Genomic DNA, 72,089 nt, shown 5'->3' with positions numbered 1-72,089 from the left:
AATCAAAGTAGTAACATGTAAAAAGGATCATCCATCATCACCAAAGAGGGTTTATATAAAAGATGAAGACATTTTAAAGAATTATTTTTGTATTTAATTTTGGCTGTGCTGGGTCTTCACTGCTGCATGCAGGCTTTCTCTGGTTGCGGCGAGCAGGGGTCACTCTTCTTGCAGAGCACGGGCTTCTCATTGCAGTGGCTTCTCTTGCTGCAGAGCATGGACTCTAGGACGCATGCGTTTCAGTAGCTGTGGCTCGGGGCTTAGTAGCTGTGGTTCCCGGACTCTCGAGCACAGGCTCAGTAGTTGCAACACATGGGCTTAGTTGCTCTGCAGCATGTGGAATCTTCCCAGACTAGGAATCAAACCCATGCCTTCTGCATTGGCAGATGGATTCTTTCCCACTGAGCCACCAGGGAAGCCCAAAGATGCCGATTAACATTAGAAAAACAATAAATGTAATTAACATATGAAATAAATCCTATAATTACCTCAACAGATCCAGAAAAATGTATTTGATAAAATTCATTTCCACTTATGATTAAAAATTCCCAGAAATTGTGAATAGAAAATAAATTATTTGTAAACAACCCAGAAACCTTCCATAAATTTCAGATATAATGATGAGTCATTGGAAGCTCCCCTTTGAGTTCAAGAAAAGACAAGAATGTTCATTACTACGTTTTCAATTCAGCATTTTAGTAGTGCTCCTAGGCAGAGCAATAAAGCAAGAGGAAGGCACCAAAGTTTGATGATTGGAAAGGAAGAAATAAAACTGGCATAATTCAGGTATGACATAGTTGTGTTTGTAGATGAAACAATGTAATTCACAAATAAAATATTAGAGTCAGTAAGAGAGTTTAGCAAGGTAGCTCCATATAAAATTGGTACACAAATCCAATTTCTGTAAAGCAGCAAATTCTTAAAATTATGATTTACAACAGCATCAAACAAAATCAATTATCTATGAATATGTCAGATATACAAAACTTTTAAAGAAAAAAAAATAGAAAATTTCAGAGACATTCACTGAATTAAATGGGCTTCCTAGGTGGCACAGTGGTAAAGAATCTGCCTGCCAATACAGGACATGCAGGAGACTTGGGTTCAATTCCTGGGTTGGGAAGATCCTCTGGAGGAGGAAATAGCTATCCACTCTAGTATTCTTATCTGGAGAATTCCATGGACAGAGGAACCTGGAGGACTCCAGCCCATGGGGTCGCTTAAGAGCCGGATGTGACTTCGTGAACAACTTCGGGAGGTGGTTTCACACTACATGGTATAAACGTTCAGGATATGCTTACCAGGTATGACACAGAAATTTCACTCCTAGCTATATGCTGATACATACACAAGAAGGTTCACAGCACTGTTTTTGATAAAATTACCCCAAACTGTAAACATTTCAAACTGTCATCACTGGCAGACAGGATAAAGATATTGTGGGATTTTTTATAAAGTACAATTTTTATAGCAATAAAATTGGATAAATTACAGCCACACACAAAATAGCTACATCTTATTTAAAAAATTAAGAGCAAGAGAAAATTTATCATCCCACTTAAGAAATTTGAAAACAAGCAAAACTAAACACATTATCTATGGATACATGCATGTATGAAGATAATATAATGTAAAGCAGGAAATGATTAGCATAAAAGTCTGGATAAGTGGTATCCTCTCATGGATGGGAGGGGAGTTGGGAGTAGGAAAGACAGCACAGATGAGTCACTTTTGTGTTAGATAATTATTTTTTGACCTGGGTGGTGATTGTACTGACACATGGTTTTAAACTATTTGTTAAACTATGCTGCTACTGCTGCTAAGTCACGTCAGCCATGTCCGATTATGTGCTACCCCATAGACGGAAGCCCACCAGATTCCCCCGTCCCTGAGATTCTCCAGGCAAGAACACTGGAGTGTGTTGCCATTTCCTTCTCCAATGCATGAAAGTGAAAAGTGAAAGGGTAGTTGCTCAGTCATGTCCGACTCTTCGCGACCCCATGGACTGTAGCCTGCCAGGCTCCTCCGTCCATGGAATTTTCCAGGAAAGAGTACGAGTGGGGTGCCATTGCCTCATGTACATTTTAGACATAGGTAATATTTCACAATAAAAATATGTGTATGTGTGTGTGAGCGAGAGAGAGATTGATTGATTCTTGGTTTGGTTTATGTGGCCCCAAGAAACTTACTGTTCACTGAAGCAGGCATTTTCCAGCAATAATAAAAATTTTTGCTGTCTTAGAAAATGGATTAAAGATGAAAAAAGAAACATTCAGCCTTCCCAGATAGCACAGTGGTAAAGAATCCACCTTCCAAGCAGGAGATATGGGTTTGACTCCTGTATCAGGAAGGAAATGAAGAAAATGGCAACGCACTCCAGTATACTTGCCTGAAAAATCCCATGTACAGAGGAGCCTGGCGGACTACAGACCTTGGGGTTGCAAAGAGTCAGACATAACTTAGAGACTACACAACAACAAAGAAACATTGAGTTATAAGAAAAGCAGTGTGTAGTTCAAACATAGACAAGGGTTAAAATGCTAAAGAGCCTATGAACTTCAGCAAATCAGTTTCATTGTGATATTCTTGCCCCCATGTTTAATCTGTGCTGAATTTTTCTAAGTTCATAGTGGCTTCTCAAATATCTGCTTCCCTGTTTTCTCTTAGAAGTTGTTGACTGGGAAAGAAAAAAAAAGCACAACCTAAAAATTGAGAGTTATGTTTTATTCAGCAGATACTCTGAGGACTTAAGCCTGGGAGACAGGACTCTCAGATCACTCAGTGAACACTCTGAGGAGGTGAGGAGACAACCCCCGTTTAGATAGCAGTTTTTGCAACAAAGACCAGGTAGTTGAAACTTCAAGAGATTACTGGTAACTAAAGAAAAACAGACATCTCAAGGTAAATAATTTAGGTTTTTTTTTTTTTTTTGTATGGGAAGATGCAAGAGTTTGGGCTCACTGAAATCATTGCTTTGATCTGCACCTTAGGTAATGGGGTCAATATCCTATGCTTTCTCATCCTGAGTCTCCTTGGGATACATTGTTGAGGTGGGGGACAGAGGGTGGCTGCAGCAGTTGACCACTAGTTGGCAGCCATCCTTTTTCCAACTGAGTTCCCTCAGGGTTCATTGTCATTGTCTGTATTATGATGACTTGATGGCTTCAATATCCTTTGTTCACTGATATGGCAGGTGACATTTTTTCCATGGACAAAGTAGATGAAATCAGAACAAAATAGTTTTATTTTTTCCCCAGCTGAAGCTCTCCTACTACAGGAGGTAGTGAATGAATCCTATGTCTTTGAAGCTGTGAGTTTACAAAGTATGGGAGCAAAAAGGAGTAACAGGATAACTCTTGAGTTGTGTTTCTAGAAGTTGTTGTTGTTTAGTTGCTAAGTCATGTCCAATTCTTTGCCACCCTATGGACTATAGCCACCAGGCTCCTTTTTCCATGGTATTTTCCAGGCAAGAATACTAGAGTGGGTTGCCATTTCCGTGTCCAGGGGCTCTTCCCAACCCAGGGATGGAACCTGTGTCTCTTGTGTCACTTACATTGGCAGGCTGATTCTTTACCACTGAGCCACAAGGGAAGCCCATTTCTAGAAGTTAGACGGTGCATATTTTTATTTCAGTAGCTCTCCACTGCTATGGGAATACTACATTCTTGGTTTTGTTCTTCACAGTTATAAACTATAATTTTGTAACTATATATTAAAAAAAAAAAACTGTAACTTTAAATAGCACCAAGAGTTCACTGTGAAACTTTTAACTCCCAGGAAAACAAACAAAAATAAAACTAAAACTACCTTTGAACACATGAACACAATAAAACCCTCATCAAAATGACTTCCTGTAACTGGAACAAGTATGACTCCACATTCTAAGAAAATAAAAAAGATCTGTATGTCCTGTTAAAAATAATCACACTGAACATTTGAGTAAGAGGAAGTTAAGAGAACTACAAATCCTTTCAGGGGAGAATGAATAGCTAAGAGAGTTAATGAAGGGTAAGTTTATGCATTCAGGCCATGATATTGCTAACTTAGAACAAGCTGTCTTCAAATGTTTAAAATAATTATCCTAGAAAAAATAAATTAAATCACTGTAATATGGTTTAAATTAGAGTAATAGAGTAAAATTAGGCAAAAACAAAATTATATATTATTTTACTTAGAGGCTAATTGAAAAAAATCTTTTCAGGATGATTGATTACAGTATGAAAATGACTTTTTAGGAAACAAATAATTTTCTCAAAGATTTTTATAAGACTTCTCCTTTTTCAGCGTGGTGAACACCAATGAATTAAGGTCTGTTTGTTCTGGTGAAGGATTTTTTCCCCTTTTTTGCTTCCCTACTATGCCAGGCTGGAACCTCCAGTTCTTCGCCACTGAGACAAAGAACTCAAATCAAGAGAACTGGAAGGAAAGGACCATAAGGTAAACTTTACATGCTTGTGTGCAAAACTCCAAGAACTTCGATCTTGATCCTAAGCTCTTAATAGCCACATAATTTAGAACAAGACACTCAAACTTTATAGGTCTGTTGCTTTGATCTGTAAGCTAGGGATAAAATTACTTATCTTGCCTACATCACTGGGTTGTTAAAAGGACCCAATAAATAATGTGCTGTGAAAATACAAACCTAAGGAGAGGATCATTATTACTTCAGGACAACTCCAGACTGCCTGTTCTACCCCACTTTCTCAGCATCCTTTGTCCTGACCCAGCTCTGGTCTTGCTGTTGGAGCTCCAAGCTCTGTCACTTGAGCCAGTCATAGGACAGCAGCAGTAGAAGTCTTGAATCCACACTCCTTGGATGGGATTCAAACCTGCTGCAGCTCAGATGGGACTTGAACTCACAATCCCTGAGCTTAAGAGGGCACTTGAACCAACAGTCTTCTGATTGAAACTGCATACCTGGTCTCAGGACTTACTGAAGCTCAGATTCTTTATGTTTCTACAAAGAAAGAATTCATTCAGAGGCAAAGTGACAGGTAAGAAGTACACTTAACAGTATACCAAAGGAACATTTCATGCAAAGATGGGCTTGATAAAGGACAGAAATGGTATGGACCTAACAGAAGCAGAAGATATTAAGAAGAGGTGGCAAGAATACACGGAAGAACTGTACAAAAAAGATCTTCACGACCCGGATAATCACAATGGTGTGATCACTCATCTAGAGCCAGACATCCTGGAATGTGAAGTCCCAGTGGGCCTTAGAAAGCATCACTACGAACAAAGCTAGTAGAGGTGATGGAATTCCAGTTGAGCTGTTTCAAATCCTGGAAGATGTTGCTGTGAAAGTGCTGCACTCAATATGCCAGCAAACTTGGAAAACTCAGCAGTGGCCACAAGACTCGAAAATGTCAGTTTTCATTCCAATTCCAAAGAAAGGCAATGCCAAAGAATGCTCAAACTACCACACAATTGCACTCATCTCACATGCTAGTAAAGTAATGCTTAAAATTCTCCAAGCCAGACTTCAGCAATACGTGAACTGTGAACTTCCTGATGTTCAAGCTAGTTTTAGAAAAGGCAGAGGAACCAGAGATCAAATTGCCAACATCCGCTGGATCATGGAAAAAGCAAGAGAGTTCCAGAAAAACATCTATTTCTGCTTTATTGACTATGCCAAAGCCTTTGACTGTGTGGATCACAATAAACTGTGGAAAATTCTGAAAGATGGGAATACCAGACCACCTGACCTGCCTCTTGAGAAATCTGTATGCAGGTCAGGAAGCAACAGTTAGAACTGGACATGGAAAAACAGACTGGTTCCAAATAGGAAAAGGAGTACGTCAAGGCTGTATATTGTCACTCTGCTTATTTAACTTCTATGCAGAGTACATCATGAGAAACGCTGGGCTGGAAGAAACACAAGCTGGAATCAAGATTGCTGGGAGAAATATCAATAACCTCAGATATGCAGATGACACCACCCTTATGGCAGAAAGTGAAGAGGAACTAAAAAGCCTGTTGATGAAAGTGAAAGAGGAGAGTGAAAAAGTTGGCTTAAATCTCAACATTCAGAAAATGAAGATCATGGCACCCGGTCCCATCACTTCATGGGAAATAGATGGGGAAACAGTGGAAACAGTGTCAGACTATTTTTTTGGGCTCCAAAATCACTGCAGATGGTGACTGCACCCATGAAATTAAAAGATGCTTACTCCTTGGAAGAAAAGTTATGACCAACCTAGACAGCATATTCAAAAGCAGAGACATTACTTTGCTGACTAATGTCCATCTAGTCAAGGCTATGGTTTTTCCAGTAGTCATGTATGGATGTGAGAGTTGGACTGTGAAGAAGGCTGAGTGCCGAAGAATTGATGCTTTTGAACTGTGGCGTTGGAGAAGACTCTTGAGAGTCCCTTGGACTGCAAGGAGATCCAACCAGTCCATCCTGAAGGAGATCAGCCCTGGGATTTCTTTGGAAGGAATGATGCTAAAGCTGAAACTCCAGTACTTTGGCCACCTCATGCGAAGAGTTGACTCATTGGAAAAGACTCTGATTCTGGGAGGGATTGGGGGCAGGAGGAAAAGAGGACGACCGAGGATGAGATGGCTGGATGGCATCACCAACTCGATGGACCGAGTCTTGAGTGAACTCCGGGAGTTGGTGATGGACAGGGAGGCCTGGCGTGCTGCGATTCATGGGGTTGCAAAGAGTCGGACACAACTGAGCAACTGAACTGAACTGAACTAACAGTATAGGATGCTTGTGAAAGATACAAGAGAGCAGGCAAGAGTGTAATGCACCAAGAGCTGAGTGGACCATAGTTTTATAATCAAGGAAAAGTGGGGAGGGTGAGAGTCTTTCATCATTTTTGGAGTCTTTCATCATTCACTTCTCCTACACATTGGGCAAGGGAGTTTTTGACCCTGTTTGGCCCAACCAGGACTGTTTCAGGGCTCTGGAAATGAGCAGAAGGGTGGTAACATATACTAAAACATGATAAGTTATCTCAGGGTTCAGGTATAATGTCACCTTTGCCCTATGTTCTGCTCTTAATACATGCAAAAGAAGCCTCTTCCCAAGGATCATTAGCGGGCAGACTTCAATGGGCTAGATGTAAGTCTCATTCCATCATTGCTCTATTGTTTGGGGGCATGTCTCCTGCTTCTGCTGCATGATTTTGTTGCTAAGCAAGCCTGCTTTCTTGAGTGATCATTATACAGGTTCTCCCATACTTTTCTCTCTACTTGTGATTTCTTAGTGGGATTAACTATTTAATCACCCTCTTTGTCCATTTAATCTGTCCCTATCAGTCTGGACAATTGGAGATGAAGAAGCTGAACAGAGCAGTCCTAATGGCTTAGTTCCTTGTAGCTCAGACAGTAAAGAATCCGCCTGCAGTGCAGGAGACCCAGGTTTGATCCCTGGGTTGAGAAGATCCTCTGGAGAAGGAAATGGCCCACTCCACTATTCTTGCCTGGAGAATCCCATGGACAAAGGAGCCTGGCAGGCTACAGTCCGTGGGGTCACAAAGAGTCGGACATGACTGAGCAACTAACACGACACTACTGAATGGCTTAGTTACCACCAGTTACCCGCTATACTCTGTTAGATTCACAACCAGAAAGAACATTCCTGACAATTATTCTCTAATAGTAGAAATGTTTTTGAAGATTTTTTTTTTCCTAGCTTGGAGTCCTCTCATTCTGATCTCTAAAACTGAAGACCTGGGATTTTTGTTATCAAGGATGACTCTTCACTCTGGTAGAGAAGCCATCACCTTCTCTACCAGAAATAGCTCCATCCTCATAGTTGAATCATGAAATGAGTAGGGGATGGTGGAATTTGGTCTACTGAGTATTGCTGGAGATAGGCAGCACTGTTCAGGCCTATGAAATGGTGACGTTACAAAATAAAATATATCCTCTAGTGGGTTGTGGAAGAATGTCTAGTGGCAGTGTTTTCTAGACTTTTCTGGGCAGAACACAAGCTTTGTATTGCTATTACAGGTAAAGAATTTATATGCCTAAATATATAATTATAGGGGTCAATATAAAAAGGAATTTTCCCATTCATTATGAGAGTTCACAGGCCTAGGAAGGAATACATTAAGGTATAGGAATGTTAATAGGCACTTGGGCATCAACAAAGTTGAAATCAAGACTAACCAGACTAACTTGCCTTACTGTCAAAACAAGATTTCTCAACAGTGGTGCTGTCCACATTTTGAGCTGAGTAATTCTTTGCTGTAGGTCTGTGTCCCGTGTATTGTAGGATGTTCAGCAGCATCCCTAGCCTCTGCTCACTAGATGCCAAAAGCATCTCCTACTCGTGACAACCAGAAATGCCTCCAGACATTGCAAAGTCCACTGGGAAGCAAAATCAATCCTGGTAGAAAACCACTAGACCATTCATTTCACTTACTGCATAAAAATACTGTTTTTACTTCTGGAAGTTTTCTCTCCTGAAGTAATATACTTTACAAATAATCAGCAAATGTTAGTTCTCACTAGTTTAACCAACAATGTTTATGACTTTCTCTCTCTGTAACTGCTCAATGGTGTCTGACTCTTTGTAACCCCATGGACCGTAGCTCACCAGGCTCCTCTGTCCGTGAAATTCTCCAGGCAAGAATACTGGAATGGGTAGTCATTTCCTCCTTCAGGGGATCTTCCTGACCCAGGGATCAAACCCAGGTCTTTTGCAGGGCAGGCAGATTCTTTACTGTCGGAGCCACCTTTATGACTTTACAAGTTACAAAATACTTGTAAGAAATACTTCTACATACAATATTATGAAGTGAAAGAAGGAAAGGAGGTAATGTTTACTGGGTATTTGCTATGTGCTGTTTGCTACAAATACATCTTGCTACAAATACATGTGCAATTTACCATTGTTTCAAATACATTCTTCTACTTCAGTTCCATCAGTTCAGTCGCTCAGTCGCTCAACCTTGTCTGACTCTTTGCGATCCCATTAATCGCAGCACACCAGGCCTCCCTGTCCATCACCAACTCCCAGAGTTTACCCAAACTCATGTCCATCAAGTCGGTGATGCCCTCCAGCCATCATCAGGGTCTTTTCCAATGAGTCAACTCTTTGCATGAAGTGGCCATAGTATTGGAGTTTCAGCTTCAAAATCAGTTCTTCCAATGAACACCCAGGACTGATCTCCTTTAGGATGGACTGGTTGGATCTCCTTGCAGTCCAAGGGATTCGCAAGAGTCTTCTTCAACACCACAGTTCAAAAGCATCAATTTTTTGGGCTCAGCCTTCTTCACAGTCCAACTCTCACATCCATACATGACCACTGGTAAAACCATACCCTTGAGACGGACCTTTGTTGGCAAAGTAGCATCTCTGCTTTTTAATATGCTATCTAGGTTAGTCATAACTTTTCTTCCAAGGAGTAAGCGTCTTTTAATTTCATGGGTGCAGTCACCATCTGCAGTGATTTTGGAGCCCCTAAAAATAAAGTCTGACACTGTTTCCCCATCTATTTCCCATGAAGTGATGGGACTGGATGCCATGATTCTAGTTTTCTGAATGTTGAGCTTTAAGCCAACTTTTTCACTCTCCTCTTTCACTTTCATCAACAGGCTTTTTAGTTCCTCTTCACTTTCTGCCATAAGGGTGGTGTCATCTGCATATCTGAGGTTATTGATATTTCTCCTGGCAATCTTGATTCCAGCTTGTGCTTCTTCCAGCCCAGTGTTTCTCATGATGTACTCTGCATATAAATTAAATAAGCAGGGTGACAACATACAGCCTTGACGTACTCCTTTTCCTATTTGGAACCAGTCTGTTGTTCCATGTCCAGTTCCAACTGTTGCTTCCTAACCTGCGTATAGATTTCTCAAGAGGCAGGTCAGGTGGTCTGGTATTCCCATCTCTTTCAGAATTTTCCACAGTTTATTGTGATCCACACTGTCAAAGGCTTTGGCATAGACAATAAAGCAGAAACAAATGTTTTTCTGGAATTCTCTTGGTTTTTCGATGATCCATATCATGGATAATTTCTACAGGAGTTATTTCCCTACATTTGTAGATGAGGAAACAAGCTTACAGATGTTAATCTTTCCCCAGAACTCTAACTTAGCATCTTGACTTCATCTTTTACTTATCCCACATAACAGCTGCCAGTGAGACACTGATCTCTTATACTTGAGGGGTGAAAATAGCAATTATAATCCATGTGTTAGAATTAACTGTCACCTTAGGGGCCCACTTCATTTTTTTATGGTGGTGTCACACTTTTACAGCATAAGAGTCTGGCCTCAAATCACCAAGTTGCAGGCATGTAGCATCATTAAAAGAAAATTCAATTCAGCACCCTGCCACAGGCCAATTAACCAAATCATCCCACACTCCCCCTGGATCAGTGAGTTACATTACCCTTCCATCTGGCTGGTTTGTAACACTAGAGGGCAAGTGTAACTAGGGTAGCAAATGTTACAGGGGATTTGCAACAATGGAAGGGGTTTTCATTGCAGCCACATAAACAATTGAGCATTAAATAATAGATGCCTCTTTTCTCAAAATTCCTTTGGCTGCTGCATCTCAGAGTTCATCCCATTCTTCCTGGTCATCCTCTCCCCAGTCTTCAATCTGCCATCGCACAGGTTAATCAGTCCTGTCCCTTGGGTATCCCCTCTTATTCTCCGATTCTCCAGATCCTTTCACCTTTGGCTGTCTCCTAAATTAGATTTCCTTCATTTGCAGAGCAATTAGCTCTCCACTTCCTTCTCAGGTTGGGGTCCACCTTCCTGGTGGCTCAGATGGTAAAGTATCCACCTGCAGTGCAGGATATCCAGGCTCGATCTCTGGGTCGGGAAGATCCCCTGGAGAAGGGAATGGCTACTTACCCCAGTATTATTGCCTGGAGAGTCCCAGGGACAGAGAAGACTGGCAGGCTACAGTCTATAGGGGTCACAAAGATTGAGCGACTAATACTTTCACTTTTTTACTTTTCTGCATATTCAGAGAGGCATCTGTCACTCTGCCAAATGGAAACCCATCTCCTCAGGAGCTCACCCTGTGCAGCTCTGAAGGACTGGCAGTCCTTGCACTGTCCGTGTGTCCTGTGTCCCCAAACCACCCCCCATTTTCCTCCTCCCAAGCTCTGTGAGTAGGAGAGTTCAACACAGACATTTGTTTTCCCATTGATAAGAATTATCTAGCCACCCCCATGCACATAATGAAAGGAAGCAGCGGTTAGTTGGTTTTAATTTTTTTTAATACTTTGTTTTGAAGTATAAAATACAAACTGAAAACAGCGCACACTTACACATATATATCCCAATTAATTTTTATAAGCTGAACAAATTTGTATAATCAACATCTAGAACAAGAAACAGAACATCACAAGCTTTCCAGAACCTCTTTGTTCCCTCTACCAATTTTTCTAAGTGACAGGGTTTGTATATACCAGCACGTGCTTTCTAACCAAGAGCACTGCAGTGAGGAACTTGGGTTTATTGCTGTGTTGCATCTGATCAGAAGTTTACCATATGAAGCAGAAAGGTTCACATTATTTGTACACAAGTTACTGAGCATGTAGTGACTGTGTTAATATTGTGGTTGAGGGGTTCAAGAGGACAGAAAGACCTCCTAGGTCTTCTTCCTGGGGTATCCTAGAGCCTCAGTCTTCCCTTGGTGGGGTTCTCTCCTAGTCACCCAAGAACTCCCCAATGTCTTTGAGTTCTATGAGTGTTATCTCTTCTGATAAGTGATTACAGCTCTTCTAGCAGAGCTCACACTAATTCCATGTGAAACTATTGCTCCCAGAATCACCACCACCACCACTTTACACTGTCTCAATGCCCACGAGACCTTGAACTTGTAGAATTCTCTCCCCCACATGAATCTCATCCCTGGAAGTCTATGAGAATTATCTGAAGAATTACTACCCTCCCCCAGCTTCCTTTGTGGCCCAGCTGGTAAAGAATCCGCTTGCAATGCAGGAGACCTGGGTTCGATCCCTGGGTTGGGAAGATCCCCTGGAGAACGGAAAGGCTACCCATTCCAGTATTCTGGCCTGGAGAATTCCATGGACTGTATAGAGCATGGGGTTGCAAAGAGTCAGACACGACTGAGCGACCATCACTTTTCCCAACCCTCAAAACAAACAAAAATCATGGCCGCCCCGAACCAATGATATCAGCATCTCTTGAGGGATAGGGTCCAGCATCAATAGTTTAAAAGTTCCAGGTTTCTGGAGGGTTGGAAAGCATTGCAGCTTCTCTACTAGAGAAGTTGGGGCTCCCTTCCATTTCAGTTTTAGGCATCTCAGAAACTACACAAATGTTCTGAAGGTGACCAAACACGCAGACTAAACTTGATTTGACAGCCACCTTTCAAACATAGGGTAGGGCATTTTTTTTTTTTTTTTTGAAAGCAAGGGTTTAATACTTAAGTTATCAGAATTTGGCAAAATACCTCCATTATCTCCCAATTTTCTTCCATTGAGCATTGGACGGGAATGGTCAGGCCACCTGGGATCCCCATGATGAAGGTCTACTCAGCAGGATCCACTGCCTGGGGGTGCTCTGTCTTCTGCAGCACCAACATGTGCCTCTGTCTGGTCCATTCAGTTCTAAGGTCTGCCTAAACAGACCCATGTTAACAATATGCTAGTAGTAGTATTTCAGCAAGTTCCATCAGGCAGGACTGCCCCCAATGTTGGTGACTCCCTAGGAGTTTTAGTGTGGAAGGATGAACTTAAAACTGTTTGCCTTGGGCCCAGCTTCAACGCTGGGGCTTAAAGGTAAATTTATCAAGTGGTATACATTTACTTCCAGCAAAAACATCTCTTTGATCATTCTGAGCAGATCACTCAATGTATTCTCCAAGCATTCAACAGAGGAAAATATTAGGTTAAAAGGAACATGAAGAGCAACTGAAATGAGGGGAAAAAGAAAAGCAGCATGTAGAGACGAGGACAGAAAGAAAAGGTGGGATTGCCAATTCCTTTCTTTCAAACTGGTGAAGAAAGATGTAACAGGGGTCAGAGATATTTGGGGCTAAGTTCTTATTTGTATATGAGCCCCAGGCCAAAGTGACAAATACCTGGGAGATGCTTTCCCACCACTGCCCATCCTTCACTTACTGCATCACTCAAGTGGTGGAGGCAGGATACAGTTCCAAGAACAGCTTCTGGACCCAACACGACCTATGGTAGAGAAAGCCTCCAGGGAAAGTAGGCATATGATGACATCAAACGAAACAAGGACTGACTGTTTTCTGTGAATGATGTCCTCCATGACCCTGTCAGTGCTCACACCTCCCTCTGGATGCTCTGAGCTGAACTTCCGGGATGAGCTCTTTCCAGCCAGCCACCTGCAGCAAACCCAGTCTCCTCACTTCACTCTTCCCTTCCCATTACCACTGGCTGCTCACACGCTACCAAAATGAAGCTGGTGAGTGACTGATACTTGTTGACAGTAAAACCGCCTTCAGAAACAAAAGAGAGCCACTTGTTTCCTGAATGGGTCAATTAAGGACTTTCTGGTTGACAAGCAAGGGAAACTCAAACTCACCCTGACTTGAGAAAAAAAAGACACATTAGCAAAATACCAGAAGCACCAGAGCGAGAATGATGACTACAGTATTTGAGGTGAACTACAGCTCATCTCACCACGTAGTTATATCTCCAAAACATAACACTGAACATCAGTTCAGTTCAGTTCAGTCGCTCAGTCGTGTCCGACTCTTTGCGACCCCATGAATCGCAGCACTCCAGGCCTCTCTGTCCATCACCAACTCCCGGAGATCACTCAAACTCATGTCCATAGAGTCGGTGATGCCCTCCAGCCATCTCATCTTCTGTCATCCTCTTCTCATCCTGCCCCCAATCCCTCCCAGCATCAAGGTCATTTCCAATGAGTCAACTCTTCGCATGAGGTGGCCAAAGTACTGGAGGTTCAGCTTCAGCATCAGTCCTTTCAATGAACACCCAGGGCTGATCTCCTTTAGAATGGACTGGTTGGATCTGCCTGCAGTCCAAGGGACTCGCAAGAGTCTTCTCCAACACCACAGTTCAAAAGCATCAATTCTTCAGCACTCAGCTTTCTTCACAGTCCAACTCTCACATCCATACATGACCACAGGAAAACCGTAGCCTTGACTAGATAGACCTTTGTTGGCAAAGTAATGTCTCTGCTTTTGAATATACTATCTAGGTTGTTCATAACTTTTCTTCCAAGGAGGAAGCATCTTTTAATTTCATGGGTGCAATCACCATCTGCAATGATTTTGGAGTCCCAAAAAATAAAGTCTGACACTGTTTCCACTGTTTCCCCATCTATTTCCCATGAAGTGATGGGACTGGATGCCATGATCTTCATTTTCTGAATGTTGAGCTTTAAGCCAACTTTTTCACTCTCCTCTTTCACTTTCATCAACAAGCTTTTTAGTTCCTCTTCACTTTCTGCCATAAGGGTGGTGTCATCTGCATATCTGAGGTTATTGATATTTCTCCCGGCAATCGTGATTCCAGGTTGTGCTTCTTCCAGCCCAGCATTTCTCATGATGTACTCTGCATAGAAGTTAAATTAGCAGGCTGACAGTATACAGCCTTGACGTACTCTTTTTCCTATTTGGAACCAGTCTGTTGTTCCAAGTCCAGTTCTAACTGTTGCTTCTTGACCTGCATATAGGTTTCTCAAGAGGCAGGTCAGGTGGTCTGGTATTCCCATCTCTTTCAGAATTTTCCACAGTTTATTGTGATCCACACAGTCAAAGGCTTTGGCATAGTCAATAAAGCAGAAATAGATGTTTTTCTGGAACTCTCTTGCTTTTTCGATGACCCAGCGGATGTTGGCAATTTGATCTCTGGTTCCTCTGCCTTTTCTAAAACCAGCTTGAACATCTGCTGAACATAAATATAACTTGACAGGGTCAAGATGAAGAACTGTCTATACAATTTGATATAATTATAAAGTTAAAAAATACATTAAAACGAAGAAGCTTAAGGATAGATAAGTAGTAAAAAATATATATATAATGACATGTATGGGCATGATGAAGCCTGAATTTATGACAGAAACTGCCTCTGGGCTGAGAGGTGGGATCAGAGTGTCTCAAATCTGTCTTGAATCCTTTAAGACATCTAAAGTATGGGTGCTTAACAGATTTGATTAAGCTGGCTTTCATCATACAATTCTCTACTCATATCTATATGTTTAAAGTAGTTCAGGATTTTCTTTAAGAGAAACTACTGGCTTACATGGCTTCCCTGACAGCTCAGTTGGTAAAGAATCCACCTGTAATCGACCCTTGGTCAACTCCTGGGTCAGGAAGACCCACTGGAGAAGGGATAGGCTACGCACTCCAGTATCCTTGGGTTTCCCTGGTGGCTCAACTGGTAAAGAGTCCACCTGCAATGCAGGAGACCTGGGTTGGATCCCTGGGTTGGGAAGATGCCCTGGAGAAGGGAAAGGCTACCCACTCTAGTATTCTGACCTGGAGAATGCCACAGAATGTATAGTCCATGGGGTCGCAAAGGGTCGGACATGGACACCACTGAGCGACCTTCACTGGCTTAAGTAACAGAAAGATCTGTGAGTAATTGGCTCAATCAGCTTGATCAGGAGCTTTTTGTTTCCATATCTTGGTTCTGCTTTCTTCTTCTGGGTTCTATTTTTGATTCAAATTCCTTATTCCAGCTCCCAGTAGCTGCATCCCCGTGTCCTAATCTTTCAGCATCTCTTGTAAAATGGATTTCTCTATTCTGGAAATTTCAACAAGAGTCCTAGAATTTCATCCCATTGAATTATGTCTGGCCATGAACTAACTCACTTTGACTAGGAGAGTGAGCTGATTAGCTCAGCTTTGGTTGTGTGCCTTCTCCTAGAACTGGTGATATGGAGATCAGCTTTTCCCAAATGACATTAAGGGAGGCACTTCATTACAATTTGGGCTTCCCTGGTGACTCAGTGGTAAAGAATCCACCTGCCAATGCAGGAGATGCAGGTTCAATCCCTGGATTGTAAAGATCTCCTGGAGAAGGAAATGGAAACCCACTCCAGTATTCTTGGCCTGGGAAATCCTTTGGACAGAGGAACCTGGCAGGTTATAGTCCATGGGCTTGCAAAAGAGTCAGACATGACTTAGCAACTAAACAACAACTTTCTGGAGGAAATTAGGAGAGTGCTAACAAGAAGAAGGGGAAATAGTTTAGGGGTAGTGAGAAATAGCATATGTCTACCATGATAAATCTGCCACAAAGAACTGTCTGTATGTGTGCTATTGATATATCTATGATTATCTTAGGGCAATGTGTTGTGCTCCTTCATCTCTAAGTGAAAGTGACTTACAGGAAAAGATCAATCAGTCTCACTTATTTATATGTGAAAACTCGCAGATGAAGTACCAGAAAATATAACTGAACAGAAATATATAGAGGAATAATTTACCAAAATCAGTCAAGATTTACCATGGCATAGAATAATATAATAAAATCCATTATTACATTGCCTTGATAAGCCATGATGAATAATAAATAGTAGGTAAAACTCTATAGATAGTCCTATTAAAATTGTTGTTTAGTTGCAAAGTCGTGTCCAACTGTTTGTGACCGCATGGACTGTAGGCTGCCACACTCCTCTGTCCATGGGATTTCTCAAGCAAGAATACTGGAGCGCATTGCCAATTCCTTCTTCAGGGGGTCTTTCCGACCCAGGGGTCAAACCTGAGTCTCCTGCATTGGCAGGCGGATTCTTTACCGCTGAGCCACCAGGAAAGACCCCTATCAAAATTAGGAACTAGAAAAATGACCCACATTATTATCATTATTATTTAATTTTTTTCTGAAGTGCTAGTCAGTGCATTAAGCACATATAAAAAGTATCATAGATAGAAGGTGGGAGAATTTTTATAGCAAAAAAAGACCAAAACTAACAAAAGGGAACATATTCAGTCCAGTTTATCAACAAGGAGAACCTGATCTAAAGGACAAGGATACAAGCTTGCTTTGGCCCGAGGACAGGGCGAGTACAGATACAGAGCCAGGTTGTTCTCAGAATTATCTCAGAACTAGAGAGAAAGAACAAGACTCAGTCTCCTGGAAATGGGGCTGGCGGGGATGAAGCAGGAAGCAGGTCCAGCCAACTGGCTAGATAGCCAAAAGACACTAACACCCCAGCATTGACAGTAGTGAAAGCCTGGGCCCTCAGGACCTCCGGGTCAAAGAGAGTCAGGTTAGGGCCTAGTCCTGCCATGTTCTGTGTGTATCAATGACTCTGGTGTACTAGAACTGTAGATACACCTAACATAAGCATGCTCAAGTGACAGCAAAGGGCAAGAGGTTTTGATGTGGTGCTGGGCTGGCAGCCTACTCCTAAATGGATGCTCCTTTGACAATATAACTGGACTGAGTTTTCTTCCCATGAGACAAGTTTGGACAATGTCTTCCATGTGTATCAAAAATGTGAATTACATATTATAAACTCAATCAATATGTTTTGAATAAATTCATGAAAGACATTCTGTTGAAGTTTGAGCTTTTGACAAGGGTGGCCCTCCTCTTACTCAATAGTGCTAGCCCTGTGAATACAATCAGTTCAGTTCAGTTCAGTCGCTCAGTCGTGTCCGACTCTTTGCGACCCCATGAATCGCAGCACGCCAGGCCTCTCTGTCCATCACCAACTCCCGGAGTTCACTCAGACTCACGTCCATCGAGTCGGTGATGCCATCCAGCCATCTCATCCTCGGTCGTCCCCTTCTCATCCTGCCCCCAATCCCTCCCAGAATCAGAGTCTTTTCCAATGAGTCAACTCTTCTCATGAGGTGGCCAAGGTACTGGAGTTTCAGCTTTAGCATCATTCCTTCCAAAGAAATCCCAGGGCTGATCTCCTTCAGAATGGACTGGTTGGATCTCCTTGCAGTCCAAGGGACTCTCAAGAGTCTTCTCCAATACCGCAGTTCAAAAGCATCAATTCTTCGGTGCTCAGCTTTCTTCACAGTCCAACTCTCACATCCATACATGACCACAGGAAAAACCATAGCTTTGACTAGACAGACCTTAGTCGGCAAAGTAATGTCTCTGCTTTTGAATATGCTATCTAGGTTGGTCATAACTTTTCTTCCAAGGAGTAAGTGTCTTAATTTCATGGCTGCAGTCACCATCTGCAGTGATTTTGGAGCCCCAAAAAATAAAGTCTGACACTGTTTCCACTGCTTCCCCATCCATTTCCCATGAAGTGATGGGACCAGATGCCATGATCTTCGTTTTCTGAATGTTGAGCTTTAAGCCAGCTTTTTCACTCTCCTCTTTTACTTTCATCAAGAGGCTTTTTAGTTCCTCAAGAGCCAGAAATTCCAAACTCCAAAGGTCAAGGAATTCAGTGTAAGGTAAGAGGGAATAAGTATATTCCACCATTTCCCTCCCACTGAATGAAGTTATAGAACCTGGAATGTGTATTTGGAGCAGCTATTTGAGGACTCTGAAAAGTAAATAGTTCCCAGGTGGTGCAGTGGTAAAGAATCCACCTGCCGGTGCAGAGATGCAAGAGACCCAGGTTCGATCCCTGGGTTGGGAAGATCCCATGGAGTAGGAAACGGCAACCTGCTCCAGTATTCATGCCTAGAGAATCCCATGGACAGAGGAGAAGCCTGGCGAGCTACAGTTCACAGGGTCAGAGTCGGACACGACTGAACACGTGACACACACGGCATATGGCTTGGAGAAGACCTCAGGCCAAAGAGCTGTGAAGTAAGTATGTCAACTCTGGCACTACTGAGTTAAAGGGAAGTTCCTTCTCTGGACTTCATTTCTTCCCCTTCTCCCTGGATGGGAAGCAACAGCAACACAAATGGATCCAGAATCGGAAACCGTAACTTGAGATTGGTCAATCAACCCTACAGCTTGGGTCTGACTCGCTATCTGGAATACAGCCATCTGCCCCCACCCCTACACCCCTACTACCCAGGTCTCTCTGAACTCTTAAGTAGGAAAGAAATGAACACCTTTCTTATCTGAACTACTGTATTCTGAGGTTTCTTTATTACAGCAGCTTAGCTGTACTCCATACGGGCTTCCCTGATAACTCAGTTCATAAAGAATCCACCTGCAATGCAGGAGACCCTAGTTCAATTCCTGGGTTGGGAAGATCTGCTGGAGAAGGGATAAGCTACCCACTCCAGTATCCTTGAGCTTCCCTTGTGGCTCAGCTGGTAAAGAATCTGCCTGCAATGTAGGAGACCTGGGTTCAATCCCTGGGTTGGGAAGATCCCCTGGAGAAGGGAAAGACTACCCACTCCAGTATTCTGGCCTGGAGAATTCTATGGACTATAAAAGTTGGACACAACTGAGTAACTTTCACTTTCTTTCACTTTAGCCTGTACTCTAGTTTACACATTCCTAACATGATCAATGGATTCTTCAAGGAGTAGGTGCTTGTTATGTTTTGCTCTTCAACTCAGTTACCAAGATTAATAAAATGCTGAGTTGGAAGGGACCTAAGAGAGTTTACTGTAAGCTACTTGTTCTTTTGAGGCTAGGCTTGAGGACTGAAAAGCACAGTCTTGTGGCAGTAAGCCATTTTAAGGCCCTGGAAACAACTGCTTAGTGTTGGTTAAGATTCCTCCTTAACCTGCCCTTTTCTTCACCTATGCCAGCTCTCTGATCTGCTCTGGTTGTCACCATTTCAGTGTCCTCCTCCCTCCCATCCATTCATGTGGCCTCTCGATGCCTTTGTCCTTCACTTTCTCTTTTATTTCTTTGGCTGTGCTGTAACCCTCCTCTTCTAATACAGCGTTTATGTGTACTGTCCTTTTATTAATTAACTTCTGGGCTCGATATTGAGAATCTTTTAATCGGAAACTATAAATACTCTTTCTAGTGACCAGTCCCAACCTGAAGCTATCCAGGAGCCCACAGAGTATTGCCTCATTAGAACAAAAGATGTGCCTATTGCCTAGGAAATCCCATAGGGTTGGGTGACTCTCTGTAAGAGGTTCGTATTGGTCTCACCACTCAGGAAGTTACAAGGGGTTTAAGAGCTCTGTGTCAGGAAATGTGGGTGGAGACCAAGCATGTATTTCTTATTATGTCACCTTCCCAAGTCTTTACTTTTACATGAGGAAACATGTCAGAAAGACTAAGTGACTTGTCAGTAGTTATACAGTCATTATGTAGCAAAGCCAGGACTAGAATTCAAGTATCTTCACAGGACAAGAGTTTGGCCACTCTGTAATTTTGCTTCCAGGTATATCCATACTAGTTTATCTCTGTTTTAGATTCTCATATTACATTGATTAAAAAGTCACAATTAAGTTTACATTAAAAAAACAAACTCACTTCTAATATATTCTCTGTTGAAATACTTTGCTAGCTTATCTTTAGCTGGCTTTTCTTACTCTGAGTTATTAACCATGGGCACCACAGTCATCATCTTATTATTCAGTCTGAATTTTAACTATTCATTTAGTATGACTTCAAGAAAATCTACTGCCTGCTTTGAATCGTGGTCCATCTATTCTGCCCCATGTTCAAATATCAGACATCTCACACAGCATTTTGAACTGAAAATATTATCAACATGAAATATCTAAGAAACTCTAGTCAGTGGTAAAAATGAACATAATGCAAGTATCTGCATAGCCCAGAACTCATATCCATTGAATCAGTATTCTCCAAAGTCAAATTCTCTTCCTTTCTGTCTTGTTGATGGTTAAAAGATGAAACTAGAAAATAACCAGAGGAGTCAGGACTTCCCTTCCCATTACCAGGAATGGGTGAAATAAACTCTTCCAGTTCAGCTAAAGTGTGCACAGTGATGATGCTAACAGGAGTAAACGAGCCTATTAGGACAGCTGCATTCCGTTCTCAGCCCCCAGTCTTCTGACCCAGGGGAAACCACCTCAACCCTGTGAGGCTCTGACTCTTTAATTGTAAAGTGGGATTAATATTAGGTGTTCAGTTCACAGTGAAGATGTAAAGAGACTGGCTGTTATCAGTCAGGGTCCCAGCAAGAAACAATCCAGTTCAGATGTCTCAAGACACTTATCATTAAGAGGGCTATTTACAGCATTGTGGTCAAGGGAGGGCAACCAGCAAAGGATAAACTCAGAAATGAACACAGTAGGAAGTCTTCCCCACTCGAGATCTGAAGGGGAAGAGGCAGGAAATAGTGCGACCAGAGCCCAGAGAGAGCAGGGGCCATGGTGGGAACCACATAGGCAGAACAAGTAACCCAGACCTGGGAAGTCAGATGCTCTCCGTGGACTATGAGTCTGTTAGGAAAGCAGAAGCATCATTGGTAGGCTGCATTCTGTAGGACAGCACCCCAACCTCACCGGATAGCGTCAGGATACAGCGCCTGCTGGCACTACAATGGAGCCTGCATTAGGCCCTCCAGTTTTATCAGCCCAGCTGCTTCTGGGTGATGGGCTATGGTGGCAACATGGGTGAAATCCAAGAGTGCACATGAGCACACCTTTTGTTGAAGAATGAATTCCTGGGTAGGAAGTGATATTGTGTGTGTTGTAACAGATATAGGGTCAAATGAGAATGAGATGGTTAGATAGTATCATCGACTATTCAATGGACATGAGTTTGAGCAAACTCCAGGAGATGATGATGGACAGGGAAGCCTGGCATGTTGCAGTCCACGGGGTTGCAAAGAGTCAGACACGACTGACTGAACAACGGTCAAATGTGGAATTAAAACACAAGACCATCTTCCCAGTCTCAGTTATACTGTCCTGTGGGCCTTGAAACAGCACTGTCTGCATCAAATAACAAAGCCTCATCTGGCTCCTCCAGCTCTTGATCCTGACCTCTCTCGTCCTAAGGGCTGAAATCACACCCAAGGGGCCAAAGGGGCAGGCCAGCTACCCACTCCTCAGACTCTCCCTCTCACGCATCTCTCCCAAGACCCCAGGTGTTAGTTGATTAGTCATGTCCAACTCTTTGTGACTCCATGCACTGAAGGGCACCAGGATCCTCTGTCCATGGAATTCTCCAGGCCAGAATACTGGAGTGGGTTGCTGTTTCCTTCTCCAGGGGTTCTTTCCAACTCAGGGATCTCAAACTCAAGTCTTCTGCACTGCAGGCAGATTCTTTCACAACTGAGCCACCAAGGAAGCCCCCAAGTCCCCAGGACCTTATCAACACAACTAACAAAGGAACAATCTCCTCACTCACTGCAAACCAAAGTTCCTGTGCACAACAATGGAGGTAGGAAGATACCCGGAAGGTAGGGTGTTGTTCTGGAACCTCTGCTTAGCCAGGGGCCAATGGAGTTTATGGGGAGGGGAGGAATGCTGTAGGACTCTTTCTCACCAGCACCTGAATTGTAGCCACAAAGGCCTCTCATATTTGGGTAGGAGCACTCCTGGACAAGCTGTGACTCACAGAGCTCATGTTGCCACCTGTTCAGAGCATGTGAATTCTGTAAGCAGCATTTCTAAGTCTTCTCTTCCCTGATGCTGAGAGGAAAAGAAAAAGAAGAAGAGGCAATGGTCCAAATTTGATAATTTTTTTCCCCTTGCTGACCTGGCCCCTTCTGAACCTGCTGCTGCTGTGGGAACGTTTGCAGACAGCACAGATTTAGGGCGCCCTCCCGTCACACTTCTAAGTCGTTTCATAATTACAATCCCCTCCTCCAAACTAGGCTTGCTCATAGGTCACCCCAAACTTCAAGTCTTAAAAATGTTCCCTATGACTATGAGCTTCCTTGGTAGTTCAGGCAGTGAAGACTCCACCTGCAATACAGGAGACCGGTTAGATTCTTGGGTGGGAAGAATCCTCTGGAAAAGGGACAGGCTACCCACTCCAGTATTCTTGGGCTTCCCTGATGTTTTCAGTTCAGTCGCTCAGTCGTGTCCGACTCTTTGAGACCCTGATGTTTAGACGGTGTTAAAAAAAAAAAAAAAAAAAAATCCGCCTGCAATGTGGGATACCTGGGTTCGATCCCCGGGTGAGGAAGATCCGCCGGAGGGAGGAGGGCATGACAACCCACTGTAGTATTCTTGCCTGGAGAATCTCCACGGTCAGAGGAGCCTGGGGGGCTACAGTCCATGGGGTCGCAAAGAGTCGGACACGACTGAGCGACTAAGCACACAGCATACACGGTGGTTGGAACTAAAATTAAGATAATCATGCCTTCACGCACAAGACTTCCCACTGCAGTGCAGCTGTTCTGAGCAGCTACTGAAATAAAGGAGCACTATACGCCCCTAACTCACACCTCGTCCAAACACCAGGAAAGGACGGTTACGTTAACTTGAGGCAGGAGAAATACTCGAGAAGTGCGTGAAACCGAATTCGTGCTCTCTTCCTCTGCGCTTGCGCGAGGGAAGACGGCCCCTCCCCGGAAGGAAGCCCGGACCTCCGGGTTTTACGCAGACGCAGAGCTCTACCTCCAGGCGGAACTGGGGCGTCCCGGGCCCCTGCGAAATCTAAACACCCGGTGTGAAAGGAAGGTGGCCCCGGGCGGGGCGGGGCGCATGCGCGGCAGCTCGCCCCGGTGGGGGGGAAGGGCTGAGGAGCGGAAGGGGCGGCCAGCTGCTCGCGGTGCGGAGCAGGGTCAGGATGGATGAGGACGTGCTGACCACCCTGAAGATCCTCATCATCGGCGAGAGCGGCGTGGGCAAGTCCAGGTGAGAGGGGTCTGCGGGCCGTGACGACAGTGGCGGGGTCTTTCCTCCTCGGTGGCGGCTTGTTTCCTGGGGCCGCGGCGGGAACGGTAAACGGCGGCGGGCCGGGCCTGGACGGGGCGAACTCGGCTCGCGGCCCCGCGGCCTCGGCCCGGCCTGGTTCCCTGGATCGCGTCCCTTCCTGTCGCACCGGGAGAAGAGCGATTCCGAGGGCGCCGCTGGGCCGGCCGGGTCGCCGCCGCAGAGGCGCCTAGGGCGTGGCGGGCGGGTCGCGGCCCGAGTCCAGCTGAGGGAAGAGGCCTCCCGGCCCCGGGGATCGAGCTGCCTGTCACCCCGCGAGCGGAGAGCTTGTGACTTGACCATCGTGGGGTTTCTGTCGGGCTTTCTCTAAATAACTGAAGTTCTGCACAGCAAGTTTCGTGACGCCATAGGTCACATTCCTGGCCTATTTGGGTGCACCCCGTAGCCAATTATTCTTTTTTTTTTTTTTTAATGAGTCAGCTGTGAAAGAACTCATCAGTCTTCTGACTGCTTAAATAATTCACTTTGGTCTAAGATGCAGGAGCTTAAGCTGTGGACCACTTTTGAGAATCCAGTGTAATTGTTTCTTGCTCTGCCACGTCATATAGAGGTAACGAAACACGTTAGTATGTGTCTTTTATTTCTTGACGGTTTTTGCGGGAGAGGGGGGGAATGATGTTGACAGTAGTTAAGGTTGAGTATTAGGGAAGACGTGGAGCCTGCTGGGTGTTGGGAGAGAGCTGTGATTTTATCCAGGTCTTAGAGCAAAGTTCTCCAGGTGAAGTTATCTTTGTCATCCGATTATGAGTAGGGTGTGTCCAGGCTGCCTTGATCTTTAAATAAGATTCAAATTCCAGACGCTGTAAACAATTGCATATTTTAGCTATGCCTCCTTGTAAGCTTATCTTTCAGATTACTTCATGAGATCTTTTTTTTTTTAAGATATTTAAGCATTTGAAATCTGTCATGTGTTCTGCAGCTTTATGTACTTTTAAAGCATGATAGTACATTTTCATAGTTTCCCTCTTTTGATGTACTTTTTGTATTGGAATGAGAAATTTGTATGTAACAAGGAATAAAGAAATGAAACACTGCGGACTAAAAAAAAAATAGTATGATTGTGTGTGTGTATGTGTTATTTAAAGGGCTAATATCATTTTCATCATCACTGTCTAGTATATGTGAGAGTTAAAAAGTTAAGTAATATGTGAACATTGTCTTAGGAATTCCTTGGCCACGTGACCCTTTTTTCTTCTTGAGATGTGACCCTGTTTAGGTTAAGGCATATGAAATTGCTGAATTTGAAATCAAGACTGGTTGGATGTTGTTTTGTGTGGTTCAGCCCAAGACATGGTTGGTTGGTGCCTATTCTAAATGTATTGGATGGATGATTGAGTGAAGCTCGCTTTGTCATGCTCCACTCTTGCAGCCCCATGGACTATACAGTCCAATGGAATTCTCCAGGCCAGAAGACTGGAGTGGGTAGCTGTTCACTTCTCCAGGTGATCTTCCCAACCCAGGGACTGAACCCATGTCTCCTGCATTGCAGGTGGATTCTTTACCATCTGAGCCACCAGGGAAGCCCCAAGTAAACACTCCTGTTGTTGTTATTGTTTTGTAGTTGCTAAACAGTGAAAGTTGATATTCTTTCTCTGGAGTAAAATCTGTTAAGTGGATTTATTGGTTTCCTTGGTTCCTTCCTGGCAAACAAATTTATTTGGAGCTTATCTGCTCCAAGCTTTTTCTCACCTCAAAAGCTCACTGCAAAATTTTAACACCCTTACCTCTTTGAAGAAGGGATTGCATTTAGGGAAAAAGCTACCTTATCTTTCCAGCTGGTTACACATTACTGGTGGACATATGCTCTGGAAAAAAACTTGGAACGCTTATCTTCCTAGATAAAATGACTCTTCAGAAGCCTGGGCTTCCCTCATAGATCAGTCAGTAAAAAAATCTGCATGCAACGCAGGAGGCCTGGGTTCGATTCCTGGGTTGGGAAGATCCCCTCGAGAAGGAAATGGCATCCCACTCCAGTATTCTTGCCTGGAGAATCCCATGGACAGAGGAGGCTGGCAGGCTACAGTCCATGGAGTCGCCAAGAGTTGGACATGACTGAAGCGATTTAGTGTTGCATGCTTTTTAAGGTGAGTTAGTACAAAAACATTTGACATCGATATAATCCTACAGGATTGTTCTAACCAATAGTTTCTATTTCTCTGTAAATCTAGAGTTAATGAAAGTGAGGTATCACGTGTGTTGTTGAGAAATCATTGCACAACAAAGGAGATCTTAACACATTCAAACTAGTGGGTGATTTTTCCAGTTTATTTTATACTTAGAGTTAATAAACGTGTGAGAGCAGCCAGGAGATCAGAATGATGAAACTGGTGCTGCCATTTGTGTGACCTTGTATGTGACACTCAGACACTCTAGGCCTTCATCTCTTTGTTTCAAAGTGAGGTTGGAGTAGAAATCTCTCAAACCTATCTAGTGTTAAATGTGTAATATTCTTGGATTCCGTGGCGAGCGCATGGTGAAGTAAAGAAGTAGCAAGGTGTTTCAGAACTGGAAGGGATTATAGAGACCTGTTGTTATTTACTTTGCTGTCCCTTCTGTGTCTCTTACATCCCTGTCCTTTTTGACCAGTTTCATTTGTAAACTGAGAAATGCACGTTAGTTATAATTGCACTGATTAATTATACATTTGGTCTCTTCCAAGTGGAAGAGCAGGAGTTACTCCTTCTATCTACATCTCTGTATTTGGCTCCTTAACCGTTGAAAATGAAGGCTTGACCATACATGCTTTAGAACAGTGTTGCTTAATCATTTTCGGGTTGTGGATTCCTTTCAAAATCTAGTAGAGAAATAGACTCCCTACCTAGAAAATCCACATGTAGAATTTAGGATACATTTTCATCTGACAGTGTAGCCATAGCTAAAATCTGCTGCCTTATCCTCAGTGCCTGTATTAAAATTTGTTGTTTTACATTCTTGCCTTTCCTGACGAAATACCGTTAATGACAAGTGATGTTTTAAGGATTAGTAATTATATAAGAAAACCCCCAGGCTCAGTATCTGGCTCGTTGTCCAAGTTCAATGAATAATAGCCCATACTGTTGCTATCATTTATGTTATTGTTATGGTATCATTACTACTGCTCAGTAAGGGTCAGCATTTTTGTAATATTGTCTTTGGTGACTTGAGTATAAATATACAACTTTTCTGTTCTTAAATTAAGAGTAATTGAAATTTTGGGGCTTCCCTAATTTGAAGCTTATGTTGGGGAAAGAAGAAAATTTTTATGAGTAGTTTTTTAAGATTCTTATTAGTGCTGTCACCTAATTCATGTTGGAATTAAATAAAATTAGTTACAGTTCAATGTTAAGTAGAAAAAGCCCCAATTTGATGGTTTTGTCTTACTTTGCTTTTGTCGTGCTGGTTTTGTGATCACCAGAAAGCAAAACTGGGAAAGGGAGAGTTAGTTCTTCAAACTGAATTAATGACACTGGGTTTGGAAAGTGCCAAGAGGCCATTATGTTTTGCAGTATACCCTGTGGACCAAAAACAACAAAATCTTTAGCAGCAGTAATTACAGTCTATAGAAATAGTCATACATTTTTTTGTCCCCTGCAATGTAGACATAAGATAGTTATTGTCTTGATCTTATTAATGCAATTAAGTTAATAGAATGGTCTCATCCTACTTAGGGATAATGTGAGAGGAGATTTATTACATAAATCTAAAAGCAAGGAGATCCAACCAGTCCATCCTAAAGGAGATCAGTCCTGGGTGTTCTTTGGAAGGACTGATGCTAAAGCTGAAACTCCAATACTTTGGCCACCTCATGCAGAGAGTTGGCTCATTGGAAAAGACTCTGATGCTGGGAGGGATTGGGGGCAGGAAGAGAAGGGGACGACAGAGGATGAGATGGCTGGATGGCATCACCAACTCGATGGACATGAGTTTATGTGAACTCCGGGAGTTGGTGATGGACAGGGAGGCCTGGCATGCTGCGGTTGATGTGGTTGCAAAAAGTTGGACACAACTGAGTGACTGAAATGAACTGAAAGGGCTTTAACAAAAACTTCGGTTTTATTTTTGAAGAACTTCTAATAATTGATATTTCAGCCTTATATTAAGTGAAACAATTCTGGAAGATAAAATCTCAGAGTACTTTTGTGATTACCTTTCCTTTCACTTCATGCCTGCCTTCCTCCCTTTACCATTTCCCAGGCGTAGTCCTTCATTATCTCTTACTGTAATCATGGCAGTTGTCTTCTGTTGATTTTCTTAGTTTTTTTTTTTTTTCTTTTTTTGCTGGCATTAACTTTTCAAAATATAGATCAGCTCCTGCCATTCCTTTCGTTGGCAGCCTTTGGTAGCTGAATATTGCTACCAGATTTCATGCACCTTACCCAGTATTGCCAGAGGAAACCTACTCTGGCCAGCATGTGACCTTCAGCCCTTACTTTTATTGTATCTCTTCTTCCCACTTCAGTGAAAGTCAGACTACTTGTTTCAAATTGCTCGACTTCACACCTTTCCAGTTTTACCTGAGTGGATGACACATTAGATTTCTTAAAAATTTAATTTGTTGCATTCCAAGAGACTTCCTCTTCCTCTTTTGTCCATGTCAGTTAAAGCGTTACATGTTTGCTAATACCATTTTCTCAGAAGGGCATACCAGTACAGTTATATAAAACAAAAACAAAAACCTCTTTTCACACTTAGGAAATGGAGCATGGGAAATAAGTTTTCTAGTAAACTACTTTGCTTTGGGGATTCTTTAATTGCCTTTCCAATAATTTAATTCCTCTGAATGTACCTGCAATGAGGCCATGTTTCTGGAAACTGACTACATTAGCTCTTTGAAATTGTGTCTAACTTGTGACAAAATACAGCAATCAGGAAGATTTATCAAGTGTTCAGAAAGAAAAGTTGAATTACTAATCTGTCTTTTTGACATCTCTTTTAGCCTGCTCTTGAGGTTCACAGATGATACTTTTGATCCAGAACTTGCAGCAACAATAGGTAAGCCCATGTTTAAAAATTTAATAGAAATGCCAAATACTTTCTTGCCTTCAGGATGTTTTATCTAACTCCCCCTACCTATCCTCTCACTACCCCACTGCTTCCATGTCTGTCAAAATCTTAACTTGTCTTTCAATGTTACCTTTGGTAGTCATTCAGTTTCCAAAATCTTTGTAGATCTAATCAAGCAAAAATATAACTTCCTTTGCTGTTGTCTTATGGTTCTTTGTTAACACTGAGGATGTTATGATTATCTTTATACACATTCTTATGCTGTGGGATGTCTTTTATTTAGCAGCATGCAGTCATTTGAATGTTTATTGTATGCCAGGCACTCTCCTAAGAGGTGGGTTATGGTGATCAATGATACAAACGTGGTCTCTGTCATAATGGACCTCGCTGTGTCACTCACAGTAGAGTGTGTTAGTTTTGTATTTTTAGCATTTCATGTAGTATCCAACATGTTTCTGGCAACATATTTGTTGATATTAGTTATTGAAGACTGTGCACATAAGTGCCTTTTAAAAACTGAAGTTTAGATTGCCTGAAAGTGGTTTGCCACAGCAGCTTATTAGAGTATATGAGAAGGTAGAGCTAGATGATTTGGTATCACATGTTTAGGGAGTAGATGACAATGTAAAGGTACAAGAGACAACTAGCAGTAGTAGGAAGAGCTGAGTCAGAGTAGTATGAGCGTCTCAGCTCTGCCTTGAACGTTGTCACCTTGAGCAAGTCATTAACTTCCTTGTCCTCATCTGTAAGTTGGGAGTAATTTGGGTGAGAATGTATTTTTCTTCCAGCTCTAAAATTTCATGATCTGATGAGGAGAGTGTAGTAAAAATCTGATCTTGTATTACAGTTAGGGAAAGTGTCTTAATCAGATTCCCAAAATGTTCACATTTATCACATATGCTTTAGCATTCTCTCCACATACACATACACAATATTCTTGCTTTTTTCGAATTGTTTGAGAGAAAATTGCATTCAGTATCTTCAGTGTCTTTAAGTACTTCAGTGTATGTTTCCTTGATGAGCATGGATACAGTTCTCCTGTATACAGATAGATTTTTATCAGTTGCCCCGCTAATATCGTATATACCAAAGGAAAGAATTGTTTCTGGTCCAGAGTCCAGTCCAGGATCCTACATTGAATTTTGCTGTCATTTTTCCTTAGTCTCTTTTAATCTGAACAGTTCTTCATTCTTTCTCTGTCTCTTTGTGGCCTTGGCATTTTTGAAGGGCCTGTGCAGGCCAGTCGTCCTGTAGAATATGCTTCCACTGCAGTTGTCCACGTGTCCTCATGGTTAGACTCAGGTTGTGCACTTTGGGCAGGAATTCCTCAGCAGTGCTTCTCAGAGCGTGGTGTGTGTTGGTGCCGTTAGTGGTGATTGGACTCGGTTACTTAGATGGAGGGCACCGTGTCTCCTCCTGTCCACTGTCATTCCAACTCCGGTGGTGGTTGAACCGTGGTTTTTCAAATTCTATCATTCCATTTACATTTCTTAGAATTCTGCAAGGAAGAGCTTTGGATGTGAGTCTAAGCAAACTCCGAGAGATGGTAGAGGACAGAGAAGCCTGACGGGCTACAGTCCTTGAGGTCACAGAGTCGGACAGGACTTAGTGACTAAACAACAACAGAGGAAAGGCTCTTCTTCGTTTCTGCCAATATGATCTCATGGTGCCTCTAAATTTAATACATTATAACAGGCATTACTTCCCTTTTGTATGACATGTTAGCATTGACAGATTTACTGTTATGTATGCAAATGGAATCATTTAAAACACTACTAGTTCAAAATCTGTTTAATTTGGTTTTGGTATATTATTTGCTTCTTTAAAAAATGAGCTATTAGTAAAACTTGATTTTACTCAGAACATACCTGGTATTGGATAAGCAGAGAGTAGAAGAATAGTAACTGGCAGGAAAAAAAATGTGCCTAGAGTTAAATACTAAGGGAATGATCCTATATATAATATAAACTTGTTATTTAAGCTCTAAGTCATGTCTGACTCTGAGACCCCATGGACCCCATAGCCTGTCCTCTGCTTGGGATTTCCCAGGCAAGAATACTGGAGTGGGTTGCCATTCTTTCTCCAGAGATTCTTCCTATTCCAGGGATCAAATCCTCATTTCCTGCATTGGCAGGCAGATTTTTTATCACTGCCCAGGGAGCCCATAGTATAAATTGTCTTTCTTTCAAACCCAAATGTCATTGGTGTCTTATAGATTGACAGATGATTTGTTGTCTTTATTACTAAAAAGGTTCTGCTTTAAAAACAAATACTAAGATTGTAGCATACTGAGAGAACATTCATAATTTGTTCCCCCAGTCAACCCTGGGTCTTGAAAAGAATCTTTTACATTTTGGCATCAGATAATTTTCTGCCCTACGTTGTAACCAATATACACATGAGGTTTTGAAATAAAAATAATTATCTCAGTTGTTAATGGCCATGTGAAAAATAGTATTTTGTGGAAAGTCAGTATTTCACCTCACAATGTAATAGTAAGTAAAGCACACCTTTATCTTTCAGTAATGTAGTGAGACATTCAAGTTTCTATCATGTATGAAATACTAAGGTTAATTGTTGGATTTTGGGTTTGAAGATGGTACTGTTAAGTTGGCATTTTCTTCTGCTTTCTGGGAATTGGCTATTAACAACAAAGAGGGAAAAACTAAAATACAGACCCCATGGTCTACTTAAGCCACAAAACAGGGGAATGGCTGCCTGAAGCAGCGGAGACGAGGCAGGCCGCCTGTGGGAGAAAGTGGCCGGTGCCGTGGCTGCAGAGCTTGGGGCCAGCAGGAGATGCTTCATGAGTTTGAGAGGCCCACCTTGAGGTGCAAAACCTGTTAGCCTTTGTAAAAGCAGGATCGCTTCTCAAGCCAATTGCAGGGGTTTCCCTGCCGCTGGTTTGATTTTGAGAAGTTGGGAAATGAAACCAAACAAGGAGTCAGGCAGACAAGGGGAGGTGATGCCTTTGACTAATGTTAAGGCCTTCTGTCTCCTCTGGATGCTGAGAAGTAAATAGCTAACTGATTCTCATGTAGAACCCTGAATCAAAACAGAATTTTGCTCGTGCAGAACTCATCCCACTATGGCCTTCTGCAGTTAGCTTCCTGTAGACAGCTCGTCCAGGAAAACATCATCACTTTCAGTGATGACTTGGCAGAAAGAATCCAGCTCAAGGCCGCTACTGCCATTAAAGGAATGAAAAAACAAAGGACAGGTGAAGAATATTCATCAGAGAAAAATATTGCTGTAAAGAAGATGAAAATAATGACCCAACATCTTGCCATGAATTTAAGACCCTTAATGAGAATATTTATCAGTGAGAGCACAAAACAGTGGTATGAGGTCAGGGAAGAGACAGTGTGACTACATGAGAAAGTGCAGTGTAAGCTGGCTGAGTGGAAAGAAAAATAAGAAAATAAAACTATGGCTGAAGTGAAGATGAAATTGGAGGGCTCACAAGGGACAGTAGAGACTGTGGAAAACACAGTAAAGAACGATAAGCTAGAAATGGATGAGTGGGTAGAATTTACCCAAATGAATAAGAATGTTAAAACAAATTCGAGTGAGAAAATATGGAAATCACAAAAGAAGATTGTTACATAGTCTGTTTTCATCTTAAAGAAGAAACATAATGAAACAGCGAATATTTAATAATATAATCCAATGTAACATTTCTAACAAAAAATAAACACACACAGACAAAACTGTAAGAATATTTTGACCAGGCTTTTGTTACATGGGAATGTTTTGTGGCGGGGGGACGGGGGGGACATTAGATTTAATTTAGAACTGGTTCTCTACTTAAGACAGGTTCACAATCTACTTCTTAATTTGTAAGACTTAAAATTGTTCAAATGCTAAATTATTTTGTGAGGGTTGATGCATTTCAGCTAAAGTTAGACGAATTCTGGTTGTTGTTGGTTGACTTAGGTCAGTGATTCTTATTACCTCCTTAGTATGTTTTTAAAGATACCCATTTTGGCTTCCCAGTAAAGCATCTGCCTACAATGCTGGAGACCCAAGTTCAATCCCTAGGTCGGGAAGATCCCCTGGAGAAGCAAATGGCAACCCATTCCAGTATTCTTGCCTGGAAAATCCCTTGGATGAAGGAGCTTGGTAGGCTACAGTCCACAGGGTCGCAAAGAGTCCAACACGACAGAGTGACTTCCCTTTCACATTTTGGCTTCTAAGGGCAGATATAAGATCTCCATCCACATGTTACTTTATTGTTTGAGCTTACATAACAGAAAGATGACTTAATGAAAATAGAAAGCAGCTAATACATCTTGTTTAATGCTATTACATAAACTTGTCGAAATACTTGGAAATGTGATATAACCTAAAGAAAAAAAGAACTATTCTATTTCATATAATTTCATTTAGGTAAACATTTTAAATGGAGTAAAGCAGTAAATATGGCTCTGACATCTCGTTATTTCGAATAATGTCAAATGGTCTTCATCATATATAAATTGTTTCTTTTTTTCCAGTCTACTTAGAGGCTTTATTAGGAAAGGTTGTGATTCTTTTTCCCCCCATGTGCTTTTCAGCTCTGACTTACGGTTGACCGACCTTTTTATACTGAAATGTCCTTGCTTTCCTAGTTAAGTCTTTACTTACTTTGTTTGATATATTTCTGGATTTGGTATATTGCAACATTGATTCTTCCAGTCCATGAACATGGTAGGTATGTCTACACTTGCGTCACCTTTGATTTCTTTCATCTAGTTTCTTACATTTTTCTGTGTGCAGCTCTTTTGCCTCCTTGGAGAGGTTTCAGTTCAGTTCAGTCGCTCAGTCGTGTCCAACTCTTTGCGACCCCATGAACTGCAGCACACCAGGCCTCCCTGTCCATCACCAACTCCTGGAGTTTACCCAAACTCATGTCCATTGAGTCGGTGATGCCATCTAACCATCTCATCCTCTGTCGTCCCCTTCTCCTGCCCTCAATCTTTCCTAGCATCAGGGTCTTCTCAAATGAGTCAACTCTTTGCATGAAGCGGCCAAAGTATTGGAGTTTCAGCTTCAACATCAGTCCTTCCAAAGAACACCCAGGACTGATCTCCTTTCAGATGAACTAGTTGGATCTCCTTGCAGTCCAAGGGACTCTCAAGAGTCTTCTCCAACACCACAGTTCAAAAGCATCCATTCTTCCACACTCAACTCTCTTTATAGTCCAACAACTCTCACATCTGTACATGACCACTGGAAAAACCATAGCCTTGACTACACGGACCTTTGTTGGGGAGGTGTATTCCTAGGTTATTTTCTTTTTGTTTTGATGATAAATGGGATTGTTTCTTCAATCTGTCCTTCTTATCTTTCATTGTTAGTATATAGGAATGCTAGCAATTTTTGTGTATGTATCCTGCAACTTTACTAAATTCACTGATGATCTCTAGTAGTTTTCTGATAGCATCTTTATAAGGTTGAGGAAATGTCCTTCTATTTCTAGTTTGCTGAGAGGTTTCATTAGGAACGGGCTTCTCTGGTGGCTTAGACAGTAAAGAATCCACCTGCAATGCAGGAAACCTAGGTTTGATCCCTGGGTCAGGAAGATCCCATGGAGAAGGCAGTGGTTACCCATTCCAGTATTCTTGGCCTGGAGAATTCCATGGACAGAGGAGCCTGGCAGCCTCAGTCCATGGGGTTGCTAAGAGTCGGACACAACTGAATGACTAACACTTTTACTTTTCATTAGGAATGGTGTTGCATTTTGTTAAATATATTTTCCACATTTCTTGAGATGATCATATGAAGTTTCTCTTTTAGTTCAGTATAGTAAAGTCCACATTGATTTTTTTTTTTCATTTTTTCAGTGTTGAATGAACCTTTTATTTCTGAGGTAACATCTCTTTGTTGTGGTGTATTGTTCTTTTACACATGTTTGGATTACTTACGAAATTTTGTTTAGGGCTTTATATTCATGAGGGATATTAATCTTTAGTTTCCGTTAATTGTAGTGTCTTTGTCTGGTTTTGGTATTAGGTATTTAGAATTCATAGATTAAGGAAATACTCATTCCTCTTCAGTTTTCTGGAAGAGTTTGTTTATACTGGATTATTATTTAAATGTTTGTGAAATTCATTTGGGGCTTGAAGTTTTCTCATGGAAAGGTTTTATCCACAGATTCAGTATCTTCATAGTTTAGGCTTCTCTAGTTAATCTATTTTTTATTGTGGTAAAATTATGCATAACATTTCAATTTACTTTTTTACCCATTTTTAAGTGTATAGTTCAGTGGCAGTGAGTATGTTCATGTTGTTTTGCAGCCATCAGTACTATCTACTTCTAGAACTTTTTCCTCACCTCAAGTGGAAGCTCCACCAGTTAAGCAGTAACTCCCACTTGACGTTTCCCCTCAGTCCCTGGTAACCTTTTCTACCTTCTGTCTCTGTGAACTTGCCTAGTCTATAGAAACCTTGTATTAGACTCATAATATTTGTAGACTCATACAGTATTTGTCCTTTTGTAATTGGCTTATTTCACTTAGCATAATATGTTTAAGGTTCATTTGTGTTGTAGCATATATCAGAATTTCATTCCATTTTATGACTAATAATATTACATTGCATGTACATACCACATTTTGTTTATCCTTTCATCTCTCCGTGGACACTTGAATTGCTTCCACTTTTTGCCTTTTGTGAATAACAGCTGCTGTGAACATTGTACAAGTATCTGTTTGAGTTCCTGTTGTCAGTTCTTTGGGTCTGTACCTAAGAGTAGAACTGCTGTGTTATATGGTAATTCTATTTTTAGCTTTCTGCGGACCCACCAGGCTATTTTTTACAGGGCTGAACCATTTTACATTCCTACCAGCAATGCACAAGCATTCTAATTATGTCCTTGTCAATGCTTGTTATTTTTTGTTTTTTCGTTAATAATACTTTTTAATCCATTATGATAGTGTCTCAGTGTGGTTTTAATTTGCATTTCCTTAATGGATAATGATGTTAAGCATCTTTTAATGTGCTTGTTGGCCATTTGTGTTTATTATTTGAAGGACTGTCTGTTCAGATCCTTTGCCCGTTTTTGAATCAGGTTTTCTGTTGTTGAGTTATATAGTCATTCTTCATATTAGAATACTAATCCCTTATCAGACAGTTCAGTTCAGTCGCTCAGTTGTATCTGACTCTTTGCGACCCCATGAATCGCAGCACGCCAGGTCTCCCTGTCCATCACCAACTCCTGGAGTTCACCCAAACTCATGTCCATCGAGTCAGTGATGCCATCCAGCCATCTCACTCTGTCGTCCCCTTCTCCTGCCCCCAATCCCTCCCAGCATCAGAGTCTTCACCAATGAGTCAACTCTTTGGCTTTCAAATATTTTTTCTCTCTCTTTTTTTAGAATTTTGGGCTGCACTGGGTCATTTCTGCACTGCGTGGGCCTCTCTCGTGGGGCACGGGCTCTGGAGGAAGCGGGCTCGGTGTCGCGGTGCACTGGCTTCTCTAGTTGCAGCACAGGCTCTCCAGTTGGGGCCGCTCCCATTTTGTGAGATTTTTTTTTTCATACCCCCTTGATGTTGTCCTTTGATGCACATAAGTTTTTTATTTTGATGAAATCCAGATTATCTACTTTTCTTTTGTTGCCTGTCTTCCTGGTGTGATAGCCAAAAAAATCATCACCAAATCCCATGTCGTGAAAATATTTTTCCTATGTTTTCTAAGCGTTTTTAAGATCTAGGTTTTACATTTAGGTCTTTGATACATTTTGTGCTAATTGTATATGGTGTAAGGTAAGGGTCCAACTTCATTCTTCTGTTTGTGAACATCTAATTTTCTGAGCACCATTTATAGAAAAAACTGTGCTTTCCCTACTGAATGTTCTTGGGTTCCTTGTTTACAGTCAATTGGCTGTATATGTGATGGTTTATTTCTGGCCTCTCTATTCCATTGGTTTAAATGTCCTTTATGCTGGCACTGTTTGTTTTAGTTATTGTAGTTTTGAGTCAGTTTTGAAGTTGTAAAGTTCGAGTCCTCAATTTTTTTCAGTGCTGTTTTGTTATTTAATGCCTCTTGTAATTCTGTATGAATTTGAATGTCAGCTTTTCCATTCTGCAAAAATGCTGTTAGAATTTTTATTGGATTGCATTGGATCTGTAGATTACTTTGGGTAATATTGTTATCTTAACAATACTAGGCCTTCCAACTCATGAACGCAACATGTCTTTCACTTACTTGTGTCTTCTTTAATTTCTTTCATCAGTGTTTTGAAGTTTTCAGTGTATAAAAATTTAAGCTCGGTTAGGTTTATTCCTGAATAGTAGTATCGTTGTCATCTATTTTAAAAATATTTTATTTTTTGATGCTATTGTAAATGAAATGATTTTTTAATTTTTATTTTTGGATTGTTTATTACTAGGATATGGAAATGCAGTGGATTTTTGCATGTTGGTGTTATATCCTGTAACTTTGCTGAATTCACTTAATAGCTGTAACAGTATTTTTGTATGTGTGTGGAATAGAGTCATTAGAATTTTCTACATATAAGAAATGTTGTCTACATGTGGTCTGTGAACAGAGATAATTTTACTTCTTCGTTCCCAATTTGGATACCTTTTATTTCGTTTTCTTGCCTAATTGCTCTGGCTAGGACTTCCAATACTCTGAGAATAGAAGTGGTAAGAGTAGACATTCTTAATCTTGTTCTGTCTGAGAGGGAAAGCTTTCAGTTCTTTATCAATGAGTATGATGTTAGCTATGGGGTTTTCTTATGTATTCAATTGTGTTTTCTTCTGCATTGTCTTAATCTGCTGTTAATCTCATCCTGTGTATTCTTTTTTTAACCTCAGATGTTGTCGTTTTCATCTCTGGATGTTTGTTTTGGATTTTTTAAATCTAGCTCATATCTGCTTAACTTTCTAAACATGTGATATATGGTTATAATTGTTTTTAATATTCTTTGCTAGTTTTCACATCTTTGCTAGTCCTGAGTCAGCTTCTCTTGATTGCTTTTTCATCTTTGGTAAGGCAGATGATTCCATTGTTGTGTTTTGGTTTCCCATTCATTGGTATTTCTTTGTGGTGCAGTTAATGTGCCTTTGGTAAATTTTCATGTCTCACTTATTGCTTATTTCAAAGGCTTTGTTGATTATATTACCTAATTTTAGCCAATTTAACCTTTATAAAATAGGCCTGTGCCTAAGGAAAGATTCCTGCAAAGGAACAGAATTGAATATTGTATTAAAAATGCAAGCCCAAATGAACAATTAGAGAAAAGCTGAAGCAACAGTTCTGTGATTTTATAGTTTATGTTAAGAAATATATGTTTGATTCTTGCCACAGAACTCCTAAACTACTGGATTTCCTTTTTTATTATCATTTTTTACAATTTAAATCTATTTTTAATTGCAGAATAATTACTTCACAATGTTGTGTTGCTTTCTGCTATACCCTTGGATTTTCTTAAGTGATAAGAATCATTAAAGATGTCTTTTGTTTATCTATTCTTTCTTTCCTTTTTTTTCTTTTTTTGGCTGCGCCACACAGCTTATAGGATCTTAGTTCCCCAACCAGGAAGTGAACCCAGGCCCCAGTAGTGAAAGCACCAAATCCTAATCTCTGCACTGCTAGGGAATTCCCAGGATGTTTTTTGTATTTTCATAACAGGCCTTTTTCAACTACACCTGAGTTTATATTACTGATGTGACTTCTAGAAAGCCTCTAAGCCTAGAGGAAAACCAACCATGTGATTAAAGGGTTGGAACTTTAGCTCTAGTTTACCTTCCTTACTCCCAGGGTGGGGCAAGGAGCTGGAGATTTTGTTTGTTTAATCATCAAAGGCAAAAGATTTAACCAGCCAAGCCTCCATAAGAAAGCCCATGGATTCAGAGAGTGCTGTGTTGGAGAACACATGGAGATACTGGGAGGATGACATGCGTGGAGAGGGCGTGAGAGCTCTGCCAGTTCCCCACACTGTGCCCTGTGCATCTCTGCCATCTGGCTGTTCCTGGGTCGTGTCCTTTTCTAATAGAATGATAATCTAGTAAATCAGTAGACTGTGTTCTACGTTCTTTGAGCCACTATCTCAAATTAATCTAACTACTATCTAAATTAATCTAAGTGGAAACCTCTAGTTTATAGCCAGTTGGTCAGAAGCACAGGTAATAACCTGGACGTGAGACTGGCCTCTGATGTGGGGTGTGGCAGTCTTGTGGGACTGCACTTTTATCCTGTGGGATCTGCCTTTTAACGTCAGGAAGATGATGTCAGAACTGAATTGAATTGTGGGACACACATCTGGTGTCCCTGGAAAGTCAAAGAATTGGCTATTGTTGGGGGAACCCTGCATATTGGCTCACAGAAGTGCTCAGTGCTGTAGAGGAGGAGAGACAGGAAGAAGTCTTTTTCCTAAATAGTCTGCTTCTTTTATGACCTCCTTGTTTGTCATCCACATGCGGTTGAAAAGATAGTTTAATCAAATACAGTGAGAAGTTGGCAAAATCAAATTTATCAGAAAGATTCCCACTGCTGCCACCAATAAAGGCAAATTAATAGCCACTTGCAAAATACAAGATCCAGACATGGTGAAAAAGCAGATTGAGCATGTAAGAGCTAAAGGGGTCAATGTCTGCACACGAGATTCAGCAGAGAAACCAAGGGAAGATAAATGGAAACTGAAGGTCTTGGGTGTAGATGAAGTACCCTTTCAGGCTGCTTGTCTCTTAACTTGGATGGTGGGACTCCAGGGGGAGTGTTTCCTGAGGGTGTTATCTGTAGGTTTCAAATCTGTCAGAAGAGTAATTTAGAGACAGTTATTCAGAGACAGTCATTAGACTGCCAAGAAATGTATGCAAGAAAGTATAAAAGAGAAAGAGGAAGGGGGAAGGGAGGAGAGCACAAGCACACTGGAACATGCAGTTTCTTTTCCTGGTGGAAGACATAGCTGGAGGCTAGCAGGAAGGCCAGTCTGCCCTTGGGCATGTTGTCTTAGGTGTTTAAGGGAAAATAAGTTCTTTGTATTTTTTTTGAAGAACCTTGAGAATTTAACTATAGAGTATATATGACAGGCTGTCTCTATGAAATGTCTACCAATTGCCTTCATTTAGTACCTTGACCAAGTCAAACCATTTTCCTCGTCTGCATTTTCTCAAGTTTTTTTTTTAAGCAAATATAAGTAGAATGTAAAAATTCCATATTTTTAATATAGATGGTGCGGCATATTTCTTTTTATAGCCCTGGTGGACACAAGATTTTTTAACATATAAATTTTTTTTTGTTCGGCTACAAAGAAACTACATTTAGGCTACATCCTTGGACTTTTGCAGTCAGCACTGTCCTTTAACTCATGGTCACCTGACATTTTAAACATGTCTTTATCAACTTCCTTGTCACCTTAGCCCAAAACACCACAAACTGTTGTTTTAAAATCCTTGGCAAACAGAAGGACCTGGTGTAATGCATGTTTTGAAATGCATTTTATTACCTCATTTGTGTATATAATGGATTACCAGAAGTCATCCAAGAATTACTAATATAATTCCATATTGATGATGGATGTTCTAGGAAGCATTTAGTATATGAGCATGTATTTATATCATGTTAGTTGTGGCTGTCCTGAATTAATTGTGACAAGCTAAAATCTTTTGAAAGTTTCTTTCCAAGTGTCTGGAGTTAATGTTTTCTCTGGCCAGTGGGAGAGACTTCTCATTATTTCTGATACTGTTAAGACACTGGGCAGTCACTGCTCGTTTAAGCCAGATGGCATGTGTCAAGTCCTTTTTCTAGAAAGGAAGAGGTTTTGCAGGGCTGCTGTAGTAAACCCTTATGACGTCTTATGGAATTCATCTTCTGTTTACATAAATCAGTGCTTATAGATTCTCATTGCTCCTTGAGCACTCCTCTTCACTTATGAATATTCTTAAAGGATTGGGCATAAATGTTTTTGTATGTAAATTCTCTTTTTGCAGTCATACGGTAGCAAGTGATTATTGATAAAGTTACATAAAGCGAATACTTTTCTTTAGGACAAAAAGAAAGACAAAGAATTCATAAGGCAAGGAGAGAGTGGCTCTTTTATAATTTTACCAATCTTCCAGGTTGCCCACAGTCAGAATCTGATTTAGGGTGTTGGCCAGCTATGGACAACACTCTTTAATGATAGCTTAGAGCGCCTCTGGTAAAGTACCCTCATCCACCCCTCAGCCAGAGATCTCTGCATTAGCACTGTGAATTCTAGCTCTTGACTTTCAATACACAGTCAGTCACCACCTTACACTGAATTTCTTTTTTCCTTAAAGTGTTTTTCGAGAAGTACTGGTAGATGAATGAATTCTACAAGCATTTGGTTTTCATTTCCCTGATTAAATCCTAAGCTGCTAAACTTTAGTGACACTTTTCCTTTCATTTTCACATCCATAACTAAGAATTTGGATGTGAATTTGGGCATTTAATAAAGTGGCTTTTTTCTTTCTTGGTTTTCTTGATAATTGATTTTTAAAGTTTATTGGAATTCTTATAAAATTTTTCGTTTTTTCAAGGTGTTGATTTTAAGGTGAAAACAATTTCAGTGGACGGAAATAAGGCAAAACTTGCAATATGGGTAAGAATTTTTTAAATGTATTTTGTATAAATATTAAACTTGTACTTTTTGAAGATGCAAAGATTGATGTATATAGTGTTCTACAGGAGAATGAGCAATTTGTATTAAATAACTTGGGAGATTTGATGCTGATTACTGGATAGACAATAAGTAGTTATGTTTTATAATTCTGTAATTAGGCAGAGACCTGTTTCATCTGCTCAGATTTTTAAAATATGTAGCCTCTTCAGAATATTTGAAAGCAGTATTGTTTTAAAAAGTCATTTGCCGCAGAGAATCATTTTTATTGAATGTGTTTCTTTGAAGCTTTAAAAAAGACAAGTCACACTGAAGTAGTGCTGCAGGCAGCTGTTGCAGAGAAGGGAATGAAGTAATACTTAGAAAACATGATTTTTCATGTTTGTTAGTGTAAATATCTATAGCACTTGAATTTGCCAACTTTGGATTTTTTGAATACTGATGCCCAGTGTTTACTTACTGGCTTCTTTTCATTTGCCTGTGAACCCAGCTGTTCTGGTCCACATTCTCTGCTAAGTCGACCTCTCCCTGGCAGTGCTGAGTATGGCTGCACTCGCTGTCAGAACCACCAGGACGCCCAGTCTGTATCTGTCTGCTCCTTCCTCTCTCCGCCTTCCTGTCTCTCAATCTAAATGTGATTGCTTATCTAGTAAATGTGTTACATATAAAATGTATAAAAATATACTCATCAGATCCCCACATCTGCTATAGTTAAATATCTCAGTATATTTTTATAACATGATAATCACATTAGAACTGGTCTGCAGTCAAGTTGAGTTATACTTCATCATGGTGGTTAAAGAGTAAATGCTGGCTTGGTGTCAGTTACAGATTGAACCAGCAAGTGTTCATGCATTGTATGATGTCATTCATATTAATGACATTCTCTGAATGGCACACTATTTCTAACACGCATTTTATTCCAAATGACTGTGTGTCTTATGGCTTTTTTTTCCCCCCATTAATTTCTTTCTAAGATACAATATTTTACATGATTGTAGCTTGTTTGACCATTCCCCTAAATAAATACTTACTATCAATCAGTACAGTAATGCCTAACAGAAAATAATTTGGAAAATGTTGGACTAGACTACAGTAAAATATATGTTGAAGAATGCTGTCCTGAAGTGGAACCTGATTTTCCATGTTTTTCTTGCTTGATTTATAAACTCTTCTGCCCTTGCTCCTGCTTTGAGAAATAGTTTAGAGTGGGATCTGAGGTTTGATGGTTGCTGTGAGATCTTACTTTCATATAGGAGGTTTTTTGTTTGTTTTTAATTTACTTTCTAGTTCCTGTTCAATAAAAATACTAGCTGGCAAGTATTATTGAAGTGACATCTTTATCATAAGAGTATCCCTATTTTTTAAATAAGAGAGGCTTCTCCTGATTGTGAGGATAATATAGTCTCATTCTATTGATAAAAAAGGATAACCAAAGAAAATTAATAATAGAGAAGAAAGTTCATCTTTAGCCAACATGTGTATTTTAGTGAACATTCTGTAAAATAGGTTAGACGCATGCACATTGTCACACATGTGTTCATAGCAATTTTCCAAAAGAAAGGATTGTATTTTAATCCTTTCACCTGCTTGTCCCTCCCACCCCCCCCACCCCCACCGATGCACACATTGTATTCATTGTTCTGTGTCAGTACAGAAGTCCATCAGTTTAAATGACCATTTGTATCCATCTTATGACTATAATTTAGTCAACCCTCAGTGAAAGATATTTACAGTGTTAATAGTTTTTCACAAAGATCATCAGTGCCTTGGTGAGCCTCCTAATTTTTACATCTTTGTGCACTAGTCCAGTTACTTTACGATGTGTACTCAGAAAGTGAATTATTGGCTGAAAGAATGTGAAGATTTAACATTAAGATTTAGGAAGAAGGTCTTCTGTACTATATATTGTTAATCTTTCTCATTTTTGCCTCTCTGAGTAATAGTTTTTCACTTATATGTGCATTTCTTTTGATTAGTGAGATTTTTTTCTTATATATGATTATATTTTAATGAATTTTCTTTAATATGCTTTGCCTTTTTATATTGTGCTCATTTTCTTCATGATTAAAGTCTATGCAGTCTTACGCCACATTTTTTCCACTCTTGTCATTTGTCTTCAAAATCTTAAGATGAGTGTTTCTTAATGTTCTCGTATGTGTAATACTAACTCTGTTATATGCTGCAGATTTTTTTCCCCTAGTTTGTGATTTACCTTCAAATCTTGTTGAGGATGAGTGTTGGGGGCAAAAGGAGGGTGAGTGTGGTGTTGGGGAGAGATTCTTAGGTCATACCAAGGTTTTAATCTTTCCATGATTGAATCAGTCATTTTATTCTTGCTTCTGGGAGTCCTGTCATATATAGGAGGGCCTCCTCAGTCAGTGTTAGAAATATATGAATCTGTTGTTTCCTCTCATTTTTCTGTGGTTTTATTCATATATAAATAAAATCAATTCCTCTCCCCATTGGATGCACCTCCTGGGATTACTCAAGTAGAATATCTGGGCCTCACCCTGCTCCTCTTCCCCTGATGGTGCGGCATGTTCATCAGGACCTGCGTGGTACACATCTTCTCTGCATCCTCCTGCTCTTCGGCTCCCCAGTTTCTGTTATTTAGCCTTTCCAGCTTTGTCCATTTCCTCTGTCCATTTCTGTCTCTAATATCCCTTCTGTCTTCTCCCATCAGAAAATAAAACCACAGATAATAAACTTTGCTTCTTTTATCTTACAAAGATGTTATTACTCTTACTACAAATTCCTGTTTTGAAGGCAAGCAGTGATCTTCTTCTGACTATTTATTGTATGGTTATCGTAAGTCCTGACCCCGCTGAGCCTATGCTTACCCCATAGCTAAACCCACACTCACAGTCAGAGGACTGGTAGTTGTTGATGTTTGATGTGTCTTTATTTTTCTTCAGGTCGTTTTACATTAGCAGACTGCAGATTTTTTCTTTGAGGGCAAGATAGTAAATGTTTAGTCCAGCCCCAAGATGGACCATACGGCAGTCCATGTGGCAGTACACAAGTGAATGGGCCTGGCCATGTTCCAGTCAGACTTTATTTAATAAAAGCTTACGTAATGAAACAGGTGATGGGCTGAGGCAGCAGTTTGCAGACTGCATATTTGCATAATCTTAGGTAAACTTGAAGCCACAGTCCAAGGATGGTAGAAGGAAGACAGAAGGAACCAGTCCAGAAGAGGCTTGTTATTAGTTTTTTTTTGTTTTTTTTTTGTTTTTTTTCCAACAAAATTTGAGCAACTGTCCTATGGCAAGCATTTCTCAGGCTCTGGGGTTAAACTGGTCATTGAGCAGAAAAATTCTCTTCCATATGAAATTTACATTTCCTAACTAGTATACATCTTATCTTATACCCCAGGTATGAGTCAGAAACATAATAAGGAGTGGTTTGGTTTTCATGCGTTTTTCTGGAAGAAGAGACCTAGAAAATATTTTTAAAAGTATAACCTGAACACTGCTTACGTAAAATAAAACACCCCTGTAATTCTTTAACAGTAGTTCTCAACCTCTGACTATGTTAGAATCACCTTAGAAGCTTATTAAAGCTTCTCTCATGCCCGTATTAAATCAGAATCTTTGTGAGTTGAACCTCAGTGTCTGTATTTTTCATTTCCCAGGAAATTTTATTGTGCCAGATTTGAGAACAATGGCTTTCAGTGAATGGTTTTCATATGTGATAAAAATCTTGAGTCCAAGTGGTAGAAAATCTGAACTTTGTTACATTTTTTCCTAGAGATGAGGCAATACTTGTTAATTTAATTTTTATGTAGCATTTGTCAGTAAAAGAACACATCTTACTTAAATTTTAAGTTTTAAATAAGCTTGATGTTTTAACCATGCTGTTAACTTTCTACTCTTAAATTAATATTTTGAAGATCTGTTCTTTATACAGTGTTTCGTTTAATAATAATTGATTGTCACTTTTAGGATACTGCTGGTCAAGAAAGGTTCAGAACATTAACTCCCAGCTATTATAGAGGTGCACAGGGTGTTATATTAGGTAAGGTTTTACTTTACTGTTTAAAATATATTGTTGTATAACTGGAATTTCTGATTTTCCTGTTTGTGAAGGTCAGTAATTTTTTGCTTTATTTTTCTTTATGGCTGCTTTTATGTGACTTTAATTTATATTAACTTTATGTAATATTAGGAAATATTTAAACTTTAAAAATTTTGTTTCAGCCCTTTGTCTAGCAATTAAAAAATAAAGATCAGAAACATGTAATAAGAAGTGGTTTGGTTTTAATGCATTTTCCCAAAAGAAAATACATAGAAAACATTTTTAAAAGTACAGCCTAAAAATTGCTTACCTATATTAAAACACCTCTATTATTTATTTGGTTTAAAAGCAGGTGTTGATGAGTACATAACTGAGGACCTGTCCTTGTGTCATTGATCTGTCTTAGAGTAGTACCAGAAACTGATCTTCAGTTAGCAGCTTACTGATATTTACTGCTAGATTATAATGGAAGGAGTGTTGGTTGCTTAGTGGAATCCGTTTTATTAGTCTTGAAAAATAGCACAAAGCACTTAATGCTATTGATTTATAATCCCACAGAACTTAAAAACCAAGTGTGGATTTTCAGTATAATTTGTTGAAAAGTGCTTGTTCTTAATATTGCTGGGAAACTGTCTAAAATGAACACTGTTCAACCGTAGGGAGAGACCTCATTTTATATCACAGCTTGTGAGGCTTTGGTTTCATTTCTGTTAATTTGACAAGTGACTCTCGGTTTTGGTTCAGTACCTCCTAAGTTTAGAAAACGCTTTAACAAATTTTCATATAATGCAGAATGATGAACATGTAAACAGAGGAAGACAATCAGGGTCCCACCCACTTTTTTTTTTTTATATTTTGTATTGAGGTATAGTCAGTTAACAGCGATGTGATAGTTTCAGGTGATCAAAAGGCTCGGCCATACATACACATGTACCCATTCTCCCCCATACTTGCCTCCTATCCAAGGCTGCCACGTAACATTGAGCAGAGTTCCCTGTGCTATACAGTAGGTCCTCGTTGCCCACCCTCTAACTTTACATATGTTTTCAAATTTGCAAATTCTGGTCCTTGTGAAAAATAAGTTAACGGGTTCATAGATGCTTAAATTTATGTAAAACTTATTTGTATTTTGCCACAGATTTGGGTCTAAACACCTTTTAGCTTTTAGACAAACCTTTTTTCATATTGGGCTTCCTTTGTGGCTCAGCTGGTAAAGAATCCACCTGCAATGTGGGAGTGCAGACCTCGGTTTGATCCCTGGGTTGGGAAGATCCCCTGGAACAGGGAAAAGCTACCCAGTCCAGTATTCTGGCCTGGAGAATTCCATGGACTATGGGTCTCAGAGTCGGACAGGACTGAGCAACTTTCACTTTCACTTTTTTTATTGTTATGAAGACAGTTATTTCATTTCTCTAACAGCATATATTAATTAAATTGAAGTGTGTATATAAATGCATTTTTTAAAAAATAGACTTGTTTCCTCCATCTGGATCAGTGGACATTGATTTTTAAAGCATTAACAGCTTAAAAAAACAGACTTGCCTTTATAATAATGTCAGTTCCTAGTACATATCAGCAATATAATGTCATTGCTTCTTGCTTTTGATATTTATTTAATAAATGATTCTTTTTATTTCAGTTTATGATGTCACAAGAAGAGACACCTTTGTTAAACTGGATAATTGGTTAAATGAGTTGGAAACATACTGCACGAGAAATGACATAGTGAACATGCTAGTTGGAAATAAAATTGATAAGGTGAGAAGTCAGACACTTGGCAGTTTGGCTATATATTTTGATAGCTTTTCTTAATCTTTGCTTTTATCTTTTAGGAAAATCGTGAAGTTGATAGAAATGAAGGCCTGAAATTTGCACGAAAGCATTCCATGTTATTTATAGGTAGGTGTGTGACTATTTATCTTTTCATTATTAATGGAAGAGTTTTTAAATGGAGTTTCTGTTACATTCTTCTCTTTATGAACCATAAAAAATATGTATTTAGTTCATAGCTGTGCTATAAAACTAGCTAACTGTAGAACTAGGTTCCTTATTTTTCCCTCTGTAAAAAAAGAACAGGATCAATGTGAGGGCGTATGGAACACAGCACATGATTCTCTCCTCCCGTGACCCAGTGCTATAGGCGTGCGTACCTGCTGGGCCATGTCCTGCCAGCACCACCATTGTCAGAAATGCTTCATTTGAGGCCCTAGCCCATAGGTTCTGAATTAGAATCTGCATTCCAACAAGATGGATTTGTATCATGCTAATATTTGAGAAGCACTGAAGAGCAAGGGTTGGCAAGCTATGGCCTGGACCAGCCCTGGCAAGCTACGGCCCCCCACCATTTGTAAGGAAGCACACCGTGCCCGTGCCCCACCATCTGCATTATTGTCTGTGGCTGCCCTTGAGCTTCGTGGCAGAGTTCAGTCATTACATGGAAACAATATGGCATCACCACCCAAAATATTTACTCTCTAGCCACTTACAGAAAAAGTTGATTGACCCCTTGTCCGGCAAAGTGGACTGGCAGTATCACTTGGGGAGCTTTTAAAAATTACAACTCTCTGGGCCTTACTTACGACAGGTCTGAAACAGAGCCTTGAAGGCAGTTTGTAAGAAACACCCTAGCTGGTTGTGATGTGAAGCCAGCTTTAGGAATCACTGTTTTCACTGTTCCCACTATATGAACCTGGTAGGAATTAGGAAATGGAAATGGGAGAACATCATATATGGATAGAAGTGAGGTGGTACAAATGGAAAGTATAGGAAATTTTAGAATGGGCTTGAGTACCACTGCTGCTGCTTACTTGCTAGGTGTCTTCCATTTCCATGTATTAGTTTGTTCAATTAATATTTATTGAACACAGAATAGAACAATGAACAAAATGGTCCAACTCTCTGCCCTTAGGGAGCTTACTTACATTCCATTGTGGGAAGCAGACTCGAATTCATAACTAGTGCTCTGCATGAAATAAAATGTTGTAAGGGGAAAGAGAATGATGAGGGTGTGAGGAAATTAGGAAAAGTTCTTTGAGAGAGCACCATTTGAGCAAGAATTCATCTAGGTAGAGAGCATCTTATTCCTGAGGCAGGAACCAGTGTAATGTGTCCAAGAAACAGAAGAAAGCTTGTGGACTGGAACAGAGTGTGTTTAAGGAAAGGTTGGTGATGATGGAAGTTAGTGTTGGACTTCCTGGGATATGGTAAAGAAATGAATTGTCTTTCAAGTGTGGTAGAAAGCATGGGAGTAGTGCTGTGGTTTGATATTCTTTTAAGATTCATTTGACCATAAGAAGCAGAAACAAAAGGCTAAGTACTTACAGTGACCTCGATGGGCAGTGCTGGGGGCTCTGACTGCAGTGGGCAGTAGTAGTGGTGGGAAGTTGGCAGATCCAGGAGACGCTTTGAGGGTAAAGCTGTCAGGTGGGTAGGTTGGGTGTGCAGGGTAAGGAAAGAGCAATCAAAGATGGGTTCAAGTCTGTGGCCTGAGCAGCTAGGTAAATGGTGGTGCCGTCAGTAAGATGTGGAAGGTTGAGACAAGAGCAGGTTTATGCAGAGGAGCAGGGACCCAAGATTTCTGCTTAGTCATAAGAATGAACTGTCTTTGAGAAAGTGAGTGGACATCGTGGTCATTGGCGTTAAGTGGCATTGACAGTCATGAGATTGGAGCAGTCACTATAAGAAAAGCTGGATAGAAAAGGGCTGAAGATTGAACCCTGGGGTACTCTAACAGTTAGAAGTCAGCAGAAAGAGGAGGTGCCAGGGAGCAAGGTTGTGAACGGTGTGCCAGTGAGAGAGGAGCAGCAGGAGTGTTCAGCTGTCTTGGAAGTCAAGTGGACAAAGTATTTAACGGAGGAAGGTGACCAGCTGTATCAAATGCCACAAGATGTCAGATAAGAAAAGGACATTGGATTTGACAAGCTAGTGGGTGTTGGTCACCTTTAAAAGAACAGTTTCCATGGAATGGTGGAATCAAAGGCTAATTAGATTAGTTTGAAGAAAAATTGGAGATAAAATGGTAACAACTTACATAGATAACTCTTTATCACCGTTTTGTTTCAGAAGAGAGTGGGGAAAGTAGGTGGCTACTAGAGGATAAGTGGGCTGGAGGGCAGGTTGGTTAGTCAGGGGGTGAGTGATTAATAAGATGGACAGTAATTTTGGTGGGCTTTCAAGCTGGTTGGTGTATAATCCAGTAGAGCAGGTACACAGTCCTTCAGTGAATGAGGAGGGTTGGGATCCCGGGAAGTAGACAGAAGGATGGCCCCAGCCGGCAGCCAGGAGGGTTCACCCATCGTAACAGGAGTGAAGGCAAAGCCTAAGGACAATGCGGGTGGGTTGGTCAGTCTATTAGTGGGGTGATCAGTAGTTCTTGTCTGATTGTTTCTGCTTTTCCCAGGGTAGAGCTGGATCATCAGCTGAGGTAGAGGAGCTTTAAGATGAAGACATAAAATAGTCATCAGACTAGGAAAAAGTCAGTGGGAAAACACAAGATGAGCAGTGCTGCGTATCCACATGGGTCTCCTGAGCATAAACTGAAAATGGAACTAGTGTTCACAGTTTGTACACCACTTGTGCAGCCACCTATGGCTGGCTGTTCGTTGCAGGCACAGAACAACCAGGTTTATTGTTTAACTTGGAGCTTAAATTTCCTTATTCTAAAATGAGAATGATATCTGCTTCAGAGGCTAATTTAAGAACTAACCAAAAAATTAAGAACTTGGGCACACTTACGGATATTTGAGTAGAGCGTTAAAATGTACAGTTCTACCACAAAATGTTGAGCTTATATACCACTAGTCTTATGGATAGAATTTAAATAGCTCAACTTTGAGAGTTGCAGGAGATTCACTAATATGAAACCTGAGGGGAGAAATCATATATATATAAATATATTGTCCACTGATATTTCTGCTATAGTAGTTTTCCAGAAGAACATAGAAATATGACTAGAAGAGAATATACTTCTTGACGTTTTTCCTTGAATTTCAGAGGCAAGTGCAAAAACCTGTGATGGTGTACAGTGTGCTTTTGAGGAACTTGTTGAAAAGATCATTCAGACCCCTGGACTGTGGGAGAGTGAGAACCAGAACAAAGGCGTCAAGCTGACACACAGGGAAGAAGGCCAAGGAGGCGGAGCATGTGGTGGCTACTGTTCTGTGTTATAAACTCTGGGAAATGCCATCTCTTGCGTATTTGATCAGATAATGTCATCTTTCTGCATATAAACTCTCTAACTGCTATTTTAGGGACCTTGCAGTTTGCACATATTTGTTTTGTATCATGGCAGTAAATATTTGTGAGAAAGCCCACTCATTGACTTTTCCAGGTAAAACGTAAGCATGCAGTTTGCAATCTGCAGTTTTTTATGTAACATAAAATAGGTGTACCTTTATAAGTACATTTGATTTTATGATTTACATTCATCATGTGATTTTTTTAAAAATCCACCTCTCTAGTATATGTCGATACAAGGTCTAGTTTTGGTCTCCTTTTCGCTTAAATATTTATCAATTACTGAATTAATTGGTATCATAGAACTCCCAGGACCACTGGGAGATACACAGATGTCATCAAACCTGGCAGATTTCCCTTCAGGAATAACAAAGAGCATGATTCCACAGCTTTCCTAGGATGTTCACTGACGGATTCTCTTTAGTACTAAGCAAAATCCTCTCTGCAGGATGTGGTCGAGGCCAGTTTATAATTAAACCCCCATTTGTTCTGACGATACTTCTGAATTAGCATTAATATGTTAAAGAAGTTTGGTCTTCCTTGACTTGAGGAGTAGCTCATTGCTTAGCTGGAGTTTTAATTCTGTGATGTGTACATGGCTTCATGAGCCTCTGTGCAGCATTTTGGGTTGTGTGGTATTTGACAGAATGGCAATAAGATTCCCCCATTTGGGTTCCAGAAGGACGGGAGTAGTACGTTTGTGTAACTCATGTAGCACTTATCACCTTTAAAACCAACACCTTTTCCCATAAATGTTGGTGGTGTTCCGGTACTTCAATTATAGCTTGTGTAATGTTAATGAATATCTGTATCTTATGACTTCCATAAATGACTAGTTGATATTCAAAAACATATTTCCGTGTTTTGAGGGTTGGGGAAAAAAGACTAAACTATAATTTGAAAAAGGCATATTGCTTCCAGATTTCGATATGTATGGAAAAATACTGTTGCAGTGAAAATCTTGGTACAAACTTGTACAGACTAATAAATCTTTTACACAGTATTCAGTTTTGTAACCTCCTCCTATTGTACATTGTATATTTTTTTCACTCATGTATTATTTAATATACATTGATCTCTGCTATTTTAAGCTTGCAGATAAGTAATTTGCCCTTTCAGGCAGGCACTTTAATACAACTCAGTAAGATTAATAAGAAATACTAATTTCTGGGCGGTTTGTTCTCTATATACAGTTGCAAACGATAAACATTTTTGTGGGTCACCTTTACAATGCCTGTGGTAATAGACTGAAATGTATATCTTCACATAAGAAAACATTCTACGTGGTTCACACTTCTTAGACTATATTACATGGGATTAAAGGTTTTATGCGTTACATATGTTTTTAAAAAAAATGAAACATATACTGCTACTTTAATGTTAGAGAAAGATAGCTAACACATGTACTTAAGATATGTTGTTACATTAAAACTGTAGATTTGTATATGTGGTTTCTGTATTGACATTTCTGTTTATTGCTATTTGCTCCTTGAGCCATAGAAAATTCTTCCTATGCATTGGATTGTCTTTATTTGGTCAGAATTTGGATACATATGAGTCACTTAACTTTTAACAACTAATTTTGTTTGATTTATATTGTAATCTTTTATAGTTTTTTAATAAATCTAGCCTGCTTTCCCTAGATGCATTTGTGCAGGAAGTATTATACATTTCCTTGTTACTCTCATCAGCTGAGGAAGTCCTGAATGTTATACTACTTCCTATATTCTGTAGGAATATAGAATATATATATATATTATATATATATATAAAACTCTTGTTGCAAGAGTTATTCTTGCTGCAAGCTTCTTGTTTCATAGTGTAGGTTTTCTAAATGAAGTAGTTGTAATAGCTAAAAATTGTCACTTAAATAACAGGATTTTGTCGGTTCTTCATTTCTCAGTCGTTTGAGGTTGAGTGCCTTTTGCAGATGGAGCAAATCAGAACGATTAGAAGTTAGGCTAGCCACTCCAGTGTTCTTGTGGTTCAGCTGGTAAAGAATCCGCCTGCAATATGGGAGACCAGGGTTCGATCCCTGGGTTGGGAAGATCCCCTGGAGAAGGGAAAGACTACCCACTCCAGTATTCTGGCCTTGAGAATTCCATGGACTGTATATAGTCCATGGGGTTGCAAAATGTCGAACACGACTGCGCAGCTTTCATTTCACTTCATTCTGAATTCTGGGAATACTCACATAGAGCTAAACAAACAAATTCGGTTTATATTAAGACGGATAGTTAACATTTATTGAAGCTTCCTTGATGTCGAGCCCTGTTCTAAGTGCTGGTTTATCTTATTAAACCTCACAGCAACCTTGAGAGATTGGTTGGTACTGCCCATTTTAAAGATGAAAATAATAAAATACAAATATTTTAAGGAACTTCCCAAAGATCACAAAGCTAATCAGTGAGAATTGGATTCCAGTCAAGGCATCTTCACTCCTGAGTCCGTGCTCTTAGCCACTGCTCCCTTTGCAGTGGCTAGTCACTAGCTTTCTGTTTTAAAATAGCAGGTTTATCATTCTTTTGTTATGTGTAGTAGGTATATTTCAGATTTTTTGGTTATAGAGTAAATCCCATTGATACAAACCAACTGTGTAAGTCATTTTACCTAAAAGTTAAGGTAGTAGGGTAGGTGGTCTCCTAGTTCTTTACCTCCTCATGGTGGAATGAAAATCTTTGACCTAGAAAAGTCAGAACTTATGGCACCTTAATTTCCTGTTTATAATTGAACATGAGAAAAGTTGTTAAATCTGGGAACGGCCTTTTGCTCAAAATTAAAATCTAGGGGATGTTTTCATTTCAGGTACTCAGCTGCCATGTACAAATTCACACTTGATTTTCTAATTGAACACAGTGAAATTGGTCTTGATTTTGATTCATTGTGATTCATGTACTCAAATACACATAATTACATGATTCTGTTCCAAGTGTGGAATAGCACAGACCTACCTCATATCTATAATATATTTAAATACAATTTAATGTCTTTTTTTCTGATTTTCAAATGAAGTGGGATAATCCTCTTGATCCTATAGGTTGTAGATCTTTACAGTATTCAATCCTTATGATTCTATATTTTGAGGTTCGTTTCACCAGTCATACTTAGGAGATTTTTGTGTCCTTCATTTATTTTCCCTAGTTAGAGATAGGAATAAGATAATTTAATCAGTTTTAGATAATTTTATACTAGTTCTGACCCCAGCTATGCTGAGGGTAATCAACTATAGATGTCATCTTGGATTTTGTCTAGAAATGTTGAAGAGAACGGAAAGAATAAGCCAAGTCAAGATCTGGAGATAAGGTATATAGATTTACCCAGAAATCTCTGGGTATTTTTTATTGTTGTTTGTTTGTTTTTAATAGGAACATCTGTCAGGTTGGAGGAAAGGAAACATGACTCAAGTTCTGTTACATTATGGCCTTTAAGTTTTACTATTTGTTGCTGGCCTTTTGTTTCATATTTATGAATCAGTAGTGTTTCTAGGGGTGGTATAAGCTTGTTTCATTACCTCTTAGAGTTACAGCTGTTTTGTCACAGACGTTTCCAGTAGTGGTTGAGCTTTTAGTTTTCATGGGACCTGCTTCCTCACCATCTCTCTCACACACAAGCAGTGTCTTTTTCTTTCATTAACCTGATAACTAACAAAAGTATGCAATTTTATTGTATTTCTTTGATTACTCATGTGGTTGAGCACTTCTAGTATTTCATCGGATATTTGTATTATTTTCTTTTATTCTTTTTTCATGTTATGTTGTGGTCGCCCATCCACCATCCACCTCCTTCTCAAAATACCATCCCCTTTTTCTTTGGATAACGGCCCTCCATCACGCATGCAGTTTGAATGGGATTGTCACACCGTCAGCTCCAGAGCTGACCTGGTTCTCTTAAATCAGTGCCACTTGCCCCACTCCCCGCAGTACGTGGTTCAGGGATGGGTGACAGACCCAGATCAGGCCAGTTAGTTACAGCATGTTTGCTAAGCCTCCCTTGGGAACTGCAGAAGGTGACACTTCATTGGAGATAATGTGGTGTGATAACTCTGAACTTGCTGTAGCCAGTTTTTCTGATTTAAAGGAGCCAGCTTGAGGGCTGTACTAAGAAAAGGAAAGGGAGTTGGAGTTCGAGCCTTGATGAAGTCTGGAGCTTCTGGATCAAACTGCACCTGAAGTTAGCTTTATTTCTGGACTTCTCACTTATGTGAGCCAATAAATTCTCTTTTTGTTTAAGCCAGTTTGAGTTGGATTTTTTTTTTTTCTTGTAATCAAAGCTTTGCTGTGGTGTATGTGCTCTTTGTGGGGACTCTTCCTACATGGAGTTCAGTGTGTTGATCACTATCACTTGAAAAGCCATTATTCTTAAATAATTTAATATTTTACTGGGGTTACTTTCATATATTTTTTGTGGATATATACAAGTATCTAATTTTAAAGCAAAGGAGAAGAGGGTGGCAGAGGATGAGATGATTAGAGAGCATGACAGACTCAATGGATATGAACTTGAACAAACTCCGGGAGATACTGGAGGGCAGGAAAGCCTGGCTTGCTGCAGTCCGTTGGATCACAAAGAGTTGGACATGACTCAGCAGCTGAACAACAGCAATATAATTTTGAGGGCTTGCTTTATAGGGTCTTGTGGGGTTTTTTTGTTTGTTTGTTTAATTTCCTGTGTCATCCTAACACTCACTGTCCCACTTTCCTCCCTGAGATAATCATTGTTACAATCTGGCGTGTGTATCCTTTCTGCTATATGCATTATTTTACTCTTGCTATTTTACAAAAATGAGATTATCTGTATATTCGTCTCTGCATATTGCTGTTCTTACCTAACAGTAAATTCTGAAAATCGCTTCAAGCCAATTTGGATGCATCTAGCGTCTGTTTCTGGAGAAGGCCATGGCACCCACTCCAGTACTCTTGCCTGGAAAATCCCATGGATGGAGGAGCCTGGTAGGCTGCAATCCATGGGGTCGCGAAGAGTCGGATGCAGCTGAGCAACTTCACTTTCACGCATTGGAAAAGGAAATGGCAACCCATTCTAGTGTTCTTGCCTGGAGAATCCCAGGGACAGCGGAGCCTGGTGGGCTGCTGTCTGTGGGGTTGCACAGAGTCAGACATGACTGAAGCGACTTGGCAGCAGCAGCATCTCTTTTGGCTCCCCAGGTAGCACTAGTGGTAGAGAATCTGCCAGGGCAGGAGACACAAGAGATTCATGGCTTGATCCCTGGGTTGGGAAGATACTCTGGAGGAGGGCATGACAATCCACTCCAATGTTCTTGCCTGAGAAATTTCATGGACAGAGGAGCCTGGTGGACTACAATCCATGGGGCTGCAAAGAGGCACGATTGAACATACACAGCATCTATTTCAATGATTTTATAATATTCAATGCTGTGGATTATCACAGTTAACCATTCCTCTAGTGTTGGGCATTTATGGTGTTTCCATTTTTGCCTTTGCAGATGGTGCTACAATAAGTACCCTTGTATGTATACCTTTTTGTTTCTATGGGATCCAACTTCTAAGAGTTGGGTCTATTGGCCAAAGAAAATTTATTTTTTTATTCTGATGTGTCTTGTAAATTGCCTTCCAAAAATCAGTAACCGTTTACATTTCTACTAGCAGTATGTAAAGATAGCCCCCCCTGCATTCACCATCAGGAGCAGGAGGTGTCCTCAAGTTTTAAATTTTGCCACTTCAATATTTGTAAGATGTTAGCTTACGTTAGTTTGCATTTTCTGTAGAGTATTTTTTCATGTTTGTAGGCTATTTGGAGTTGCTCTTTTTTGGAATGATTATTCATATCCTTTGCCAATTTTCTATTTCAGTTTTTTTTTTCCAGATTTTATGATGTTATATGAGCTCTTTATATAGTACAGATGGGATTCTCCAGGCAAGAATACTGGAGTGGGTTACCATTTCCTTCTCTAGGGGATCTTCCCGACCCAGGGATCGAATCCGGGTCTCCCACATTGGAGGCAGATGCTTTAACCTCTGAGCCACAGGGATATACTAACTAGTACAGATACTAACCCATATATTTAAGTTTTAAGCATTTGTTTCTAACCTAGTGTTTGCTTTTCAGTTTGTTTATGCTGTGTTTTCTTACAACTTTTAAAAGTATTTTATTATACCTTTTGGATTCCTCAGCTCTTAGACTGTACATGCAAATCTCCTTAACCTCTTCTGAGACTTTCGTTTTAGTTTTTTCTTTTTAAACCCTTAATAACTTAGAATTCACTTTTGCTTATGACACAAGGTAGGGAACCATCTTGTTTTTCATATGGGAGCCAGCACTTCCCCACTGAGCTGAAATAATCATTTTGCCCTTGGTAAAATTCCCGTAAGTAGTGGAGTCTACTCTGGCCTTCTATTTTAGTTTCTCTTCACCATGGAAGGTTATGGATTTTAGTGTGTCTAGATCTCTTTAATCCTGTGTGTTTGATTTATGCTCTAAAAGCATTCTAAGAAGGGCTTTGCAGGTTTCATTAGACAACTCCAGAGGCCCGACAAAACCAAAGTTTTAGTGGTAGTGGCTCTATAATGTGTTCATGACTGATAAGGCAAGTTCTCTCTCACTCTTTTTCAATTTGGTTTTTGACATACGATTCCTTCATTTTATCCTATGCCCATTTTTCCTTTTCGTGGTCTCTCTTTTTTTAAACAGAGGAGTTCTTTATAAAATGTGGTAAGAGTACTAGTCTTTTGTCACTAATATATATTGCTGAAGTCTCAAAATTATTTGAATTTGTTTGAAATGTGCAAAGTTAAAAAAAAATTAAGGAAAACTTTAATTATAAAACTCGAATTCTTATTGGAATCACTTGATAAATATTTCTGTGTTAATTATGAGAAAACTGATCATCTAATGGTAAGACTTGCCATTAGGAAACGAGATACCTTTCTATTCAGAGTTTATGCTCTTTTTATATTTATACTTTTAGTTACATAGGTTCTGAACCTTCTTTTCAAAAACTATTCCTAAAAACTTTTTTTCAAGTGTGAATAAAGTTGGTCTTCTAATTTTGGAATCTATGTAGATGATGCTAATAAGGAAAAGCTATTAACTTCTGTCTATCCAGCTGACTAAATCAATTTGGTACTTTGTTTTAAAATAAGATTTCGTTCATTTTCTAGGTAAAATAGAGAAAATATAATTTGTAATTTTGTCATCTTTCAGTCACTAAGCCATGTCTGACTCTTTGCAACCCCATGGACTGCAGCACACCAGGCTTCCCTGCCCTCCACTATCTCGTGGAGTTTGCTCAAGTTCATGTCCATTGAGTTGGTGATGCTCTCTAACATTCTCATCTTATCCTCTGCCATTCTCTTCTCCTTTTGCCTTCAAAATTACCTTAAAATGGTAATTTTAATACACATATATATTTATTTAGAGGAAATTACAGCCATCTGTTTCATTTCTAATACCGTTTTGAATTTGTTTACTGACAAAGTGGAGAAAACCTCCCGTTTCACAACCACTGCTAAGGTCTGCAACCTTCCATTCAGTTCCTGGGTAAGCCCTCCCAGCCCCCTCCCAGGCCAGGGCTCTTAGGCAGGCCAAGCTCTCCCTCAGGGCCACCATTTTCTGCTTTTTTCATATGCAATCATAGACTGGCCTGTCGTTTCTATTGATGCTAGCTTCATGTCTTGCAGGATTCATAAACTTGAGGGTTCTTTTTCTACATGCTGGAATACTTAATTGTAAAAATGGATATTTCCTGTTTTTTTTTAATTATTTTAATTGGAGGCTAATTACAATATTGTGGTGGGTTTTGCCATACATTGACATGAATCAGCCATGGGTGTACATGTGTTCCCCATCCTGAACCCCCCTCCCACCCCCCTCCCCATCCCATCCTGCAGTGTCATCCCAGTGCACGAGCCCTGAGCACCCTGTCTCATCCGTCCAACCTGGACTAGCGATCTGTTTAACACATGATAATATACATGTTTCAATGCTATTCTCTCAAATCATCCCCCCCTCGCCTTCTCCCACAGAGTCCAAAAGACTGTTCTATATATCTGTGTCTCTTTTGCTGTCTTGCATATAGGGTCATCGTTTATTGCACGTTTCCTAGACTTGGGTCTCAGTTTGTTCAAATTGACAATGAGATAATAATAGTCTCAACACTTTCTAGGGTTGTTCTGAGCACTAAATGAATTAAGACAGTATAAGCTTGACAGCACACTTAAGTACGTTCGTGAAGGTGAAAGTCGCTTAGTCGTGCCTGACTCTTTGCGACCCATCGCAATACATGGAATACAGTCCATGGAATTCTCCAGGCCAGAATATTGGAGTGGGTAGCCTTTCCCTGCTCCAGGGGATCTTCCCAACCCAAGGATTGAACCCAGGTCTCCCACATTGCAGGCAGATTCTTTACCAGCTGAGTAACAGTATGTTTAGCTGTTATTAATAATAGCATAGTTGGTGAACAGGGAAGCCTGGCATGCTACAGTCCTTGGGATCACAGTCAGACACAACTGAGTGACTGAACTGAATGATAGCATATGTGGTTATTGGTCTTCTCAGTTTTTCTGTTCCTAAGTCCTTTTTTATAATTAATGTAGAGAAAACAAAGTTGTTTGGTTTTATTTTTCCTTGGGAGGTTTAAAATTTTTCTGGAACAAAAGTGGATATACTCATTTGTAAATTAGTTTTGTAAGGTTATAGTTTCTCACTCCACGTGTGTATATGTATGTTTTTCTTTTTTCTTCAGCAAGTACTTTTTCTCTGTGGTCTTTTCAACAAGCAGAAAGGTAGTGTGGAACAGTGAACTGGAAATGAATGCTAGAGTGATTTCCAAGGAGAGCCATTAAGTGCAAATGAGGTATCTGTTGAGAACGCTGCCAGGTTCCCTGCATTGTGAAGTCCCGTATGTTGTCAGCCAACCTCACATCAGGCTCTAAGACATCTCATGTGTCCCAGCCTCTGAAGTCCAGACCTGCCACCACATCAGGAAATGGTCCAGACTCCTGGACATGAGGCAGTTGTCCTTTTGAGATTCATGTACCTTCAGCCATATTTTCTTCACGAGGAGTTTTAAGCTGCTTAAATATTCCTGTGTGTCATGCTCATAACCACCTTTTTTTTAGGTTAGAAAACACAAGCAACATCTAAGTTTTCTCTAAAACCACACTAATAAATCTTGCAGTGCTGGGTAGAGATGATAACCATGTACATTAATAAAATGCCTGTTAACATGTACCTCTTGCACAGTTCACTGTTCATTAATAGAAGTACAAATAAACGATTCTTACAGAATGACTTCAGAGTTGTAATACCAAGGGAACTACCAAGCATGAACCTGCTAAGAAAGTGTCAGAATTCACTTGCATTCTTTTTTGACCTTAAGATGTTTATCTCACCATGGATATACCGTCAAGTTGTTCAAATTACTTAGTTCATTTGCTCCTGCTTATTTTCAATTTTGGCTGTGGTAAAGAATCTGCTTGCCAATCAGGAGACGCAATTTCAATCCCTGGGTGGGGAAGATCCCCTTAAGAAGGAAATGGCAATTCACTCCAGTATTCTTGCCTGGGAAATCCTGTTTACAGAGAAGCCTGGCAGTCTACGGTCCCTGGGGTCACAAACAGTTGGACATGACGTAGTGACTAAGAGCAGCAACGTAGTTGTAAGAATCTGCCTGCCAGTTCAGGAAGAGGAGACCTGCATTCAATCCCAGGGTCAGAAAGATCCCCTGGAATAGGAAATGGCAATCCACTCCAGTGTTCCTGCCAGGGAAATCCACTGGACAGAAGAACCTGGTGGGCTATGGTTCATGGGGCTGCAAAAGAGACACCACTGAGCATGCATGTGTTAGCCACACTATAGTTGCTGTACAATTTTTACATACATTACCGTTGTCTTGAGAGTCCCTTGGACAGGAAGGTGATCAAACCAGTCAATCCTAAAAGGAAATCAACCCTGGATATTCATTGGAAGGACTGATGCTGCAGCTCCAATACTTTGACCACCTAATAAAAAGAGCCGACTCATTGGAAAAGATGTTGATGCTGGGAAAGATTGAAGGCCAAAGGAGAAGGGGACAACAGAGGATGAAATGGTTGGAGGCATCACTGACTCAATGGACATGAGTTGGAGCAAGCTCTGGGAGATAGTGAAGGACAGTGAAGCCTGGCATCTTGCAGTTCATGGGGTTGCAAAGAGTTGGACACAACTTAGTGACTCAGCAACAGTTATACAATACAATAAATCACAATTTTAAAAAGTTTTACTCCACTCATTATGAAATAATGGCTATATTCCCTGTATTGTCAAGTACGTCTTTGCAGCTTGTGCACGCATTCTCAGTCACTCGCATATAGCATGCGTTTCGTAATCCCCTACCGCTGTACTGCTCCTCTCCCCTTTTCTTGCCCCAAAGGTAACCACCGGTTTCTTCCGTGTATCTGTGAGTCTGCTGCTTTTTTGTTATATTCACTAGTTATATTATTTAGGTTCCACATATAAGTGAACAGGCAACAGTGGGGTCAACAGGAAATTGATTGGGGGAAAACGGTAGAATCGAAGAATGAGTGTTCCCCTTAGGCCAAATATTTCAGAATCTATATGTTAAAGCCAGTGAGCTGTAAAGACAGGCAATAGTGGAGGGATGCTTGATAATGAGATTCTGGGAGTAAATCATGATTATAAATGTGTGATTCCTGACATGGGTGAAATTTGGACCAAAGTGCTTGACTGATCCTGGATGTTTTTTCAATCAATACATAGGCAATTAAATAAATTACCGATTCTGTCCTGTTCAGCAAATGTATCCTGTGCCGAACCGTAATGATTTGTAGTAGGTTTATAAAGCAAGCTCCCCCCCCCCCCACTACTTTTTTTTTTTAACAGCTTATCATCTTGGCAATCATTTTATCTGATTAGAAAATAAAGTTCTTTGAAATTCTGATGGGAGCCTCATTACATTTGTATATTAATTTATAAGCTGACATTTTAAGAAATCTTCCCATCCAGAAACATGGCATATCTTTCCATTTATTGAGTTCTTATTTTAAGTCTTTCAATAAAATTTCAGAATCTCCTTCATACACACCCCCTATAATATATTCCTGGGCTTCCCTGGTGGCTCAGACAGTAAAGAATCCACCTGCAGTGCAGGAGACCCCAACTCAGTTCCTGGGTTGGGAAGATCCCCTGGAGGAGGGCAGGGCAACCCACTCCAGTATTCTTGCCTGGAGAGTCCTGTAGACAGAGAAGCCTGGCGGACTATAGTCCATGAGATTGCAAAGAGTCAGACATGACAGAGCAACTAAGCTCAGTGCAGCATAATGTATTCCTAGGCATTTAATTGTTACTATCATGTACCACTGTTTTTTCTTATTTTTCTCTGTAATAAAATTTAGTTTATACGTTTCTTATAATCCTACCGAAATTTGTTAATATTAATCTATTGTTTTTTACTCTCTAGGTTCATAATATTCTTTTTTTTAAAGGTTTATTTATTAATTTTTGGCTGAGCTAGGTCTTCATCACTGTGTTTGGGCTTTCTCTGGTTGTGGCCAGCAAGGGCTACTTTTCGTTTCCATGTGTGGGCTTCTCATTGCAGTGCCTTCTCTTTTTATGGAGCCTTAACTCCAGGGCCTGTGGGCTCAGCAGTTGTGGCTCACTGGCTTAGTTGCCCTGTGGCATGTGAGATCTTCCCGGATGAGGGACCAAACCTGTGTCCCCTGCGCTGGCAGGTCAGTTCTTTACCGCTGGACCACCAGGGGACTGCAGGTGTGACAATTTTTATTTTACAGAAAAGGAAATAGAAACTCACAAAAATTAAGTAACTTTTCCAAGGTCACACAGCCAATAAAGTTGACATTCTGATTCATTTTAAAAGATGTTTCACGGATATCAGAAGTTTAATATATATCATTTATAGAGAATAAAGTTTTATACATTGTTATTTTGTATATCTGAGCCATCAAATTCTGAAAGAGTTGTATTAAAGTGTATTATCATGATAGATGATTTTATCAAGTTCCTATAGAGCTGTAAGATTTAGCTTTATGTTATTTAGTCCATAAAGAAACAGAACATATATATTCTTTATGATTGTATCTTTCATCATTACATAAACTCCCTCTTGTTAAATCTATTTGCATTTTGAATTTGTTTAACCTGATAATATAACAACCATGTATTCTTTTGTTTTTATTTCATTAATTTTTTCATCTTTATATGAGAATGTGGATAATGTATATATGTTATTAAGAATAATATGATGAACACCCATTGAGGTCCTACTGTGAATGTGTGTGTGTGTATAAAATTTATTTTTGGAGATTTACTCAATTTCTATACAAATCAGACTTGGTAATAAAATTAAAAATAGACTTTTACCTTTAGATTTTCTCTTCCAACTTTGGAAAAATTTGGAGAGTGTGCAAAATACAGGAATTCAGATTTGTTCTGAAATCATGTTAATATCTAAGTGGGGTCAAAAGTAGGTGAACACAGTTATTATAAGTCTTAGTTTTTACACAGATTTGATGGAGAAGGGGTCCTTATTGAAGCATTCAAAGAAGATGTGGAAATACCAAAATTCACTTAGTTTCTAAGAATTAAGATGCAACTGTTGGGAACCCCATTTCAAGCAGTGATGAATATAATTTGTATAAATTGCATCTTAGATGCATCAATTAACTAGATGGGGGGAATGCTTTCACAATCCATACTTATATCAAATCCTCATGATATGCACTTTAAATATCTTACAGTATTTACTATGCTTCCAGTAAAGCTGGATACAAGGAGCTTTTCTTTTTTTCAAGAATGAGTCTTGACTTACAAAGCATAAGCATTAGGTTAGCATTTGAAAATAGAGATCGAAGTAAATTCAGTAGTTTCTCAAAGTTCATCCTTTTTGAATTTTGTTTTTCCCTAGAAAGTTGTTTATTCTCATTCCACTATCAACCAGCCGGCAGCTCCCGGCCATAGGACTTACAGCCCTAGCAAGGGCCGGAGGGGCAGCCCCACTCTGAAGAAAGTCACTCAGCCATTGACACAGAGCAAGTCCAGGCGGGCAGCCAGTGCCCCCTGGTGGCCAGTGGGGGTTGCTGCATCTGCCCATGCTGGTCCTCTCCTTCCAGGTGGCTTGGGGCTGGGGTCACTTATACTGCAGGAGGGAGAAGAAGGGCGCAGCCCCCCAGCTTCTCCCTGCCCTTCAGTGAGCTCAGCTCCACCAGGCTCACACACTCCAGCAACCTCAGCCTGCAAGTGGCCCTGAAGCTCACAGGCGGCGCGCATTGTTCCACCAGTGGCGAGCAGAACAGCCCACAACCACCACCTGCAGCTGGTCCCAGGGCATCTCTCTGGATTTCCAGTTCAGCTTTCCAGTACTCCAGCGCATATGAGGCGTGCACGGTGTGGGGCGGGAGCTTCCCTTGCTTTCGGATGAGAACGTAATCCAAGCCCAGCGCCTGGGCCAGGGACGGACCAAATAAGGAAATTGCGGGAGTCTAGGCCCGGCGATGTAGTCGATCCTGCCCCTGTGGGCCTTTTTCAGGTGATTCACCAAGAGGCTGATGGAGGCGCGGAAGGAGTTGGGGGCTTTCAGGACGGATGAGATGGCCCTGAACAGGACCCGCCTTTGCCACTTCCGCGCGTGTTGTGGGCTCCTCTTTGAATTTTGAGAGAAAACTCGTTTTGTGGATAGATTTCTGTCCATATGACATCAGGTGCTTTGAAAAAACTTAGAAATGCAGCCAAGATACATGTGCTAGTGGGGGAAAAAAAAAAAAATGATTGTCATTGTGTAAACACCAACGTTAATTTTTGCATTGACACGGAAGTGTTTTAAATTTCCTATGACCTAGAACGAGATCGACAAGTTCCCTATTTTCCTGGAATTTATATTCTAGTAGAATGTGAGAGTTGGACTGTGAAAAAAGCTGAGCGCTGAAGAATTAATGCTTTTGAGCTGTGGTATTGGAGAAGACCCTTGAGAGTTCCTTGGACTGCAAGGAGATCCAACCAGTCCATCTAAAGGAGATCAGTCCTGGGTATTCTTTTGAAGGACTGATGCTGAAGCTGAAACTCCAATACTTTGGCCACTTCATACGAATAGTTGACTCACTGGAAAAGACTCTGATGCTAGGAGGGATTGGGGGCAGGAGGAGAAGGGGACGACAGAGGATGAGATGGCTGGACTGACTGGATGGACGTGAGTCTGAGTGAACTCTGGGAGTTGGTGATGGACAGGGAGGCCTGGCGTGCTGCAGTTCAAGGGGTCGCAAAGAGTCGGACACGACTGAGCAACTGAACTGAACTGAGGATGAGACAGGCAATTAAAAGATTAGATTTTGACGTCATTCTCTGCCTGGATCAAAATTCACACTACAGCATATTATTCTTCCCTGAAGAAGAAAAAGGCATGCGGCTTTGCTTTGCTATGAAGTTGAACGGTTTTATGAAGACCTACAAGACCTTTTAGAACTAACACCCCAAAAAGATGTCCTTTTCATTAAAGGGGACTGGAATACAAAAGTAGGAAGTCAAGAAACACCTGGAGTAACAGGCAAATTTGGCCTTGGAATGTGGAATGAAGCAGGGCAAAGACTAATAGAGTTTTGCCAAGAAAATGCACTGGTCATAGCAGACACCCTCTTCCAACAACACAAGAGAAGACTCTACACATGGACATCACCAGATGGTCAACACCAAATTCAGATTGATTATATTCTCTGCAGCCAAAGATGGAGAAGCTCTATACCGTCAACAAAAACAAGACCAGGAGATGACTGTGGCTCAGATCATGAACTCCTTATTACCAAATTCAGACTCAAATTGAAGAAAATAGGGAAAACCGCTAGACCATTCAGGTATGACCTAAATCAAATCCCTTATGATTATACGGTGGAAGTGAGAAATAGATTTAAGGGCCTAGATCTAATAGATAGAGTGCCTGATGAACTGTGGAATGAGGTTTGTGACATTGTACAGGAGACGGATCAAGACCATCCCCATGGAAAAGAAATGCAAAAAAGCAAAATGGCTGTCTGGGGAGGCCTTACAAATAGCTGCGAAAAGAAGAGAGGCGAAAAGCAAAGGAGAAAGGGAAAGATATAAGCATCTGAATGCAGAGTTCCAAAGAATAGCAAGAAGAGATAAGAAAGCCTTCTTCAGTGATCAATGCAAAGAAATAGAGGAAAAGAAAAGAATGGGAAAAACTAGAGATCTCTTTAAGAAAATTAGAGATACCAAGGGAACATTTCATGCAAAGATGGGCTCGATAAAGGACAGAAATGGTATGGACCTAACAGAAGCAGAAGATATTAAGAAGAGGTGGCAAGAATACATGGAAGAACTGTACAAAAAAAGATCTTCACGACCCAGATAATCATGATGATGTGATCACTAATCTAGAGCCAGACATCTTGGAAAGTGAAGTCAAGTGGACCTTAGAAAGCATCACTACAAACAAAGCTAGTGGAGGTGATGAAATTCCAGTTGAGCTGTTTCAAATCCTGAAAGATGATGCTGTGAAAGCACTGCACTCAATATGCCAGCGAATTTGGAAAACTCAGCAGTGGCCACAGGACTAGAAATGGTCAGTTTTCATTCCAATCCCAAAGAAAGGCAATGCCAAAGAATGCTCAAACTACCGCACAATTGCACTCATCTCACATGCTAGTAGTAAAGTAATGCTCAAAATTCTCCAAGCCAGGCTTCAGCAATACGTGAACCGTGAACTCCCTGATGTTCAAGGTGGTTTTAGAAAAGGCAGAGGAACCAGAGATCAAATTGCCAACATCCGCTGGATCATGGAAAAAGTAAGAGAGTTCCAGAAAAACATCTATTTCTGCTTTATTGACTATGCCAAAGCCTTTGTGTGGATCACAATGAACTGTGGAAAATTCTGAAAGAGATGGGAATACCAGACCACCTGACCTGCCTCTTGAGAAATCTGTATGCAGGTCAGGAAGCAACAGTTAGAACTGGACATGGAACAACAGACTGGTTCCAAATAGGAAAAAGGAGTTCATCAAGGCTGTATGTTGTCACCCTGCTTATTTAACTTCTATGCAGAGTACATCATGAGAAACACTGGACTGGAAGAAACACAAGCTGGAATCAATATTGCCGGGAGAAATATCAATAACCTCAGATATGCAGATGACATCACCCTTATGACAGAAAGTGAAGAGGAACTAAAAAGCCTGTTGATGAAAGTGAAAGAGGAGAGTGAAAAAGTTGGCTTAAAGCTCAACATTCAGAAAATGAAGATCATGGCACCCGGTCCCATCACTTCATGGGAAATAGATGGGGAAACAGTGGAAACAGTGTCAGACTTTATTTCTTTGGGCTCCAAAATCACCACAAATGGTGACTGCAGCCATGAAATTAAAAGATGCTTACTCCTTGGAAGAAAAGTTATCACCAACCTAGATAGTATATTAAAAAGCAGAGACATTACTTTGCCAACTAAGGTCCGTCTAGTCAAGGCTATGGTTTTTCCAGTGGTCGTGTATGGATGTGAGAGTTGGACTGTGAAGAAGGCTGAGCGCCGAAAAATTGATGCTTTTGAACTGTGGTGTTGGAGAAGACTCTTGAGAGTCCCTTGGACTGCAAGCAGATCCAACCAGTCCATTCTGAAGGAGATCAACCCTGGGATTTCTTTGGAAGGAATGATGCTGAAGCTGAAGCTCCAGTACTTTGGCCACCTCATGCGAAGAGTTGACTCATTGGAAAAGACTCTGATGCTGGGAGGGATTGGGGGCAGGAGGAGGAGGGGACAACAGGATGAGATGGCTGGATGGCATCACCAACTTGATGGACGTGAGTCTGAGTGAACTCCGGGAGATGGTGATGGACAGGGAGGCCTGGCGTGCTGCGATTCATGGGGTCGCAAAGAGTCGGACACGACTGAGCGACTGAACTGAACTGATGAAAGGTTTTTGCAAGTGAATTTATTGAGCTTTCGCATTTCTGTTGCTAGGATCAGATGGCTTGACATAGACATGAAATTGGAAGGACAATACACAAGACTGGAAGGAAAGATTCTTGATTTTCAGTCAGGTTGTTTCAGGGAAGGTACTATTCTCTAAACTCTGCAATTTCACTGTTAGATTTGTAGAGTGTGTGTTCAGGGAAGAATTGTAACATGGAACATCAGGCTGTTTCTCCCCATAGTCATATTTGGGAAAAAAGAGTTTGACATCTAAATCCAAGTAAAAGCTTACTGTGAATTTCTATGTTTTATTCCTTTCCTATGCAGGTGCTATATAATACCACAGTCATCAAAAATTAAATCAGTTATTTTTACTTATAGGTCAAGAATAGTGGGTGTCTTCTATAGAAAATGTTTGTGGCTTTTTAAGAAAAAAAAAAAGTCCCAAAAAAGAGAAGTCAGAATATATTAATAAATGTGTGATTGTAGAATCAGTGCTTCTAAATGAGATCTTTCAGTTTACCATGAGGGGGCAGCAGCTCTTCAGTTATTTGAGAATTCCCGCAGTGAAGGTCACAGTCAAACACTGTCCAATATTTTTGAGAATTTTTACAGCCTGTGGGGTTGTTTTTGCTGCCTGTGTTTTGTTTTGTTTTATCTTGCCATCTTCCTCCTCCCTCTCTCCTGCCTTCTCTCTCTTTCTCTCTGTCACTATCTCTTGTTTACGTTTCTTTTCTTTTTCCTTTTTGGCAAAGTTCAGGCACAGATCACCTTTTTATTAGACCTGAGACTTTCTGTTCTGAAATGACCTACTTATACCAAAGTCAACGTATAGACTTTATAACAGTGCTTACGGTTGTCTTGGCTGGAGGTGGAGAAAATGGAAGCATAATTGACTAGCGTTTTGGAAGAGGACTGCTTCCTTCCTCTCGTGTGCCTTTATATCTTTTTAAAGAGAAGTTTTGGGGGATTGAATAGAGACTTTCCAGATAAGATGAGGATGCCACAGATATTCTGTGAAACTGCATTAATTTAAGGCTTTAAAATTATTGACTTTTTTTTATTTTAAGTCATTTTAGAGCTCAAAGAGGAGATTATATTAGGCTTCTTTTTGTGGGACTGAGAACTTTTCTGGAAACACTCAGTTAAAGGATTTAAAATTGCACTTCATTTTCCACCAAACTTTTAAAACTAAATTGTTCGATGATTTTGACTCCAGTATACTGAATGCACTTAATTCTCATAGGCTATTTTTCGACAAATGTTTTGAATTATAAGACAATTCTGTCATTGTATTCTTCATCAGAATCTGGCAGGACCTCTCTTTCTCTGCTTACTTTGCTTAAATGGCACTGTTTCTGGACTGAGTAATGGCAGACATGCTTGGTATAAATATATGTTTATAATGTTAGTCATTTTTAGAAGGTTCAGGAGTCTTTTTTCAGTTAGTGTTCTTGATCACCCTTGCCACTTTTAAACTGTTGGTTTTATTGATAATGTCTATACTTTTACTGGTAATGTTTCAGTTTTGATTAATTCTTCCCTCTACTTAAGGAAACAGACTTTTTTTTTTAAATAGTAGTTCACAGTAAAAACTGAGCAAAAAGCAGAGTTTCCATATACCCCTTGCCCTACATATGCACGTGTGTGCATGCTAAGTCACTTCAGTCATGTCTGACTCTCTGCAACGCTATGGGCTCTAACCCACCAGGCTCCTCTGTCCATGGGACTCTGCAGGCAAGAATAGTGGGCTGGGTTGCTGTGCCCTCTTCCAGGGGATCTGCCTACCCAGGAATCGAACCCACATCTCTTGTATCTCCTGGATTGGCAGGTGGGTTCTTTACCACTAGCACCACCTGGAAAGCCCCTGCTAGCAATAAATTCCCGCAATTTTTGTTTGCCTGAAAAAGTCTTTATCCCTCACTTTTGAAGGATAATTTTGCACGATACAGAATTCTGAAGTATTGACTTTTTTTTTCCCTCTCAATATTTAAAATATTTCACTCCACTTTCTTCTTGCTTGCATAGTTTCTGAGGAGATTTTTGATATAATTCATATCTTTCTTTCTTAACAGATAAGGTTTTTTTTTTTTCTGAAGACTTCCTTAATATTTTTTGTTTATCTTTGACTTCGTGCACTTTGAAAATGATATGCCTAGGTCTTTGGGGTCGCACAGAGTCGGACACAACTGAAGCGACTTAGCAGCCGCAGCAGCAGCAGGTGTAGAGTTTGGGGGGCTTTGTTTTACTGCATTTATTCTGCTTGGTGTTTCTGAGCTTCCCGGTCTGTGGTTTGGTGTTGGACTTTCATTTGGGGAGAATTCTCAGTCATTTTTTTAAGTTTATTTATGATTTATTTGGCTGCATTGGGTCTTAATTGCAACATGGGGGATCTTTACTGAGCATCACGTGGGATCTTTTGTTGAAGCACTTGGACCTGGTTGCAGAGCATGGGCTTCAGTAGTCGTGACTCACAGGCTCTAGAGTGTGGGCTCAGTAGCTGCGGTGTGTGGGCCCAGTTGCCCTGCCACACGTGGGACCCTAGTTCTCCCACAAGCATCCTCTGCATTGTGAGGCAGATTCTTAAACACTGCACCCGCAGGGAAGTCCCCTAAGTCATTACTGATTCAAATATTTTGTACTTTTTCTATCTCTCTTTTCCTTCTGGTATTTCTGTTATGTGTATGTTATACCTTTTGTATTTGTTTCACAGGTTTTGGATAGTCTGTTACTTTTTTTTAATTCTTTTTTCTCTTGAAAGTTTCTGTTGACCTCTCCTCAGGTTCAGTGATTCTTCTCTCAGCCATACACAGTCTGCTAAGTAGCACATTCAAGACGTCATTCATTTCTGTTGCAGTGGTTTTGATCTCTACCTTTTTTTTGTTTTAATTTTTATTTAATTAATTATAAAGGAAGTTCAGCATCTCTTTTTTTCTAATTTTTTGCATTGTGGCAAAATAGACAAAACATAAAATTCACCATCTTAATCATTTTAAAGTATACAACTTAGTGATATTATATATATATATTCTTAATGTTTTATAACTGCCACCACTGTCCATCTCCATAACTCTTTTCATCTTGTAAGACTGGAATCCTCTACCCACTAAGCAATGACTCCCCATTTATTTCCTGCCAGTTCCTGGCAACCATAATTTTAACTTCTGTCTCTATGATTTTGACGATCTTCAGTATTTCATGTAAATGGAATCATACCATATTTGTTTTTTGCGACTGGGTTATTTCACTTAGCATAATGTCCATGGGGTTCATCCATATTAGAGCATACTGCAGAATTTCCTCCCTTTCTAAGGCAGCATAATATTTCATGGTTATACCACATTATACATACCCATTCATTCACTGATGGATGCTTGGGTTGTAACCAGGTTTCAGTTGTTGTAAATAATGTTGCTGTTGACATGTGCAAATATCTCTTCAAGACCATGCTTTCAATTATTTTGTGTGTATACCAAGAACAAATTGCTGAAAATGTGGCATATTATTTTTAATTTTTTTGAGGACCTGCCATAATGCTTTTCACAGTAGCTTTGTGACTTGACATTCCCACCGACAATGCGCAAGTGTTCCCTTGGCAACACTTGTTACTTTCTTGACTTTTTGATTTGAAATGGGTGTGAAATGGTATCTCATTTTAGTATTGATTTTTCATTTTCCTAATGATGAGTGATATTGATCATATTTTCATGTTTTTATTGACCATTTGTATATCTTTGGAGAAATGTCTCTTCTAAGTCCTTTGCTCAGTTTTGAAAGAGATTGTTTTTATACTGTTTAAATTTATGTTGTTGTTCTCTATGTTTTGGGTTTTACTCCCTTATCAGATATATGATTTGCAAATACTTCCTTTCTGTGGGTTACCTTTCTACTCTGTTGAGATTGTCTTCTGATGTACAAAATTTTTAATTTCTCATAAAATCCAATTAAAAATTTTTATTCTACTGCCTGTGCTTTTGCTGTCATGTCCGAGAAATCATATTGATGTCATATTCCATAGAAATCAATGCCAAAATCCAGTTTTTGAAATTTTTGTTCTATGCTTTTTCCTAAGAGTTTTATAGTATTATGTCTTACATTTAGGTTTTATTTTTGTATATGTTATTGGGTAAGGATCTATCTTAATTCTTTTGCATGTGGATATCCAGTCTTCCCAGCACAATTTATTGGTAAGACTATCCTTCCCCCATCTAGTGACTGAATTGAAGCCTTTGACTGTGTAGATCACAATAAACTGTGGAAAATTCTGAAAGAGATGGGAATACCAGACCAGCTGACCTGCCACTTGGGAAACCTATATGCAGGTCAGGAAGCAACAGTTAGAATTGGACATGGAACAACAGACTGGTTCCAAATAGGGAAAGGAGTACGTCAAGGCTGTATATTGTCACCCTGCTTATTTAACTTATAGGCAGAGTACATCATGAGAAACACTGGGCTGGATGAAGCACAAGCTGGAATCAAGATTGCCAGGAGAAATATCAATAACCTCAGATATGCAGGTGACACCACCCTTATGGCAGAAAGTGAAGAGGAGCTAAAAAGTTTCTTGATGAAAGTGAAAGAGGAGAGTGAAAAAGTTGACTTAAAGCTCAACATTCAGAAAACGAAGATCATGGCATCTGGTCTCATCATTTCATGGGAAATAGATGCGGAAATGGGAAACAGTGTCAGACTTTATTTTTCTGGGCTCCAAAATCACTGCAGATGGTGATTGCAGC

General features: G+C 40.3%; 1 protein-coding gene and 1 pseudogene across 1 annotated transcript; one reads left to right on the top strand and one right to left on the bottom strand.

Annotated features, from left to right (window-relative positions):
* On the top strand, nucleotides 23,449–51,468 carry RAB18 (RAB18, member RAS oncogene family). The gene is given in 7 exon segments (NM_001287560.1): nucleotides 23,449–23,563; nucleotides 28,557–28,612; nucleotides 41,113–41,174; nucleotides 45,140–45,212; nucleotides 46,852–46,970; nucleotides 47,045–47,111; nucleotides 50,205–51,468. Coding segments are annotated over 7 exon segments (621 nt in total). The 5' UTR covers nucleotides 23,449–23,495; the 3' UTR covers nucleotides 50,381–51,468.
* LOC102179021 lies at nucleotides 63,568–64,128 on the bottom strand (annotated as a pseudogene).

Source organism: Capra hircus, chromosome 13 (assembly GCF_001704415.2).
Source record: "Capra hircus breed San Clemente chromosome 13, ASM170441v1, whole genome shotgun sequence".
NCBI classification, from domain to species: Eukaryota; Metazoa; Chordata; class Mammalia; order Artiodactyla; family Bovidae; genus Capra; species Capra hircus.
This window is presented reverse-complemented; position numbering and strand designations above follow the sequence as displayed.